The sequence below is a fragment of the Natator depressus genome, chromosome 6 (assembly GCF_965152275.1).
Source record: "Natator depressus isolate rNatDep1 chromosome 6, rNatDep2.hap1, whole genome shotgun sequence".
Classification (NCBI taxonomy): domain Eukaryota; kingdom Metazoa; phylum Chordata; order Testudines; family Cheloniidae; genus Natator; species Natator depressus.
The window spans coordinates 7524093-7585040 of NC_134239.1; the positions used below are offsets into that span (position 1 = coordinate 7524093).

A 60948-nucleotide genomic window follows, 5' to 3' on the forward strand; every position below is an offset into this window, starting at 1 on the left:
GAAACGCAGCAAAGCAAACGAATGGATCCTGTGAATAAATAACCTGGAAGCAAATGGGGGAGAAAACCTCATCCGGGTAATTGTGGTTCTTGGGATAAAGATCAGGTTCCTGGTGCGTAGCCTGGCTGAGATCCTGCCTTTTCCCTGGATCCCAGACCTGGGCTTCACATGTCATTCTCCTTATTTTATTCCGAGGGAAAAGGATCCCCAAAGGAGGTGTGAGGATCTTCGACTCTAATGTCTGCAAGAAGCTTCAGCCACCTTCACAGGTAGAAGTCAACGCCACTAGTGCCCTTTCTGCTCTCCAGGCCGGGTCCCTGCAGCAGGACAGAGACACCCCTTAACTCCCCGAGTCCTGATTTCCTGCCATTCAAGGGGCTGGGGGCTTGCATTGCCCCTACCCCGCCATCAGATACTTTTCCAATGGGAATCTCCCTAGAGCAGGAGAGAAATCTGTTCTTCCCTTAGAACCAGTCTGCTCAGTAAATCAACCCACACTGACCTCATATTGGCTGCTTTGTTTATCCACGATTAGTGGTATCTTTGGAAATTCCTTCACATGTGGGGGAGAGAGCTAGAGCGGGGGATACAGGAGCTCCAGCAGATTCCCCTGAAGAACACCACCCTGCCTTTCTCTGGTCAGGGTCGGACTAGCCGTCCATTGCAGAGGTGAAGACCAGATGGGAGCTGCTGGATTGACCTTGATATGCCATGTCCTTGTGTGGATGAAGGACCTACATCTCAGGGATGGCCAGCAGCAGATGTACCATGTGTCCAGGAATAGTCTGAACAACCTACACTGACAGGTAAGTATAGTCATGGCCACATGCAGTGGTAAGCTGGAGCTGGTTCACGCAAACCAGTTGTTACATTTTGAAGCCATTTTAGAACCGGTTGTTAACCCGCTTCCCTGCAGGGGGCGCTGAGGCTTTCATGGGCTCCGGCCGGGAAGTGATGTAATTCCTCCTCCGGCCACCGGGGGCGCTGCGCTGCGGGAGCCATGTGGGCTGCCACCTGGCCCTGGACACGAGCCCTGGGGCTGCTGCTGCTCCCCTGGCCCTGGGGCTCCCGCTGCTGCCTGGTGGGTCCCCGGCTGCTCTGCCGGGCCTGGGCTGCATCCGGCTGCTCTCCCCGTGAGCACCCACCACCCTGCCTGCAGCCATCCCCGTCTCCAGCCACCCCCTGCCGCTCCCCCTGCCTGCACCAGCCCCTGCTGCACCCCCTGCCCACAGCCAGCCCCTGTCTCCGGCCACCCCCGCACCCCCTGCCTGCAGCCAGCCCCTGCTGCACCCCCTGCCCACAGCCAGCTCCTGTCTCCAGCCACCCCCGCTCCCCCTTCCTGCAGCCAGCCCCTGTCTCCAGCCACCCCCTGCTGCTCCCACCCCCACATCCACTGGTGCCCTGCTGTTCCCAGGGCAGTAACCCTGCACACCTGCTTCAATGAGGGGGGCAGGGAGCAGCTGGGACCCACACATGTGCACACCCTAGGGTGACCAGACAGCAAGTGTGAAAAATCAGGACAGGGGGTGGGGGGTAATAGGAGCCGGGGCGGTAATAGGAGCCTATATAAGAAAAAGACCCCAAAATCGGGACTATCCCTATAAAATCAGGACATCTGGTCACCCTAGCACACCCCCAGGGAGTGGCGGGGACCCACACATGTGAAACGGAGCTCATTTCTAGTACAGGCCCATCTTTTTAAAAAAGAACTTTAGGCAGGGTTAATATACATCCGTATTTTCCCAGACAGGTCAGGCTTTTTGGTTCTTAAATCGCCGTCCAGGAGGAATTTTTAAATTTTAAAAATTCCTCCCGGGAATATACAGACATTTGGTAACCCTGTTGGTACAAAAAAATACATACTGGGGCACATCCCTTAAATCAGAACTTCTTATAGGGAACCGGTTGTTAAGATTTTGGCAGCTCATCACTGGCCACATGTAGACACCACAGGAATTGGGGGGGATTGAACCAGGGTCCTTCAGCACAAGCTCCGCTCACTCATTGTCAACCAATCCAGCTCCACCCACTAGACCTCGCCCCCTTCCAGAGTCACAGAATCCAGGAGCCCTAAGTCTCAGATCCATGCCTCACATCACAAGGCCAAACCTCCTCCCATTATGGGTGCTGTAGAAGGGACCATCTGCAGAGACCCCTCTACATTCCCCATCAGAGACCGCAGTCACGGGTGACCAGTGAATGAGCAGAGATCTCCCCTGTGGGAATCCGAGGGGCTGCACATTTGGGGTTTCACAGGGAAGGCGTCTGGCCGCCATTGACAGAGTGACCCTGTGAAGAGATTTTCCATCTCTAACAAAGGGTTTCTGTTCCCCCAGATCTCAGCCGCTCAGCAGAATGCAGGAGAGCCGAGTGCTGATGGGCTAGAGGGGTCACAGGAGTCACCGTGCAGCAGCTGTGGTGTCTGCAGTCAGCATGGGCCAAACCCTGTGCTCCAGGCTGTTTCTCTGGATTGCGAAGGGGAGTTTGGCTTGGGGAATCGGTTGCTGGTGCCTGTGTCCACAACTGGGATGTTTTCAGGAGGCTACTCAATGGTCCATGAAGCGCCATCCAAGCAAGTGGAGAACGGACATTAAAGAGCAAGCCTGGAACCTCCGCGGAGCTGCTGCAGTCAAGCATCCACAGCCAGAAGAGAGACAATGGGAAACGTACTGAGATGGCTGGCCACAGCAGCAGCCGCCATCTCATAAACCTCTGCTCATGCTCTACACAACAGAGGCAGGACAAAGAGCCACACAGTGAGAGCCTGGGTTGCAATGAGCAATACACAGTTTTTCAGTAGATTATGCTGCTCTGACAGTCTACTTCCTGTAATGTGCACATCCAGCCTCCCAGGCTGACCTCAGTGGGACTTAGGTGCTCTGTGCCCAAAGGACAGGGCTGGCCTTACTAGGAGGTGAACTGAGGTGGCCGCCTCAGGTGCCAGACTGTGGGGGGCGCCACTAGGACCCAGAGTGTAGAAAACTGTGTCTGCTGCTGGTGCATGTGGATTCTCTCTGCTCGAGATGCACAGAGAGGGTGGAGTGCTGTGCTGGAGGAAGGAGGGCACAAGAGACATAACAGGCAGGCAGGAGAAAAGGTGAGAGAGAATGACAGAAAGCAGCAGGAGCTGCAGGGAGAGAGAGGAGGAGGAGCCTCTTATGTACCTCTCTAGCATCCCCAGGAGCCTGGACTGATTAACCCCAGCTTCTCAGGGGGCTTCCTGTTTCCTGCTGCTTCCCTGAACCCACGTGAGGAGAACAGGAAGTCAGCTAAGGTAGTAGGAGCCAGTTAGGCCCTTAAGATGCTGATATCTTCCCTCACTCAGGCCCTGCTACCAGCCTGCTTATTTGTCCCCTTCAACTGAGTGTTGGGAGCCACTATAGCTGGCACAGAACAGCAGTCATGAGTGAAAGAAGAAAACGTCCCTCTGAGGCAGCATTCAGAAAAAAAGAAAAGCTTCCTTTGCTGTCTTCATCTAAGCAGGAAGGAGCTCTCCTGAGATACGTAGACACAAATGTTCAGGGGGAGCCTTCCGGCCCCAGTGAGGATGTGAGTGGTGAGGAGATGCCTGATCTTCCAGTTAGTCAGAGTGCAGGTGACCTGGCAGCTACTGCAGCATCCATATCTGCATCTCCAATGGATGGAACCATGCACGTTCCTGAAGAAAAGTGTAGATCAGAGAAGAGTGTGGTGGAGGCGCACGAAACTGCTGCTGCTGAGTTGAATTCCTTGAGTCTAGATGATCCAGGACTGTGGACCCACTTGAGCAGTAGCCTGAGGGACTTCCTTGTACTGCATGGGCCACAGCAAGTGAAAAACTTCATGTTCCCCAAAGACAATGAAAATAGTAGTTCCCATCCAACACATTACTGGCATGAAATCCCCAATGGTGAGAAAGTGGAGAGGCCACGGCTTATGTATTCAAAAATCGAGAATACTGCATTCTAATGTTCCAGCCTCTTTGGGCTCTACAGAAACAAAGGACTGGAAAAATCTGGCTAGAAATCTGGCATGCCATGAGAAGGCAGCAAATCACCAGAGAGCATTCCATAGGTGGAAAGAGCTTGAGATGAGACTAAGGTTAAAGGCCACCATAGATGATCAGCATCAAGAGAAGATTGAATCAGAGTCTCTCTCCTGGCAAAATGTTCGGAAAAGGCTCCTTGCCATTGTGAGAATGCTTGCTACCCAAAACCTAGCACTGCCTGGCATTTCAGATCAGCTGTATGTGCCAAACAATGGAAACTTCCTTAAAATTGTGGCACTGATGGCTGAGTTTGGTGCTGTACTCCAGGAGCTTCTAAGAAGTGTCATCACCCAAGAAGTGTACACACACTACTACCTTGGAAAACCATTCAAAATGAGATCATTCAGTTACTGGCAACAAAAGTCAAATGGATGATTGTGGGAGATCTTAAGTCAGCAAGATATTACCCTGTTATTCTGGACTGCACACCTGACATCAGCCATACGGAACACATGCCTTTAATGGCGAGTGTTGTGTGCAGGCCACAGAATCTCTCCCACCCACTCCTGCAATAAACCTCTCACCTGCGTCTGAGCAATTGAAGTCCTCAAATCATGGTTTAAAGACTTCAAGGTGCAGAGAATCCTCCAGCAAGTGACCCGTGCCCTATGCTGCAGAGGAAGGCAAAAGAACCCCAGGGCTTCTGCCAATCTGCCCTGGGGGAAAATTCCTTCCTGACCCCAAATATGACAATCAGCTGAACCCTGAGCATGTGGGCAAGATTCACCAGCCAGATACTACAGAGAATTCTTTTCTGGGTAACTCACATCCCATCCCATCCAACATCCCATCCCAGGCCACTAGGCCCCATCTACCACAAATAGTCAAAGATCAATTAATTGCCAAAATCATCTTAACCCATCATACCATCTCCTCCACAAATGTATCAAGCTTAATCTTGAAACCAGCTAGGTCTTTTGCCCCCACTGCTTCCCTTGGAAGGCTGTTACAGAATTTCACTCCTCTGATGGTTAGAAACCTTCGTCTAATTTCAAGTCTAAACTTCCTGTGGAAGTAACAAAAAAGGGATTTAAGTGCAGCCATCTTAGTTCTGTTGAAAAGAAAGCAAAAGTCAGGCTAACTCTAATGCAAAACTTATAAAGGCAAAACTGGTAAGCGTATAAAAATTGCAAAGCAAAGCTGGTTTTAACCTTGCCTTGCAATAACAATAAAATGTAATTGTTTAACATTTTTTTGCTACAAATAAAACATAAAAAAGTATAAACAAAACAAAGCTTTATTATTACATAAATAATAAAAAGCTATAAATACTTGCCTTACATTTTTTATACTTTAAAAATTTGCGTAAGGACACTCTGTCCAAACGGACGTCTTCCTTCTTGCAATTGCCTAAAAATAAAACTGTCTCTAACTTGTTGCATCCAAACGAAAAGTAAGAGCTTGTTTTCTTCCACAATTTGCCGTGACTCGGATAACGATGCCCGGCTAAAACAGCAGCAACTACTACAAACCGTTCCCCTTCAAAGCCCAAAGCGCCAAACAAAAGGTAAAAAAACCTTTAAAAAGCGATACTGGGGTATCAAAAAAAAAAAAGAAAAACCCTCACCATGGGGCTGTCTGTCCCTTTGGGCTCACGCCATGCAAACTTATTTATTATGCAACAAGGCCAAATGCAAAGTGGTGCTGAAAAACTTTTTTCCGCACCCCCAATCTGAGGTTGAGGTCAAACCTAATCAACGCTAAAAATTTTTGCTGCCTCAATAAGGGTGTATTATGTCCAAACATAAAACATTAAGGTTATAGTTTAAAAAAATGCATCTAAATATAAAAGTAAATAAAATAAAAGTAAATAATAAATGTGTAAAAAGTAAATGCTGCTATCGAGGTCTGGGACTTAAGCTAACTTCAAGCACACCAGGGCCCTCACTCTCTAAGTAAAGAAAGTTCTAAACATAAGGGGGGAGGGGTCAGCCAAACCTCATGACCCAGCAAACAGTGCAAAAAAGTAAAAGCCTTTCCTACTTATAAGCTGCTACCCCGCAAACCCTTTCCCTAAAGTATGTAAAAATCTTTTAAGCAGCTAACACAGCAAACAAAATAAACTGGGGAAACTATTTTATAAGCCGCTAAGCGAACAAAATACTCCCTTGTATCATTAACATTTTTACATAATAATTCCTCTAAACAATTCCCACTAAAAGGTACCTTCAATTTAAATAAAATCATACACCTCAAAAAAAAAGCTACAAAAACCTCCATAAGTCTCAAGTGCAAAAGCTAAAAAACTCCCCCGCAAATTAAAAACTCAAGTACAAAATTTAAAAACTAAATGTAATGCAACCAAATGCTTCCCTACCCAAACTATATTGTTCACCCTCTCAGCTCTTCCATATCCCCAATTAGTTAAAGCTAAATGCAAAAAAAAAAAAGGGGGGGGGGCGGGGGAAGCGTTAATTTAAAAAGTCAGTTTGGCCTAAAAATAAAAAAAGGTGCCCTGCACTCAAAAGTCAAAAAACAGAGACCAGGCCAAGCAGAAAGAAACTGCTTTCAGCCCCAGCTGGCTGTAAAAAAAAATATAAACACACATAAAACAAAAAGCAAATAAGTTGCAAAACTAAAATTACATTTGCAAAGATTGGCTGCCCGGTAAAACCCAACAGTCTGCCTTTGCATCCTTAAAGCCAGAATGGTTTGAAAACACTAAAAAGGCCACAAACAGCCGGCCTAAACTAAAATACCAAGCAAAGATCCCTAAAAGGAACGCCCCCAAAAAACCAGGGCATAAAAATCCCTCCCAAAAGGAAAAGCAAGTTAAAAAATTTTGCAGCGTACCTCTAAACAATCTATACACAAAACAACCTACCATCCACCTCTCTCTCTCCCTCTCTCCTACCCCTGGGGCTGGCCAGCCCGGGCAGCGTGTGTACATGTATAAAAGTGGGTCAAGGTTTAAGTATTAACGTTTTTTCTTCCTTTAAGTAGTGTAAAAGCAATTCCTACACTCACTGTGTTAGTTTATTGATAAAGATTTAAAATTCAGTCACATGGTGTGTGCTCTTCATCTCAGCCCCTGCGATCCTGTGGTCTGAGCCTAATTAACTAAGGCACAGGCAAATTGGTAACAAAAAATCTGAGACAGTTTAAGAAAAAATTGCAAAGGGGAAAAAGCCCTGAACAGTGCACACCATCTATCTGTTTTATCCTTGTTATTTTACGTTTGCTTTGTTTGGCACTGTTGGTTTTATTGGTTAAAAATTGCATAATTAAAAATAAGCCCCACTCTCCTTTGTAGTATGCCTAAAAACCAAAAAACGGTTTAGCATTCCTCTCTCCACCCCAGGCTGCAAACAAAGGGTGCAGGTGGGTCTACCCCAAGTCATAGCAAAACTAAGCAATAAAAAAAAATTTAAAAAATATGTGTACCCAACAGCTCAAAAAAATGAAGCAACTAAAAGCATAAATCACTATCCAAGCAGCAACTCAAACCTCCGCCCAAAACAAGTTGCAAGCCTTAAAACAAAACTTCCAGGCAAAAAAAGCGGAATGCACATGCCTGAAAGCCCTGGCTAAGCAAGTACCAGCCCTTCAGGAACATGTGAAAATGTAACCATGTGTGCTCAGCATATGCCGCAATGGCTGTGTGCCTGCCGTAAAAAACATGAAACAGTGACAACGCCAATTGGCCATGCGTTCTGCCCAGGTGGCCAGCCTCGCACGCCACCACCCGGGTAGCCCTTGGAAATAAAAATGTTTCCAAAAAAATAACCCAAAGGGGTGGGGGCTAGTTAAAAAGCCCACCCTTCTTGCTAAAGTGGTAATAAAACAAGGCTTGTACCCATAAAAAGGAACGGTTCAGCAAAAAAAGCAAAATCGGGCCCAAGCAAGCAACACACATTTTTTTTTTAAAAGTTAAAAACTTTAAAAGAAGAGCTAATTACAAGCATCAAAAATTTAAATCCCTAAAACTATTAATTAACTTAGATTTTACTGTTTTAAGTGTCATTTTAAAAAATAAGTAATTTAAAAAAACTAAAGTTAACTCTATAATTGCTAAAAAAAATAAGCAGTTAAATTTTACAAAATGCTGGGAAAAAAAAGAAATTCTTTGTTTCTTTGCAGCCAGTCGGAAAAAAAAAAGGGGCACTTTTCCAAAAAAAGGTCTGCAAATAAATCCAGGCAAAAAAATGATTTAATTAAAATCATTCGGCTATAAACATTTTAGTCAAATGAGCTAAAAATACATAAGGGGTTTTATTAAAACCTAACTGCCCCAAGGAAAAAAGGGGGGCTTAAAATGGGACCAAGCAGCCGTAAAATCTGCAGAACACTGCCAGGCATTAATAAAATGTGTTAGGTCTCTGTATTCACAGGTAAGAAAAGTCCTGCTCCAAGAAACCTCAACCAACCTGCCATTGGTTAAAAAACAGGTAACTGGATCTACGTACAGGTCCATCAACACAAAACTGCTCTGGCCCCACGCTAAAAAGGCCCTTAGCAAGTCCTGCTAACTCCCAACACTGCTGTAAAGTGCCAGGAACTCACGGCCTGAACCCATGCTTCTTTCTGCAAAAAAGCCCCTCGGCCTCAAAATAACTCCACTTCAACTACTAATCAGCTGTTCCCTCCTTCTGGTATTGCTTTTCCTCCTTCTGGACAGCAAAACAAACAAACAAACTGAAGTACTAGTAACCGCTCCCTTGTCCAGTAATGAAATTACCATACAGCCAGCATTTGCTAAAAAACCCCAAACCACTGCAGGGTAACGTGCTGATAACTTCTCCCCTACATGGTACTAAATCACAACTGCTTCAAACAAAAAAAACCCGCTCTCTCTGCTAAAACTGCCAACATCCAAAAATTCCTAACTACAAAAAACATTAAAAACTAACCCTGGTAAAAAAAACAAAAAATTATACACTGGCCAAAAAAGCCTTGTAAAACCCATGCTTAACAAAGTGGTATTAATTAAATGTGGGGGTTTATTCCACAGGCTGCGCCCTGTGTTTTTAAATAAGTATCTTCAGCATGTATTGTCCTTTCTGATTGGCTGTTAAATAACAAATACCAGAAACGCCTTGTTGCCACTGCCCCCGCCATTTTCTCCACTATACTGTCACCCCGTAACACATCCAAGTGCAGACAATACCATATATTCTAATAACACCCAATAGCCAAGGCCTTCCCACTTTAGTAATTTATTTAAATATTGTTTAAAAAATATTTTTAACGTTCAAAATATCCCATATAAGCAAACAATTAAATAAAACAAACCGGTCAGTAAAAGTAAAGGTATATCACATGACTACAAATAAGCCTAAAAAATTTAAAATGTAAATGAGTGGGTTTTATAATAGGGTTACTATAATGGCCATTCCAGGGGTCTGTAGTATATATATTAAAAAAATGGGTCCTTACTGTTTTTGGTGACCCAATTAGTAAATAATCAAATTCATATTGAAAAAAGGTGTGTTCTGCCACCAAAAATTTACCTGTACTAAAATAGTCCCAGTAATTAATAACCTAATCTGTACCGTATTGCAGTATACCCCTTCCTATGCTATTCATGTCAATGCTTCTTTAAGGTACATAAAAAGTTTTAAACAAATGTGGTATCGTGTTTATTAAAAAAATGTTTTAAAATACTAATTAACGGTAATTAATGTTACATTAAAAAATGTAAAATTTGTTTGGCCCTATCTCGTTTCAGGTCAATTTTATATCTCCAAACTGCTCCAAGGGGGCTGCTGTTCGGTTGGCACAACAAAGGCCATGGGTCTCCTCTAGAAAAATGAACTCTGGTAAAACACCTATAAAATGGTGCCAGGAGTGCAGCAGCAATTTAAAACATTTCAAGGCCAACAGCATAATAAAAAATTAAAACAGCTAAAAAAGGCCACTGGTCTCCTACTAAAGGACAGTTAACCCAGGTACAGGCTAAAGTTGGTAAATTACATGTTATCTCCACCCTTAGTTCAATGACCCAAAAGCGGTTAACAAAAATGGTATTAAATATCACTAAGGCAAAAAAAAAAAAAAGCAGTAAAATCTGGCATGTTCAAACATTCAGAATTTCCCAGATAACCAGCTAACAGCCATTCAAAGTGACCTTAAGCATCAGGCTTGGTCCACTGCCCTTACTAGTGCTTCAAAAGTGCCATCTCTTCTGTGGCCGTAAAAACAGACTTAAACATTTTCAGGGTAAAGTTTCAGGCACTCGCAGTGCTCCTTCCAAGCATACAGGCCGGTTAAAGGGGTGTGGGCTCCCACATACCAAATCCTGCCGGGTCCATAAAAAAAAATGCAGGTAAAGTTAAATAATTCACCGTAATATTTAAAAAATTAATTCCCCTGGTCTGCCTAGCCGATTTGTTGTCAGTGCTCCTAAAATAACACCTCATGTTTAAATAAAAATCAAAAATTAATAAACACTTTGGCCTTTAAAGCCCCCACAGCTTCAGTGCGTACAAGAGCTAAAGCCAAAAAAAGGCATCACTGTTTATAACTATGGTTGTTAAAAAGGTAGAAAACAGAAAATGACCCGAAGAAAACACCTAATTTCCCAGTTAGTAACAGCTGTGTAAATGTTGAGGCCACCACTTTGCAAAATATACATTTTAATCTCATTACTGCTGCGAACAATTCCATTATTGGCCTGCAAATAAAGTCCTACAATTAAATCTTAGGTTTCAAATACCTTTGAATTAAACTACCTTAATACCAAACCAATTCCAAAACCTACACTCACTCCTACCAAAGGTTCAAAAAAGTTTATAAATTACAAGGTCAAATTTATGTACTTCAAGTTATATTGTATTTATGTAGTTCATTGATGTACATATATGTTTATGTACTTCAAAGTATATTATATTATACTTCAAATTATATATTCAATTAAAAACCATGCATTCCACAGTTTATAAAGTGTCTATCATAATGTAATGTGTTATGTAACTAAGGCTATAAATCAACCCCAGCAGATTGTTACAATAAAAACAGTAATGTTTATATTGTTTTTGTGTAGTTTAAAAATATGTTGTTGTAAAAAGTGTAATAACAAAAATACCTTTCATGTTCAAACAGTATGCTTTGTTCTTATATGCAGTCACAGTTGATAAGGCTAACCATTTAATCTAAAATCAAAAATACAAAATCTAATAAAAATAAAAAATTTAAAACGGTAGTTGTGCTAAAAAATGCACAAAAGTGGGGGGGAGTGTAAATACAAAATTAAAAAACATGAAATGTCGGCCTCTCAGTTGTTTTAAAAACAAAGCAACAGTCAGGCTAACGCAGAACCATAATAACGCAAAATTTGTAAAGGCAGACCTGGTAAAGCGTATAAAAAACTGCAAGCAAAGCTGTTTAACCTTGCCTTAAAATAAAAATAAAATGTAATTGTTAGCAAAAAATTTTAAAAACAAATAAAATATCAAAAAAGTATAAACAAAGACACCATCTTATATAATCAAAGGGTATAAATACTGCTTTATATTGTTTATACTTTAAAAAACTACTAAGGCAAAAGTATTCTCCGTCCATTGTATTTCTTCCCTTGCAATTGCTTAAAAAATAAACTCTTTTTGACTTGTTGCATTCAAACTAAAATATATATATATATTTTCTTCCACAGTACTAAACCACAATTGCTCCAAAACAAACAAACAAACAAAAAAGCCGCTCACTCCTCTAAAACGGCCAAAGTCCAAAAATTCCTAACTACAAAAAACATTAAAAACTGGCCCTGGTAAAGAAGGCGTAACATTATACACTGGCAAAAAAAACCCTTGTAAAATCCATGCTTAAAAATGTGGTATTAATTGGGTTTGGGGGTTTATTCCAAGGCTGCGCCCTGTGTTTTTCAATAAGTACCTTCAGCATGTATTGCCCTCCCTAATTCGCTTTCAGATAACAAATACCAAAGGTGCCTTGTTGCCACTGCCCCCGCCATTCCCTCCACGATACTTCTACCCCCGTAACACATCCAAATACAAACAACACCATATATTCTAATAAAACCCAATGGCCGAGGCCTTCACATTTTAATAATGTATTTAAATATTGTTTAAAAAATTAGGTTTAAGGTTCAAAATATCCTATCTAAGAAAACAATTAAATAAAAAACAAACTAGTCAATAGAAAGAAAAGTATACAATATCACTACAAATAAGCCTCAAAAATCTAAAATTAAAATTAGTGGATTTTATAGCGGGGTTAATATAAAAGCCATCTTAGGGGTGTATAATATGTCATAAAAAAGGTCCTTATTGTTTTTGGTTGCCCAATTAGTAAATAATCAAATTCATATTTTAAAAAGGGTGTGTTCTGCCACCAAAAATTTACCTGTACTAAAATAGTCCCAGTAATTAATAACCTAATCTGTACCATATTGCAATATACCCCTTCCTATGCTATTCATGTCAATGCTTCTTAAAAGTATTTTAAAGTATATAAACAACAAATGTGGTATGGTACTTTACTAAAAGAAATGTGTTAAAGTAACAGTAATTAATGCTATATTAAAAACTATAAAATTTACTCTTCCCCTATTTAGCTTTCAGGTCACGTATATCTATCCCAACTGCTCCAAAAAAGCTGCCATTCGGTTAGCAGAGCAAAGCGCCCGTGTCTCCTCTAAAACAATATTTGGTCAAACACCTGTCAAGTGGGGCCAATAGTGCAGCAGCAATTGAAAACATTTATAAAAGCCAACAACATAATAAAAAATCAGGGCAACTAAAAAAGGCCACTAGTCTTATTACTAAAGAACAGTTAACCCAAGTGCAAGCTGAAATGGGTAAATTACATGTTGTCTCCGCCCTTAGGTTAATAACCCAAAAGCTGTTAATAAAAATGGTATTAAATATCACTAAGGCAAAAAAAATTGCAGTAAAATCTGGCATGTTCAAAATTTCCTAAATAACCTGCTAACGGCCATTCAAAGTGACCTTAAGCATCAGGCTTGGTCCACTGCCCTTACTAGTGCTTCAAAAGTGCCATCTAATCTGTGGCCGTAAAAACATACTGAAACATTTTCAGGGTAAAGTTTCAGGCACTCGCAGTGCTCCTTCCAAGCATACGTGCTGGTTAAAGGGGTGTGGGCTCCCACATACCAAATCCTGCTGGGTCCATAAAAAAAATGCATATAACATGAGACAATTCACGGTAATATTAAAAAAATTAATTCCCCTGGTATGCCTAGCCAATTTATTGTCAGTGCTCCTAAAATAAAACCCAATGTTTACATAAAAATAAAAAGCCAATAAACATTTTGGCCTTTAAAGCCCCCACAGCCTCAGTGTGTACAAAAGCTAAAGCCAAAAAAAATTTGTCACTGTTTCTAACAGCGTTTGTTAAAAAAGTAGAAAACAAAAAACGAACCTAACAAAACACCTGCTCTGCCAAGCTAGTTACAGCTGTGTAAATGTTAAGGTCACCACTTTGCAAAACATACATTTTAATTTCACCATTGCTGCAAAAAATCCTTATCTATTGGCCTGCAAATAAAATCCTATAATTAAATCTTAGGCTTCAAATACCCTTTAATTAAACCATCTTAATACCCGACCAATTCCAAAACCTGCACTCACTCCTACCAAAGGTTCAAAAAATCTCTAAATTACAAGGCCAAATCTATGTGCTTCAAAATATATATCAAATTAAAAAACATGCCTTTCATACCATCTATAAAGCATTTATCTTATGGACTAATTATAATATATTGTGCTATGTAACTAAGGCTACAAAATAACTCCAGCATATTATTACAGTAAACACATTAATGTTTGTATTGTTTTTGTTTAATTTAAAAAATATGTTGTTGTTGTTATAAAAAACAGAATAACAAAAATACTTTTCATGTTCATACTAAATATGCATTATCGTTACATCCAACCAAAACTTATGGGGCCGATCCTTTTAATCTAATATCAAAAATACAAGGTCTAATAAAAATAAAGGTTTAAAAATGATGGTTGTGCTAAAAGCACTAAAGAGGGGAGTGTGAAAAAAAAGGCATTTCAGTGCAGTCATCTTAGTTCTGTTAAAAAAAAAAAAAAAAAAAAAAAAAAAGCAAAAGTCAGGCTAACTCTAACCCCTAAGAACTCAAAACTTCTAAAGTCAAAACTGGTGTAAGCGTACAAAAATTGCAAAGCAAAAACCTTGCCTTAAAATAACAATAAAATGTAATTGTAGCAAAAACATGTTAAAAACAAATACAATATAAAAAATGTATAGACAAAGCAGAGCTTTATGTAATAAAAAGGTATAAATACTTGTTTTACATTGTTTATACTTTAAAAATTTGCATAAAAACAGACACTCTGTCCAAACGGCTGTCTTCCTTCTTGCAATTGCCTAAAAGTAAAACTGTCTCTAACTTGTTGCATGCAAACTGAAAGTAAGAACTTGTCTTCTTCCACAATATCCATTTGTTCTTGTGTCCACATTGGTACTGAGCTTAAAGAATTCCTCTCCCTCCATGGTATTTATCCCTCTGATGTATTTATAGAGAGCAATCACATGTTCCCTCAGTCTTCTTTTGGTTAGGCTAAAGAGGCCAAGCTCCTTGAGTCTCCTTCCATAAGACAGGTTTTCCATTTCTCGGATCATCCTAGTAGCTCTTCTCTGTACCTGTTCCTGTATCCTTCTTAAACATGGGAGACCAGAACTGCACGCAGTCTTCCAGATGAGGTCTCACCAGTGCCTTGTAGAACGGTACTAACACCTCCTTCTCTCTACTGGAAATACCTCACCTGATGCATCCCAAGACCGCATTAGCTTTCTTCACGGCCATATCACATTGGTGGCCCATAGTCATCCTGCGGTCAACCAGTCCTCCGAGGTCCTTCTCCTCCTCTGTTACTTCCAATTGATGCATCTCCAGCTTATAACTAAAATTCTTGTTATTAATCCCTAAATGCATGACCTTACACTTCTCACTATTAATTTTCATCCTATTACTATAACTCCAGTTTACAAGGTCATTCAGGTCTCCTGTAGGATACCCCGGTCCTTCTCTGAATTGGCAAAACCTCCCAGCTGTGTGTCATACACAAACATTATTAGCGTACACTCACTTTTTGTGCCGAGGTCAGTAATAAAAAGATTAAATAAGATTGGTCCCAAAACCGATCCCTGAGGAACTCCACTGGTAACCTCCCTCCAGCCTGACAGTTCTCCTTTCAGTATGACCCTCTCTAATAATTAGTATTATTGGACTAATAATTCCCCATGTGGCACCGTAACAAACGCCTTACTGAAATCTAGCTAAATTAGATCCACTGTGTTTCCTTTGTCTAAAAAATCTGTTACTGTCTCAAGGAAGGAGATCAGGTTGGTTTGGCACGATCTATCTTTTGTAAAACCATGTTGTATTTTGTCCCATTCACCATTGACCTCAATGTCCTTAACTACTTTCTCCTTCAAAATTTTTTCCATACTACAGATGTCAAACTAACAGGCCTGTAGTTACCCAGATCACTTTTTTTCCTTTCTTAAAAATAGGAACTATGTTAGCAATTCTCCAGTCATGTGGTACAACCCCTGCGTTTACAAATTCATTAAAAATTCTTGCTAATGGGCTTGCAATTTCATGTGCCAATTCCTTTAATATTCTTGGATGAAGATTATCTGGGCCCCCCATTTAGTCCCATTCAGCTGTTCAAGTTTGGCTTCTACCTCGGATATGGTCATATCTACCTCCATAGCCTCATTCCCATTTGTCATGCTACCATTACCCCTAAGATCCTCATTAGCCTCATTAAAGACAAAGGCAAAGTATTTGATTAGATATTGGGCCATACCTAGATATTCTATGATTCTCCTTAACTTCCACTCAGTCCTCAGTGTTTAACTGTCCCACTTCTTCTTTCTTTGTTTTCTTCTTATTTATATGGCTAGAGAACCTTTTACTATTTGTTTTAATTCCCTTTGCAAGGTCCAACTCTACATGGCTTTTAGCCTTTCTCACTTTATCCCGACATGTTCTAACCTCAATAAGGTAGCTTTCCTTGCTGATCCCTCCCATCTTCCACTCCCTGTACACTTTCTGCTTTTTCTTAATCACCTCTCTGAGATGCTTGCTCATCCAGCTTGGTCTACAAGTCCTGCCTATGAATTTTTCCCCTTTCTTGGGATGCAGGCTTCTGACAGCTTCTGCAACTTTGACTTGCAGTAATCCCAGGCCTCCTCTGCCTTTAGATCCATAAGTTCTTCAGTCCAATCCACTTCCCTAACTAATGTCCTTAATTTTTTTAAAGTTAGCCCTTTTGAAATCAAAAACCCTACTCACAGATCTATTTTTTTTATCCTTCCATTCAGGTTGAGGTGAATTAGCTCATGATCCCTGGAACCAAGGGTATCCCCTACAACCATTTCTTCTAGGAGGTTCTCACAACTTACCAAAACCAAATCTAAAATGACATCCCCAGTTGCTGGTTCAGCAACTACTTGATGAAGGAATTCATCAGCTATCGCATCTATTAAAATCTGAGCCCTATTATTATTACTAGCACTTGTCCTCCAGTCCATATCTGGGAAGTTAAAGTCTCCCATGAGCGCACAGTTCCCATGAGTATTTACTTCATTAAAGACATTAAAGAGGGCCCTATCCATATTGTGGAAGAAAACATGAGGTTTTCATTGTGTCCTCCACCGCTTGGGTCACCACCACTGCTGCCTCTGTGTCTGTCTTTGCCTTCTCACCTCAGTCCTTCTCCTCCAGCGAACTCCCCCTCAAACTCCCCTGTCTCCAGCTCTGTTGGCTGGCTCCTGTGCCGCTGCAGCTACCTACACTCCTTCCAGCCAGAGGAGGGATTTCAAAACGTTCTGAAGAGTGCGCAGAAATGGGTAGAGGAGCTTCACACGGAAGCTATTTCCCCACCCATTCAAGAATACAAGAGTCACCGAAGAAGACGACATTTTGTGTATGAGGCACGGGAGAATCTCATAAGAGACCCCAAACAACAATTCAAAGCTGAATTCTTTAACCGGGTGCTAGACTGTGCGATACAATCAGTTGCAGAACGTTTCATGCAGCTCAAGGATCACATTAGTATATTTGGGATGTTGTAGGATATTCCCAGACTCCTCACTGTACCTGAAGAAGACCTAAACCAGCAATGCAGGGCACTAGAGACCGTGTTGGCACCTGATGACATGTGCGATATTGATGCAAGTGATTTAGGTGATGAACTGAAAGCCCTTTTAAGATACATTCAACAGGATCAACTCCAAAGGCTGTTCTGGAATATACATGCACAAATAAGATGACCACCATCTTTCCAAATTCTTTTGTTGCTCTGTGCATACTTCTAACACTTCCTGTAACAGCTGCCAGTGGAGAACACAGCTTCTCCAAGCTGAAATTAGTAAAAACACATCTACGCTCCACAATGACCCAGGAGAGGCTAGTCGGCCTTGCAACCATCTCAATAGAGTATGAGCTGGCCCACACTGTGGACTTTCAGGAAGCAGAAGCAGTTCAAATCTCTGCAACCAAGAAGGCATGGAAAGCACCACTTTGATTATTCAAACATCAAAATGCCAGTGTTAACTTTCAAACGCCTGAACAGCAAATGTAACTTTTCTTGTCTGCATAGTAAAGTGTACTTACAATTTTTGAACAAGGCATTTAAAGTTGTTACTTCTCCTTTATTGGGGTAGGTAGCAGAGCAGTACCATGGGTGGAGTAGAACAGAAAGAAGGCAGAATTGAGACCTTTCAAAGTTTTGGCCCAAGCAAGGGGGTATGGGGGCGTCATTTGAGCTCCCCGCCTGATAGGGTGACCAGACAGCAAATGTGAAAAATCAGGACAGGGGGTGGGGGGTAATAGGAGTCCATATAAGAAAAAGACCCAAAAGTCGGCACTGGCCCTATAAAGTTGGGACATCTGGTCTCCCTAATGCCTGAGGTGCCAAAATGTTGTGGGCCGGCCCTGGTGGCAGGTGCAGTGTATTGAATAAAACAAACACATACAAAACAGGATGTGATTGAAGAGAATTAGTCATTAAATAACTTATTTCTCTTCTGTTTATCTTGATGGAGGTATTAAATCAGGAATCACAGACTCTGCGAGCCCCAAAGCTGCGGGAGAAAGGTGGCATAAATCCCGAGTTGGAATTAGACTTTCAACAAACCAGAGAGCCGGAGGAGACAGACCTTCCCCAAGACAATGTCCTCTTATCGCCCTTTGTTCTGTAGTGGCAGTGAATATGGTTAGAAGAGATTGGCACTGCCAGGTGTGATTGGGGCTTGTGAGAGTGAAGTATTTTCATTGTATTCTGCAGATAATATTGCTCAGATTCAAAAGGAGATGCCGCGTTAACTCGAGCTACACCTTATGCATTGCCCTAACTCGACTCCTGTCCACACAGAAAAACCCTTAAGATGTGGTGCTTAGAACTCAAGAGAGCTGGCCCCTCGGGGCACAGGCTAAAGCCTAAGTTAGCACAACTCACCAGCTAACATGATCTTTCTGTAGTATGGATGCAAGCTAGCTGCACTTGAGTGCTTCTAATTCTCCAATGCCTTCCCACTCTTCCCCCTGTGTACCAAGAAAGGACAGACAAGTTCTCCCACCATCCACTGGGAAAGAATCCATAGAGTGGCTCAGCTCACTGCTGTGCTAAGAGCCTTGGGATGAGCTCCTAAAAGTCTTAGTGCCCCACCGGAGTGAGTGCAGTGCCAGTTTGGAGACAGCAGGACCTTTGTTTATTCACAGTGTGGCTCTTCTCATTTGAGAGAGGCTGACTCAAGCACAGTAATTGAGTGTAGAAAACTCAAGTTAACTCTGCAGTGAAGACAAAGCCTCAGATCCTTCGGCTGACAGGGGTCTATTCTACCACAGTGGTTCTCAACTGGGGGGGTCTGTGGCCCTGTGGGTGGGGGGTCACAAGCAGGCTTCAGAGGATCTGCCCAAATAAACCAGAGAGCATGGCTGGCCTTAGACTCGGAAGCTTCTCTATCAAGCCTTAAAACCCACAGATTGTGTTAATCACTCTTATGGATGGACCTGGCGATTCCACAAGCTACTGCCCACTACCTCCAACTGTAACACAAACTTTAACTGTGACATCAGCAACATTAACATAAGCTTTCTAGAAATGTGAAGATACATGATCTATTCTTTTTGTGTGGGGGAAGTAGGAATTCAGAGTTAAGGTTTTGTGTTGCAGTTCGAGCTAAAGGCATTTTTTGTGTGTACTGTATTTCTTTATAGTGTTGCCTCTCGGCCCAAGTGGTTAGCAGTATTCGGGGCCTCTCCAGGTTGTTTCCATTAAGAGGAGAAATTGATTATAAATGTCCCATATTTCTTGGTACAATCTTGTTTACTTAAGAAGAAGGTGCACACAGCTCTGTTTCCCTGAACACAGTAGAAATGCAAACTTGCTTGTAGCCAGTCCTGTGCCCTAACAAAGGGCTTTTTCTTGGCTTCCTCCACAGCCACATTACCAGTGCTTCTCTGGGTTTCTGCTGGCTTCCTTATTCCTTTAGATAGTTATCTGCAACATAAATCCATTCCCCAGCCCCTACATTTTTGCAATCAGTCCTAGGGTTCTCCTCAGCCTGCTTGTCTCACCTCCTGCTCAGGCCTTGCCATGTTGGTCCATGCCTTGGGTGGTGGGTTCTGTTGTTTTTGCTCCCACTAAACCATGGGGTATTTAATTGCTCCCATATTTAGCCTAACTGAAAGGGTGCTTTGTCCACACCTGAACTTCAAAGGGGGCTATCAATGGACGGGATATATTTGACCTCCTCGTAGGAGGTGGAGAGAAGAAGAAACTGCAGTCGTAGGTGGGGAGGGAGAAAGAGCACAGATCCTAGCTCAGCTGCAAAGGCCTCCTTTGCCTTTCACAAAGATCATCAGTGATGGGGATCCCCAGTGATTAAACTAAGGATCTCTTGTACCATGGGCCAATCATCAGGGAGAGAACTCCTGACTAAGGATGCATGATATTAATGGTGGGGGCATTTACAGAGGTTATAGCTGCCCCCACCATTCCTTCTCTCCCATGGTCCTCCCAGATATTCCTGCTCCCCCAGTCCTTCCATAGCATAGGCCAGAAAGGCCTCTCCTTGCTCCCCAATAATTTCCCTTTGCAGCTGGGGAGGTGTCCCATCCTTACTGGCTCCTCAGAGCAGGACATCCCTGCCTGCAAACCGCAGGAGAAGCTCTCTGAGAAGCAGAACTGGCACCTGAGCTCTGGAAACCGCTTCAGGGACAAGTTTCCTCTCTCTCAGTTTGACAAGGGGGCAGGAATAAGAGGCATAAATCCCTGGAGCTGTGTCAAGAGCTGGAGTAAAGGACTGTGTGTCCATGGGTGAAGGTGGGAGGGGAATGGATGGAGATGTGGTTCTCTGCTCTCTCACACTGAACATGTCAGCCAGCACAGCTGAGCCACCGTGGGGTTCTGTTAATTTTCTGCTGTTAGATGCCTGCCATAAATTACTGCCTCCCATCTGAATGAAGGCAAAGCAAGAGGGGCACCGTGTCCTAACCCTTGTCTAGACTTAGGGGATGTCTTCACTACCGAGCGTGGCAACGCTTTAACGTGGCTGTGTAGTCGCAGCACCAGCGCTAAGAAAAAGATCTCCCAGTGCTGTAAAAAAACCCACCCTGACCAGGGGAGTAGCTGCCAGTGCTGGGAGCATTTCCCCACCCTCGTGTCCCACCCAGCTACCAAGTGGCGGGAACTTTTACCAGCAGTGGAGCGTGGGGAACCCTGGTGGGCCAGCTTATATTCCATCTTAGTTCTGTGGCCTGCCGGGGATATCAGCTGGCGACTCCTCCATGGAGCCGTGAGCACGGGCACGTACTTGGTGCACTTCACCTTTGTCCCTGAAGCCTGCCCCTTCTGTGGCGTGAGGGAGAACCTGGCGCATGTGTTTCTTCAGTGCACCGGTCTGCAGCCCCTCTTCCAGCTCTTACTGAGGTTCTGGGTGCACTTTTCCCCGCACTTGTTTATTTACCTCGTCAACCTCCTCCTAGCCATGACTGAGGTGTCCATTCGTAACACCAGGGAGAGGAGGTTGGCAGAGTGGGGGCCCTGTGACTATGGGGCTGTCTTTCATTCTTTTATCTGCTCACATATCCAGACAGAATTCCTCTGGGCAGTGTCCCCCGGCTCTCTCGACACCTTCGAGGAGCAGTGGGTGCTGTGCGGGGTTCTCTGCTCCGTGTCCCCTTCTGGTTCCCTAGTTTTGGCCCTTTGACCCCCCACACATGTTCCTGTTATTGCCTTTGTCGTCCCCTGAACTTGGTTGGGTTCTGGTTCAGTAGCTCCTCCCTAGGCTGGGGGAGGAGCTTTTAGCAGTGGGCAAGCTAGTGCTCGGCCACGTCCCGGCGCTCAAAAGGACCACTCTCCCACTGCTCCCTGGCCCTCCTGTATCACATTACCCAGTCCCAAATATTGAAGTAAAATAACCCCTCTTCTCCTACTTGAGATTCCTGCTGTTTATGCATCCCAGGATCGCCTTAGCCTTTTTGACCACAGAGTGACCTGGGAGCACATGTTCAGCTGATTATCCACCAGGGTCCCAAATCTTTTTCAGAGTCACTGGTTCCCAGGATAGAGTCCCCCCCATCCTGGAAGTATGGCCTACATTCTTTGTCTCTACATGTATACATTTACATATAACCAAATTCTAACATGGGTTGTTTGTTTTCACCCCATTTCCCAAGCAATCCAGGTCACTCAGTTTCAGTGACCTGTCCTTTTCATTACATTCTATTCCCCTGAATTTTTGCATCATCTGCAAACTCTATCAGTGACGGTTATATGTTTCTTACCGTTCATTAATACAGATATTAAGTAGCATAGAGCCAAAAACTGATCCTTTTCTGGGACACCACTAGAATCACATGCATTCAATGATAATTCTCCATTTACAATTACATTTAGTGACCTGTTAGCCAGCTTTTAATCCATTTAATTTGTACCATCTGAATTCTATGTATGCAGTGTTGTTGTAACTATGTTGGTCCCAGGATAATAGAGAGATAAGGTAGTCCAATATTTATTGGTCCAATAAAAGGTATTACCTCACCCACATCATGGGATCTATTTTCCCTAAATCCGTGTTGATTGGCATTTACTATATTACCTTCCTTGTATTCATTATTCGTTGAGTCCTGTCTCACCCATTCCATGATCTTGCCCAGGATAAATGTCGGACCGAAAGTCCTATAATTACCTGGGTCATCCTGTTTTCCTTTTTAAAACATTCATGCAACATTAGCTTTCTTCCAGCTGCTGTATATAAACAGATCTCCTGGGCATTGAGCCAGGGCTAGTGTGGGGACATAGTCACACTTATTATCAAAGACACATATGTTTCAAACCAGAACTGGTAGTCTGTAGTTCATTTTTTGAAATTATAATTTGCAAACTGCAAAGCAGTGTTGTCTCCTAAGGGCTGTAGACTTAATACCTTGGAAAAAAGTCTTGAATTCAAACTTAACACTGTTTCCATATTGCTAACCCCAAGTGTTGACAGATCATGAGTCGGACCCTGCCCCCCACAAAAATCATGAGGTTGTCTAAAAAATTATGAGATTTAAACTGTTAGGCATTTTGGTTTCTATTTATTTACTTTCTCGTTTTGAGCTTTTAGGCATCATGTTTTGGAACTTTACTCTGAGACCACGAAGGTTAGAAATTTCCTTTTTTTAAAAAATGAAAACTGAATAACATCACTCCGAAACTTTGCGAGAGTTTGAAACACTGCTTCTTGCAGCGTTGGTACTAAAGGAACACGGAGGGGAAGACGGAAGACTAGTGTTGCCATGAGGCAGAGAGACGGTTGTTTGGGTGACTTAAATTGTGGATTTCCATCATGCCAGAGATGTGGGGGCGGGTTCTGGGGCCATGGTTTCTCCTGGAGGTGGTGTTTTGTGTGTTGTGGAGTAATAGTTTGTTCAACTTTTTGTGTGTGTGTGCCGTGTTAATCTTATATTGGTCTAGTGTGCACCTTGACCTACTGTCAGTCAGGGTCCCCCCACCTTATGGGGGCACGCCAGACTAAGAGCTCTCCTCTGCCACTCAGAGCAAAGAGGGAACATTGGACATGCACAATTAGGCTACAATCAGGGCTACATAGAGAGCTCAAGAAGGGAGCATTTTGATAACACAAAATGGGCTAAATTGCACTCTCACTGAAATGAACAGTAGACAGTGCAATGGGCAGGTGTCTACAACAGGGGAGTCTGGTCCAACATCTGAACACATGGAGAATGTCCAACGCCAGCACACTGATCGTCCGCTTTTCAGCCGCCCAGGACCCCTCACCCTTTCCCCCTAGTCAGTAGAGCAGCGGGTATTTAATATCAAACTGAACTGGAACATGCTGACTCGTCAGACCCCTAAGATTTTTCACCCTCTGCTTTGGGCCATGCAGACAGCGGTTTCTATGAGCCCTGCAGCGTCTCACTGAGCGTTTTGTTCTGATTTATCACACGGCGCCAGCACCAGGTGGTATCGCAGCGTCGCCGAGGCCTGTGACTGAGGAACCTTTGGGAGATGCCGACAGAGCGACTCCGCTGACAGAAGCAACCAGAGGTAACGTCTCTGACAACAGGGCCTTGGGGGAAAGTGTCTCCTTAGCTGGCACCGCAGGGTCATTGCTGGGCTGTTGTACCCATTGTTATATACATGTAAATGGAGGACTCACCCCAGGGGTGCTTCCTTGTGGCTGGCCGTAGTGTAGCTGCTCTTACCTCTCTACCACCCTCTGACACACTCCACGTGCACGTTAGCCAAAGTTCACAGAGGTTTTAAATTTTCCCCAGGCCAGGAGTTCTAGATTTTCCCCAGGTAACATGTCAATTTCCCAGAGCATGCCCACTCTGACCAGAGAAACCTGGGTGCCTGTGTCTCACCATCCCAGGCATTCTTTGCCATTCACTTTGGCAACTTGAATAAACTCTAGTTGGTCTGACTTTACAAAATTCATCAGGAGTCCCTCAGGCACATCTGGGGGTTCTGTGTTTATGACAGCTGCATTAACCTAGGCTGGATGGGGTGTGGACCTAGATTCCCTTTTAGGACAATTGTCCCTCAGGTTTTCAGTGAAACACCTCCTTCAACCGTCCTCCTGTGAAGGGGGTTTGTGAGTGTGATTTTCAGGAGTCAGTTCTGAGGTGGTGCGTGCCTGGGCTCCCAACCGCCTTCTCTTTTCCCAGCAATAAAATGGGGTCTCTCTTTTCTTTGTGCCTTGTGCTCACTGGGTGCTCAGGATTGTACATAAGGCTCAGCCAGATCTGCTGCTTCCTGTACAGAACCCAAAGATTTATCGCAAATGGTTTCTCTGATCTCTTCAGGTCATATACTCAGGAAATGTTCCTGTGCAAAGAGGTCAAATAATTGGTCATAATTCTCAGCCCTTCTGCCCATTTTTTTCATAAAATCACATCTGATAAACCTTTTGGCCTCCCTCTCTTTGGCTGTCTGGTCAGCTTCCCATTTTTGGTGTTTCTTAGTCTCCCATTCTTTATCTTTCTGATCAGCCTTCAGTCTGCCCAGTTCAAACTTTGTCATTCCATCCATGGCTCATTTTATACTTTTTTGGGGTCTGTTTCCTCACCTGAAATAATCAAATAGAACACAACAAACTGTAATCTTTTCTGTCTGTTCCCAGTCCTCTAACTCTGAATCACTCAGAAATCTAATTTACCAGCGCTTGAAGCTCGAACTTCAGTCAACCAGCAAGCTGTGTGTAAATTCTGCCACCAACTAGGCCACTGTGACACTCTCCTGAAGTCCCTCAGAACCAGTCATTGTTTCAGAGGGGGAGCCGTGTTAGTCTGTTTCAGCAAAAACAACAAGGAGGCCTGTGGCACCTTAAAGTCATTGTCATGTCATTGTCTTACCTCTCTGCATCAGCAAAGGAGAGTTTTGCTGAAGCTTAAACTGTGTGTCAGCTCCCTGCCACACCAGTCTGTCTGCCCTCACCAGCAAACTCCTTGAGACTCTGCTAGCCTAAACTTTTCCTTGCAGGTAACCTACAGTGTACTCTAGTTCTCAAATTCCCCAGAAACGTCTCTCTGCAGCGTCCAGTTCCTCTGATTGGACACTCATGGAAATTTAGTTTGCTGCCTCCAAAGAGACAGAAAACACACTAGCCAGTTAATTTAGATGAGGACTCACTCTTCATTTTGATATACAGGACTGAGATGGTTTCATAAGAAAACCAGAATAGGTTTATTAGTGAAGAACTTAGATTTAAGTGATACTAAGAGGAAAAAAGAGAGATCTAGTTACAAACAAAACAAAACAAAACACATTTTCTAGTGACTAAAATTTAATCTTAGCAACTTACAATATTTGCCTAAGCAAATTTCTTGTTTACAACATATTACCAGCACCTTCCTCACTTCAGATAAGAGGATTGAAGGGCTAAAATCCGTATGCTGTTCTGTTTGTCGGGTTTTGACATGTTTATACTCCAAATATTCTCGAGGGCTGATTATCACCTTTCCTTTTGATGCCATGGGCTTTACTCACCCTGGCTGCTGACCTTGTTGGGAATGTATGTCTTTCCCCTTATATTTGTGGTTTTAATCTCCACAAATGTTAGCCTTAATGGGGATTTACGTTTCCCCCCCTTTTGAATACTGTGGTCTAAATTTTTACACTGACAGCTTTGATGGGGATGTACGTCTCCCCCTCTTTGAATACTGTGGTCTAAATCTCCACACAATTGCCAGCCTTATTGGAGACTTGTGCTATTTGAAGGCATGTACGTCACATGCCTGGGGGGGCGCTCCCCTAGGGCTTGCAATGTTACATGCAATGAGGAAATGGGACCACCAGTTTGCACTGCTTACCGCTCGCATACCCAACCAGTTCTGGCCTTAACTCACGGCCAATCGCTTGCTGGTGGTTTATCCAAGTCCTCCATAACACACCCCTTAGTTTAAGCAGTACATAACCCTCTTGCACATGTCTCCCCTCCCAACTGGTACCCTTATTAACCCCTCTGCTTATACTACACATGTCTAGGTTCCTTTGCACTTAAATTTAAAAAAAAAAAAGTGGGAACAAGATGTGTCTGAAAAGGGATGAGAGACTTCTATCCCTGGCCTAATGAGGTGGTAAATTAAACATACTCACCTCCTTTTGGATTTCAGTCTCAGTTCCTCAATCAGTTCACAAGCTTGTATCCCGGACGAGCCCCCAGCTGAAGGAACAAATATGGACACCGTGGAGAATCAAACACGTGGGTTTATTACATAGAGCACTGATGGAGTGTTACCTCGCTTATTAGGCTTATTAGGCTCAGAGACACTGCCAAACAATTGATTACGATGGATTATATGAATTTTCCATGGGCGGAGGGAAATGACGGGGTAGGTAGTCCCAAACCCCTGGATAGGTTTAGCAGCAAGACAAGATAAGCACAGTAGCCAATGGTCAAAGGTTACATAATGTCTCCGCCCATGGATTCAGGTTAACACATGACACTTAATTAGTACACAGGTGTTTTCCATTAAACAATATATAAAGTGTGTTAGTATAAAATATATATATATTGAATTCTGATTTGGGATCCATAGATAATGAAAAAAGAAAAGGAGGACTTGTGGCACCTTAGAGACTAACCAATTGATTTGAGCATAAGCTTTCGTGAGCTACAGCTCACTTCATCGGATGCATACTGTGGAAAATACAGAAGATGTTTGTTTTTATACACACAAATCATGAAAAAATGGGTGTTTATCACTACAAAAGGTTTTCTCTCCCCCCAGCCCACTCTCCTGCTGGTAATAGCTTAGGTAAAGTGATCACTCTCCTTACAATGTGTATGATAATCAAGGTGGGCCATTTCCAGCACAAATCCAGGTTTTCTCCCCCCATTTGTGCTGGAAATGGCCCACCTTGATTATCATACACATTGTATGTCAGGCAGCCCAGCCAACAAATGGTTCGTGATAGGTTTCAGCTCATTTCAGTGAGCACAATATTTTTACTCTTGTGAGCGAATCCAGGAGTATGTGGAAATCTCTGCTGAGCTCAGCTTCCCTTTTCCTGTAACTGCCCTTTCAACTCCCCCCTAGAAAGTTACTTTGAAAGGAAAAAAATGTTACATTTCTGAAATTCATGCACAGCCCCTTAAAGGGAACCTTGCATGAGCTGCTGTGACCTGAAATGGTCACAATTTAACTCATTCTGGTGAGTGGAGCACATCAATCTAGCTAGGAGAGAAAACAGCTGCAACTGGCCATTGTCTCTCTACAACTGTTTGACTTCTTGATTATATCTTACTGAAAGAATCAGTTCCCCAGACATTAAATGTAGTCTAGCTTTAGCGGCTTCAAATGTTTATTTCTTGATCCTTAGGGAAAAAATAATATATATATTTAATAGTGAATTATTGTTCCAGACCATGGGACTCGGTAACAGCGGCCACTGATGAAAAGGCCTTGGAGATGATATGCAGGGAACAAAATAACCTGGTCAAATTACTTCAAAACAATGCTGGTAAGGTGGCCAGTTGGTGATCACACAGCAGGACTACCATCGAATCAACGAAGGAAAGGATGCAGAGGACAAAAGAAGAATATTGTTGGATGTGATCCAGCGGAAGGGGGAAGTGACCTGTAAGCAATTTCTGGAGAGTTTACAAAGCCTGTTTCCTGATTTCCAACAGCACATACAATACTCAGGACAGGGTAAGTGGTGTCAGTGTGTCCGATTTTAAAAAATCATTTTTCCACGTTAAGAATGTAATTGCTGCAACACTGAACAGGGGGATTTGTTCCCAACTCAATTCCTACTTAGTAGATTCAAATGCTGCCTCCACCTCTTGGACATAAGGGTTTCCTGGAGAGGGAGGTGGTGCTCTTCCGCTATGGAAGGAGAATGGGGTGAGGATTCCAGGGCCTGCGCAGATGTATGCATCCCTAGTGCTGTATATAGAGTTCATCTGAGTAAGGGCCCCTGCCTGGCATTTTGCAGCAATATGTGGGATCCAGGGCAGGGTGGCCGAGACATAACTATTTCCTAGAGCTTTTGCAGATAGACGGTTGTAGCGAGGGCTGGGTTGGGTATGGGCCTTGTAATATCTTTGGGAGTTTTATTGGTGGTTGAGTTTTGCTGGCGTCTGCGGAGGGAGATACCACTGATTGATTTTGTTTCATGAATTTAATGTTGAGTTTCCAATTGTCACATTTTTAACTTGACATAAATAAATCAGTACCTTCGGGCAGCTAATCAAAGGGGCTTATAGTGGCATGGTAGCTCCACTGTACTTAAGGTTGAAACTAGTTTACTGTTTAACAGCTGACATTTCTTACGTGCTCTATAATCCATGTGCGTACTTAGATTGCCTTGAAATTTGCTGTGTCTCATCAGGTCTTGCGGTAGGGTTAGTCCAAAATTAGGGTCTTTTCAACAATGGGATCCTGAGGCACAACCATCATATATCAGCATTTTCCCGTTCTTCTAATATGTTTTGGCACACACCTGGGGCTCTGTTGCAAGCCAAAGTGTCTGTCACCTGAGCTCACATGTGGATCAAGGTGATCTGCTGTGCCATTGCTCTGGAGCCACACCTGTAAACTGAGACTCTGGAGCACTTTCCGCAGAAACTTTCTGAGAACATGTGTTGGGCTCATTAAGTTCTCTGCCTGCTTCACCTGGAAGCTCTGCTTTTGGATTTTTTGCCAGAAAACAAAGCTTCTGGTGTAAAAGCTGATCTTTCAAAGTGCTCTTAAATCCACAGGCACACACTGATTGGCTTGAAGATTCTCATTTGTGCCAGGGACAGAGTTAGAGGTTCAAGAATGGGAGTATTTGGTGAAGGAGTTCCTCAGATACATGCACTTCAGTAAGAAGCTGATTTTAATATTTCCATTGCTCAGAAACGCATGTCTGAGATAGAGGTAATGGTGCAAATTTGCGGTTCTTAGAATAAAATCATCTGAGAATATAACTTGTCCAAGTATCATCTTTACCCGAGAGTATGTAACATCATCTCCCATTTCACCTGGCCAGCTCCCCCGCAGTTTACTGAGAACTATTCTTATTTGCCCTGTCTCTGCTTTTCATGGGTGTTCCATCTATATGCCTGTGGTGTGTGACCCTGGGTGTGAAGGCACCATCCTCCTCCTGAAGAAAAGCCAGGATGAAATCTGTCTGGGAAAACAGGAAAATCAGGACAGTCTCAAGGATCTTGTTTTCTTTTCATAGTCTTTTTATGTAAGGAATACACCCAGGAATTCAGATGGCCCTGAGTCTTCAGAGATGGTGATTTCTCAAGGTTTTATAGCAGAGTGACAGCCCTGCTATAGTTAAGGTTAGGACAATGTTTCCATTGAAAGCTCACTTTTCTAAGTGCCCTAAAATTTACAGGGTTACTCAGATTGCCTTGCTTCATAGGGATGTGGGGTTCTGTTAGTAATCCAGATTTGGAGACATTTGACCAAGGGCTTCCTGAGGTATAGTCGCTCCTCCAAAAACAATTTCTTAAACTTGAGAGCTTTTGGCAACCTTTTTGTGCTCACAGATAGAGCTCAAACCAGGGCTCAGGTCGTTGCATCAAGAAATTCAACACTCGACAGTTACCCCAAGAGAGGGGATGGCACCCACCAGCCCTTGGGGGAAAATCAAATTAAAAAATTATTTGAAAAAGATTTTGCCACTCTAGCCTAGCTCGTCAGAAGCCTCTTGCGCTAAATGACAAGCTAGGTTAACTATCTAGAAAACTACCTCTGCCTTACAGCACCTCAGTACCTGTGAGGGAATATCACAGTCATTAATTCTAAGCTTCAACCTGCCCCAGTCTCTGTGAGTTCAAATCCAACCCAATGAAGAAATCTGAAATAAAAGGGGATTTTTACTGTAGGGAAATGTAATCCGAGTACAGCAGAATCAACAAAACAAGCTGAAACTATTTTTGAACAGAAAATAAACTACACAAACTAATGCTCCCAGGGAGGTGAGGGGTGATTAGGGGTGCAAGAGTAGGTGGGAATAGGGGGACAGGGTTTGGGCCTGCAGTGAGGGATGGGGATATGGTTAGGAGGGGGATACATGGAAATGGAAGAGAAGGAAGATGGGTCAGGGGTTAGGTATGGGGGAATGGGATAAGCATTGGGGGAAAGGGAGGTGAGAAGGGCGGGGTCAGAGAATGTGAGAGGTATCAGAGGAAGTTGGGGATTTAAGGTGGGAGGGGCCTGTTAGCCCTGACTTGTCCCCTTCCACACGTGTTCTTGTATCCAGGGGCGCCCTACCCCTCTGCAGGGATCTGAGCCCTTCTTCCTGCCTGCTATGTGTTCTGGAATCTGGGGCATCCTGCTCCTCTTGCTGTGTCAGAGCCCCTCTCCCTGGCCATCCATGTGATCTGGGATCTGGTTGAATGAATATAACAGAAATTTAAACATCTGAAATCCAGAAACTGAATAAAGATACACTTCATCCCTGTGCTGGAGGAAGCGTGGTTGGGGTGGGCTGGCCAGAGTGTTTGGAGGAGGATCCTCATTTGGACGGGACACAGACTGGTTGGACCTGGAGCATAGCTGGGGAAGCCTGGATGAAGCAGGGGCAGGAATCCCAGCTGAGGGTGGGACTCAGCTACCGAACGAATCCTAAAGTATAACTACATTGGTTGTAATAAGTAAGAGCTAAACCAACTGACCAACAGTTAAAGATCTACCTGGTGAAAGGGAGGCCACAAAGTAGGCACTCAGGGAACTAGTTGTTCCAAGACTTGCTACCTGGCAATCATGAAAGAAGTGAGCTGGGATTGGAGCTGCTGCTCCTTATCGATCCTCAGGACCAAATGTTTGGTTCCATGAGGGAGAATGTGGACACTGGTGTGCTAGAGGGCACCAAAGATGCATGAATATCCCAGAAATGGGAAACCATCTGGGCTGTTCACAGAGGAGCATGGATAGATCAGATATTGCTGGCTGCCTGATACAACCTCAGGCCACATAGTGAGCCCACAGGGGCAGCCAGGAACCCACTGAACTGCAGTAGAGATCTACTCCTGCTGTGCGACTGGAATCTGCTTCAGCAGCCGTCACTCCAAAGCAGGAAGGCGCTACAGCTTCTCAATGGGCTAAATGAAAATGGATAGCTTGTCTCCTGGGAGGAGGTAATAGGCCAATCTCCCAGTTCTGGCTGTGGTAGAAGGAGGTCTTAGGGGTGAGAAAGGAAGGAGAATCAGTCCTATGGACACATGTACACACTGATGACACATGCGCACACATACATATTTTCGAGTAAAGAGAAGGGGAGGGTAATGCAATGAGAAAATGGTCCTTCCTCATGTTTACTTGGGGGTGTTAGAGGAGGCAGAACAGGAGATCTGAGCACGTTATCCAGCACCTGAGGGGATGACACAGAGCATCCCAACTCTGAATAAGAAGGGAGCATTTATCAAAAAGAGCCAGATACTCCATTTCCCAGAAATGGCCAGAAAACAAAGGAACTGAAAGTGGAAGGCCAGTAAGAGTGCAGTGTGGGGAGGCAGAGTGAAAAGTGGGGATCTGGGTGAGCCTGATAATTGCTAGGATATGAGATTGCTTCATTGTTTATCTGCGTATAGTAACGTGTGTAGAGTGCAGCTCTCATCTGATAATGATGGAGTCTGTCCAGAAATCCAGCAACTCTGTAACTGTAAAGACAACACAGTCCCCTCGGGCAAAGAGAGCAGGGCTAGTTGGAATGTAAGTGACTGAGTGTCCTGCCTGCCACCTCAGAGGACCTGGTCTCAACGTGTGCAGAGAAAGGTGGGGGTCTGTGTTTATGCCATTCTCCTCTACACCATTAATGCAAGTATTAAATAAGATTGGATGAGACATCAATCCCTGTGGGACTCATTGGCCCCCTTCCTACCTGCTGATCTCATGCCCCCTCACAGACAGAAACCTATGTGGGGCTGTGTACGTCATGGTTGCATTGTGACCACTGTCCACTTGCTCTGCCGGCACAATGTGGCTGCACTGCACACGTAAGAGGGCATTGCTGGCAAGTGCGGCCCCACTGAAACTAGGTCCACGTTCTATCTCTGTTCCGTGCCCTGAGCAGGAGGGTGATGGAAGGAAGTGAGCGTGGTCAGGGAGTTCCTCATGTTGGCTGTTCCTGACAGCTGGAGTGGTCATAGTAGCTTGTGTGCAGCCCTCAGACCTCCGCTTTGACCAGCATTGGAGACTGAACTGATCCCCAGCAGCCCAAGAACAGGGTGCCAGCCCTGGGCACAGCACCGTTAAATTCCACCGATACTCCACCAGTTACAGCCGACGGTGCACCACAAAGACCTTCCCCTACTTTGAGGGCAACCACCATATTGAGACGAACAGTCCCCCACTCCTTGTCTTCAAACTTCTAAAATCTCCTCCCTGAGGAAGTGGCCTGAAGTGCTAATCTCTGGGAGGAGCTGTCATTGAAAGGGAAAATAACCCTTCCCAGGAGCAGCTCCCTTCACTCCTTCTCCTCTGGGCCTCTGGATTCCCCCTCCCTCTGCCCCCAACATTCACCTAGATCCCCACAGTCTGCCATCTTCTCCACTGAGTTGTGGGATTGATGTAGAGCAGGACTCCTTGGAACAGGGCCCTCTGCTTCTCTCTCCCTGTGTTACTATACTGCACTCATTACCATGGTGTCCGAGTGTTGACACAAATCTGTAAAGCAGCCTCCACACCCACTGCTCTCAGTAAATACCAATGAGAGAGAGTGAAGTAGTCAGGACAGGGACAGGCCCTTTCCTCGTTTATAACAGTTATAACAGCTTCTCTTCAAGCCTGTCTACACTAGGAAATTTGCACTAGCATAGCTACGCCAATGTAACTAGATAATTTGAAGTAGTGGAGTTTATGCTGATGTGGCTAGGTAATTTATCAAAGTAAATTGTACCAGTTCAGAATATTTATATTGTGGCGGGGAAGAGGAATTTCCAGTAGTGTAGCAAAACCTTTGCAAATTTCCTTAATGTAAACAGTCCTGTGATTTTAATGTATTTCTTAAAGCCCCAACTGCTGGAATCATGTTATTGCATGACAATCTCCCAAAAGGCTTCACACTTAATGGGTGCCAGGATCTTTCACTGATCTCAGCCAGCAACTCTGATTCCCAGAAATAGTCTTGGGGAGAATGAAATAAAAGTGAGATAATAGTTCAGGTGGTGCCCACAGTCAAACAAGTCAGTGGCAGAGCCAGGAATAGGACCCACGAATCTGGATTCCTAGTTACCCATTTGCTAACCATTAGACCCCAGTCCCCTCCCAGAGTCAGAAATAGAACCCAGGAGTCCCGACTCCCATTCTCCACCACTGTTCTAAATCACTAGGTTCCACTTCCCTTTCAAAGCTTGGAGTAGGACCCAGCAGGCCTAACTCCCAGCCATGGTGTTTTAACCACTAGACTTACTCCTTTCCCAGTCAGGGACAGAACCAGGAGCCTTGACTCCTAGTCCTGCTCTAATTACTAGGTTTTCCCTCCCAGAGCTAAAAATAGAACCCAGGACTGCTCTAACCACTAGACTCTATTCCTTAAGAGTCCTATCTGCTGCCCCTGCTCTACTCCATTAGACAAAGTTAGGAGTGAAAGTTAACTAGAGGAAGGCTGTGTGCATTCTGTGCAGTACAGCATAACCTTCATATCACTAAAAGTTTGCAGAAGAAAAGCCATCACGTCCCCTAATGAGAATCATCACTATTTGAATATTGAGTGAGCAATGTAAGGCACATTTAAAAGTGAATCTCTGAGCAAGCTGGGACTTTAAATAGCATAAGTGACCTGGGGATGGGCTGTGTGGAATGGGAGTGACCTGACTGGATCGAGGTCTGGGTGAATACATATGAAACAGACTGCTGTGTTCCAGGTCAACACAGTAAAAATAAAAATCATGATTTTCCAGGTAAAGCCTGAAAACAAACAAAACAGAGAGGTGGGTGAGGTTCTGTGCCTTGCAAAGTGCTGGAGGTCAGACTAGATGATCATGATGGTCCCTTCTGGCCTTCAAGTCTATTAGTTTAGAAATCGTATTAGAGAGAGATGGAGATTGAACATACCCTGTATTATATGTACAGGGCCTGATAATAAACACATCAGGAAGTTTCAGATCATCTATCAAAACACTGCAAGGAAGAGTGCTGCAGGGTATCTACGCCATACATAAATAATTAAATAGATACCGCTCCCCAGTGAAACTGTTGCTAAAACTGTCTGAGAGCAACATCCAACCCATTCTGCTACATGGGAGTGAGATCTGGGCCCCAAAGCTAAGAACGGATTATATTGACTACTGTAAAACCCTGATAGAAACCCTCCGCCTGCAGGTCAGTGCATGGGGACTTCAGCACCAGCAGCTGCGGAGCAGAGCTGAGCCAATTCTATTAAATCCACAGCCAGAAACGAGTGATCCAAACCAAGATGTGCTCAGAATGCTAGACCAGCAACTAAAACTCCAACACATCAGTCACTGGGAAAAGAAATCAGAACTAGCAACGAGCAGGACTGCTGCAGAACCCTGCAGAGACTGGTCACCCTAGCAGCTTCACTACAGTGACCTGGGCAGGACGAGGGCAGATTGTCTCCGGTTACAGAATCAGTGACCACAACTAGAGGTGAGAATTAGGAGGCATAAAGCAATCGAAGTCCAGAGAGGAATGACTGCGCTTCCAGCACGACAGAGGAGAGAGACTGAGACAGGAGACTCTTTCTACTCCAGTGTCCTAAATATGAGGGAGTGCAGGAAAATATCCCCTCAAATGATCAGAAATCCTAAAAGACATCTGATCAGAAATGCAACAGAGAAAAAACTGTGACTGGCCTTGTGGGACAGAAGGCAAAACGCTCTGTTATATGAGACCTTTATATGAGACCTTTTCCTCCCTGAAAGGGAGGGAGGCTGTCCCCCGATAGCAGCCCTGTCCCCATACATAAGCACGCTGTGCCCCTGATTTTGGACTCATCCACCTGAATATGGGCCCTATCACATGAGTGGGGGCCCTCCCCCACCCGTGAATGAGGCTGACAGCAGGAGGACAGTCACAGGGGAAGCAGCTGCAGCGGCACAGGAGCCAGCAAACAGAGCTGTAAACAGGGGCGTTTCAGTGGGAGTTTGAAAGGGGAGTTCGTATTGTGATACTTGTGTGGGGTTTGGTTTTGCTGTGGGGGGTGGTGTTTTGGGGTGGTTTGTGTTTCCCAGATTAACAGGATTTAGGTGGGAAGGCTATGACAGATACAGAGGCAGCAGAGGGAGTGACCCATGTAGTGGAAGACACAATGAAGATGACTGGATGTGGAAGCAGCAGTATGTATATGATCCTCGAGGGGCTACCTGGTAAGAGTTTTGTCTGCATCAAATGCCATCTGATAGAGCTGATGGAGGAAAAGATCCGAGGATTGGAGATGCAGGTGGAAAGTCTGGTAGAGTTTAGGAAGAGGTTTGAGCAGATTATGGAGCAAAGACATGAGGCAGCTGAAGGGAAAAGCTCAGACTTGCAGATAGAAGGAGGACTGAAGAATTCTGAGGGGAGACTGTTGGGTGAGGAAAGTGGTCAGTGGAAGCATGTGACTAAAAGAACTAGGCAGAGGAAAAGACGGGCTAGTGAAGGAGAAAGAGAGCTTAGGAATAGGTTTTCAGAGTTGGAAAATGAAGAAGGGGCTCAGCAGGTAGTGACTGAAGGTGGAAGGGCAAGGAAGAAGAGAAGAGCGGCTAGTCCTATAGGAAAAGGGGGAAGAGTTAATGGAGATTACACCAAATATGAGCCCCAGGAGGATACAGGATGGGTTAAAAAGGATTACAAGGGAGAATGGGAATGGAAAGAACTTGCAGCCAGAGGGAACAGGGGATAGACTGGAGAATAGCACCGTCACTAGGAAAAGGCAGGTCTATGTGATTGGGGACTCTTTACTGAGAAGAATAGATAGGCCTGTAACCAGAGCTGATCCAGAAAATAGGAGGGTGTGCTGTCTTCCAGGTGCTAAGATACGGGATGTAGACCTGAGGTTGAAAAGGATTCTAAAGGGTGCGGGAAAGAATCCCCTAATTATCCTTCATGTGGGAACAAATGATACGGCTAGATTCTCGCTGGAAAGTATTAAGGGAGACTATGCTAGGCTGGGGAGGACGCTTAAGGAAATTGAGGCTCAGGTGATCTTTAGTGGGATTCTGCCTGTTCCTAGAGAAGGGCAACAAAGGTGTGACAAGATTATGACTATCAACAGATGGCTCAGGCAGTGGTGCTATAAGGAGGGCTTTGGGATGTATGGCCATTGGGAGGCATTCATGGACAGAGGACAGTTTTCTCGGGATGGACTTCATCTGAGTAGGGAAGGAAATAGACTTCTAGGATGGAGGCTGGCACAACTGATTAAGAGAGCTTTAAACTAGGAATTTGGGGGAGATGGTTGGGAGATGTCCAGGTAATCTCCACGCCAGAATTTAGCATTGAGTGGAAAGAAAATGAAGAAAGAGTGGATACAGCCGTAGGTAGGAGGAAGGGCAGTGTAGATACAAGTCTAATAGGTTATACTGGTAGTAAAATAACCGTGCCTAATAGGGTACAGAATGTGAGTGAGGCCAAACAGCAAAAATTAAGATGTTTGTACACTAATGCGAGGAGCCTAGGTAACAAAATGGAGGAACTAGAGTTACTGGTGCAGGAAGTGAAACCAGATATTGTAGGTATAACAGAAACCTGGTGGAATAGTAGTCATGACTGGGCTACAGGTATTGAAGGGTATGTGCTGTTTAGGAAAGACCGAAATAAAGGTAAAGGTGGTGGAGTAGCACTGTATATCGATGATGAGATAGAATGTAAAGAAATAAGAAGCGATGAAATGGATATGACTGAGTCCGTCTGGGCAAAAATTAAATTGGGGAAGAAAACTATTAGAGCCTCCCCTGGGATAGTGCTTGGGGTGTGCTGTAGACCGCCGGGATCTAATTTGGATATGGATAGAGCCCTTTTTAATGTTTTTAATCAAGTAAATACTAATGGAAACTGTGTGATCATGGGAGACTTTAACTTCCCAGATATAGACTGGAGGACGAGTGTTAGTAATAATTTTCAGATTTCAGATTTTCAGATTGCTCAGATTTTCCTAGATGCGATAGCTGGTGGATTCCTTCAGCAAGTAGTTGCTGAACCGACTAGAGGGGATGCCGTTTTAGATTTGGTCTTGGTGAGTAATGAGGACCTCATAGAAGAAATGGTTGTAGGGGATAATCTTGGCTCAAGTGATCATGAGCTAATTCAGTTCAAACTGAACGGAAGGATTAATAAAAATAAATCTGCAGCTAGGGTTTTTGATTTTAAAAGGGCTGACTTTCAAAAATTAAGAAAATTAGTTAGGGAAGTGGATTGGACTGAAGAATTTATGGATCTAAAGGTAGAGGAGGCCTGGGATTATTTTAAATCAAAGCTGCAGAAGCTATCGGAAGCCTGCATCCCAAGAAAGGGGAAAAAATTCATAGGCAGGAGTTGTAGACCAAGCTGGATGAGCAAGCATCTTAGAGAGGTAATTAAGAAAAAGCAGAAAGCATATAGGGAGTGGAAGAAGGGAGGGATCAGCAAGGAAAGCTACCTTATTGAGGTCAGAACATGGAGGGATAAAGTGAGACAGGCTAAAAGTCAAGTAGAGTTGGACCTTACAAAGGGAATTAAAACCAATAGTAAAAGGTTCTATAGTCATATAAATAGGAAGAAAACAAAGAAAGAAGAAGTGGGACCGCTAAAAACTGAGGATGGAGTGGAGGTCAAGGATAATCTAGGCATGGCCCAATATCTAAACAAATACTTTGCCTCAGTCTTTAATAAGACTAAAGAGGATCTTAGGGATAATGGTAGCATGACAAATGGGAATGAGGATATGGAGGTAGGCATTACCATATTTGAGGTAGAAGCGAAACTCAAACAGCTTAATGGGACTAAATCGGGGGGCCCAGATAATCTTCATCCAAGAATATTAAAAGAATTGGCACAAGCAATTGCAAGCCCATTAGCAAGAATTTTTAATGAATCTGTAAACTCAGGGGTTGTACCGTATGATTGGAGAATTGCTAACATAGTTCCTATTTTTAAGAAAGGGAAAAAAAGTGATCCGAGTAATTATAGGCCTGTTAGTTTGACATCTGTAGTATGCAAGGTCTTGGAAAAAATTTTGAAGGAGAAGGTAGTTAAGGACATTGAAGTCAGTGGTAAATGGGACAAAATACAACATGGTTTTACAAAAGGTAGATCATGCCAAACCAACCTGATCTCCTTCTTTGAGAAAGTAACAGATTTTTTAGACAAAGGAAAGGCAGTGGATCTAATTTACCTAGATTTTAGTAAGGCGTTTGATACCGTGCGACATGGGGAATTATTAGTTAAATTGGATAAGATGGGCATCAATACGAAAATTGAAAGGTGGATAAGGAATTGGTTGAAGGGGAGACTACAACGGGTCCTACTGAAAGGTGAACTGTCAGGCTGGAGGGAGGTTACCAGTGGAGTTCCTCAAGGATCAGTTTGGGGACCAATCTTATTTAATCTTTTTATTACTGACCTGGGCACAAAAAGTGGGAGTGTGCTAATAAAGTTTGCGGATGATACAAAGCTGGGAGGTATTGCTAATTTAGAGAAGGACAGGGATACCCTACAGGAGGATCTGGATGACCCTGTAAACTGGAGTAATAGGAATAGGATGAAATTTAATAGTGAGAAGTGTAAGGTCATGCATTTAGGGATTAATAACAAGAATTTTAGTTATAAGCTAGGGACACATCAATTAGAAGTAACGGAGGAGGAAAAGGACCTTGGAGTATTGGTTGATCATAGGATGACTATGAGCCGCCAATGTGATGTGGCCGTGAAAAAAGCTAATGCGGTCTTGGGATGCATCAGGAGAGGTATTTCCAGTAGGGATAAGGAGGTTTTAGTACCGTTATACAAGGCACTGGTGAGACCTCACCTGGAATACTGTGTGCAGTTCTGGTCTCCCATGTTTAAGAAGGATGAATTCAAACTGGAACAGGTACAGAGAAGGGCTACTAGGATGATCCGAGGAATGGAAAACTTGTCTTATGAAAGGAGACTCAAGGAGCTTGGCTTGTTTAGCCTAAGTAAAAGAAGGTTGAGGGGAGATATGATTGCTCTCTATAAATATATCAGAGGGATAAATACCGGAGAGGGAGAGGAATTATTTAAGCTCAGTACCAATGTGGACACAAGAACAAATGGATATAAACTGGCCACCAGGAAGTTTAGACTTGAAATTAGACGAAGGTTTCTAACCATCAGAGGAGTGAAGTTTTGGAATAGCCTTCCAAGGGAAGCAGTGGGGGCAAAAGATCTATCTGGCTTTAAGATTAAACTCTATAAGTTTATGGAGGAGATGGTATGATGGGATAACATGGTTTTGGTAATTAAATATTCATGGTAAATAGGCCCAATAGCCTGTGATGGGCTATTAGATGGGGTGGGATTTGAGTTACCCAGGAAAGAATTTTCTGTAGTATCTGGCTGGTGAATCTTGCCCATATGCTCAGGATTTAGCTGATCGCCATATTTGGGGTCGGGAAGGAATTTTCCTCCAGGGCAGATTGGAAGAGGCCCTGGAGGTTTTTCGCCTTCCTCTGTAGCATGGGGCATGGGTCACTTGCTGGAGGATTCTCTGCTCCTTGAAGTCTTTAAACCACGATTTGAGCACTTCAATAGCTCAGACATAGGTGAGAGGTTTTTCGCAGGAGTGGGTGGGTGAGATTCTGTGGCCTGCGTTGTGCAGGAGGTCAGACTAGATGATCATAATGGTCCCTTCTGACCTTAGTATCTATGAATCTATGAAATTACATCACTGATAGCCGAAATTTGCACAGAGACAGCAAAGCGGTGGATTGCTCATGGAAGAGACCCTCTGCATTCAACCCCATTCCCGTGTAGAAAAGGTACAGGTGCCAAAGCAGCCTTGTCCCTGCTCCCATCCAGGGCCCTACAGAGGATCCACACAGGAGATGGAGTTGGGAAGCCCGGGGCAAGGCTGCAGAATGCTTATTTCCCCCCCTCAGTCCCCTATGTAAATCTGAGGAAACAGCCTCAGCCTTTACCCCTCACAGCAGGGACTTCCCTTGAAAGTGAGATTCCAGGGGCAGTTGTCTTTGTGAGACTGTCTGACAGCACTGCTCCACTGTTTCATATTGTCTGGGACCTGTAAGGGCAGGAGATCCTGTACCCAGTGTACAGGCACAAAGACTATATGCAGATATCTCTGGGTCTCTGTTGGATCCCCCAGGATATCCATAAATCTCAGGTGGTCAATGCAGTTTAGGAGACAGACTCTCTGCTTTGTCCAGGATGGAGCAAACCTCATCTTCTGGTGAAAGAATTCAGAGTAAATTCTGTGAAGGGGCCTCAGGGAGTTTTTATCTCTCCAGGAGTACCACCCATAGATTTTTCCCCTTGGGAAAGCGCAAGATTTTCCCTTGGCTAAGGACCCATAGCGCCTTTTTTGCACTGTCTCTCTGGCAGTCAATATGCAATGTTGTAATTATTTTATTTCTGAATCTTACGTCTTACTTTCCCACTCATTCCATTTTGAAGAAACAATACATGTCTGAATTCTTGGTAACAGAATACATAATGTTTGGAACATTGATTTAAATAGGAACAATGAGTCATCCACAGGAGTCAGGTGAAGAACTCTACTCTAAGGAGCCCTCTGGGATACCTGGAACCCAAACACACTGAATTGCTACTGGATTTCTCTCAGATTTCAATTCCCCAGTCAGTGCAAACTCTGGTTCAAATCAAGTTCTTATTGTCCAACTGCATAGCTGTGGCTGCCAAGTTGTGTGCAGCTTTACGTGTGACATTTTAGATAGCTAAGAGAACCATTGGCTTCCTGAGTGGTAGCAGAGGTTGGAGAGGGAGGCACCAATTCATCCAAAGCACTGGAAGCAAGTGTAAGTGGGAAGGCCCTATCCCGTCACATTTCTGGAAGCAGGTAGCAAGAAGGCCCCAGGACCCCATGACACATGCCCAAGGATTCTTCTCCAAGGTGGATGGCAAAAACAACTTCAGGGAAAGGTCCCTGGGGCAGCTGGAAATGTTATTGTTGGTTGCCTTGGGCAACTCGGTGGATGGCAGACTTGGGGTGGTGCTGGGTGCATGGAGAGGGTCCTGGAACAACAATGTGAGTGGGGACCTGGATTTGGGTGCGATGGGGTGGATGTTGAGACAACAAGGTGGATGCATAGTGGGTGTGTCGGAGGGTGGCTACTAAGGCAGCTGGAGTGCGTACTTGGTTGTTGGGTGCTGGGTGTGGCTGAGAGAGCTGAGGGACAGCTGCCCATCCCTGGTTACTAGGAGCCAGAAGGGAGGCAGGGAGGCTGCTAGCGGGTGGAGCTGTAGGGGAATCCTTGAAACCTGCCTACAGCCCAGCGGGGTGTGTAACAATACAGCAGAGCTGTGGGTACATATGAGGGGATAGGGCTAAAACCAGGAGGGTCAGATGAGATGTGGCCACACGGCTGCAATTTAATATACTCTTTGTCCAGCGATAAGTTCCCAGTCCCCCTGGTGTTGCATTAGACACCCTCCATTTCCTATGCTATAACCCAGTTATTTTTTTGTCTATTCCACTATCTGGCTCCCTCCTAAACTCCTGTGAAGCATGAAAAGTGTGTTCTTAGTTATACTGATCTGCATCTGTTAATTTTAAAAGGCAGCCTTTAATTCTACTCTATTCAAGCTTGTATACCACCTTCACTATGATAATATTTGAGTGTCTTCCAGGAGAGCATTCATCCATATGACTAGAAAGTGTCATGTGTTTCTTTTTCTCTTCCTCTCCCTAAGGAGAAATTGGTGGGGTTTTATTTTTATTTCTCCTTTTTTCTTTTTTGCTAAAATATATAATCCTGTATCCTGAGATCTGTGTTTATATTAGCAAAAGCAAGGTAGAAGAAGTACACCTTTCACTTTGAGTAGAAGGTGTTGAGGGTTTTGTTGGTTCTTAATTCCTGTGGGCATTTGTTCCACAATCTGGGACAGGCCTCTGAGAAAGCTCCATTTCCTGCACAGATTCATAGAGTTTAAGACCAGAAGGGCCCATCTGATCATCTAGTCTGACCTCCGGTGTAACGCAGGCCAGAGACTCTCATTCATTTAACCCTGTACTGAGCCCAATCATTTGTGTGTGGCTAAAGGGTCTTTCAGAAAGGCATCCAGTCTAAATGTGAAGACATAAAGAGATGGAGAATCTACGACTTCCCTTAATAATTTTTTCCAATGGTTTATCACTCTCACTGTTAAAAAATTGTGCCTTGTTTCTAACTTGACTTTGTCTGCATTGAACTTCCAGCCATTGGTTCCTGTTACGCCTTTTCCTGCTAGGTTAAAGTGCATTCTAGGCCTTGGTATTTCCTCCTCATTAAGATATGCATACACTGTAATCAAGTCACCTCTCAGTCTTTTTTTTGATAAAAGAAACAGATTGAGCTCTTTAATTCTCTCATTGTAAGACATTTTCTCCAGCTGTGACTCTTTTCTGCACTTTCTCCCATTATTAAAAATGTGAATACCAGAACTGGACACGACCATTCCAGTACTAGTCTCACCAATGCCATCTACAGACATAAAAGGGCCTCCTTGCTCCTACTCACCAGTCACTTGTTTATACTTCCAAAGATTTCAGTAGTGCTTTCTGCCACATCATTGCATTGGGAGCTCAGGGCCTCTCCTTCTGCCCCTCCAGCCCCACGAACATGATACAGTTCTGTGGTGACCTAGAATCCTATTTTCGACGTCTCCGACTCAAGGAATATTTCCAACACGCCTCTGAACAACATACTAATTTACAGAGACCTCCTTACCAACACTACAAAAAGAAGGATTCTAGGTGGACTCCTCCTGAAGGTTGAGACAGCAGACTGGACTTCGACATAGAGTGCTTCCGCCGATGTGCATGGGCTGAAATTGTGGAAAAGCAGCATCACTTGCCCCACAACCTCAGCCGTGCAGAACACAATGCCATCCACAGCCTCAGAAACAACTCTGACATCATAATCAAAAAGGCTGACAAAGGAGGTGCTGTTGTCATCATGAATAGGTCAGAATATGAACAAGAGGCTGCTCGGCAGCTCTCCAACACTACTTTCTACAAGCCATTACCCTCTGATCCCACTGAGAGTTACCAAAAGAAACTACAGCATTTGCTCAAGAAACTCCCTGAAAAAGCACAAGATCAAATCCGCACAGACACACCCCTGGAACCCCAACCTGGGATATTCTATCTACTACCCAAGATCCATAAACCTGGAAATCCTGGACGCCCCATCATCTCAGGCATTGGCACCCTGCCAGCAGGATTGTCTGGCTATGTAGACTCCCTCCTCAGGCCCTACTCTACCAGCTCTCCCAGCTACCTTCGAGACACCACTGACTTCCTGAGGAAACTACAATCCATCGGTGATCTTCCTGAAAACACCATCCTGGCCACTATGGATGTAGAAGCCCTCTACACCAACATTCCACACAAAGATGGAGTACAAGCCGTCAAGAACACTATCCCCAATAATAGGTTTCAGAGTAACAGCCGTGTTAGTCTGTATTCGTAAAAAGAAAAAAGAAAAGGAGTACTTGTGGCACCTTAGAGACTAACCAGTTTATTTGAGCATGAGCTTTCGTGAGCTACAGCTCACTTCATCGGATGTATCCTATGTAGCTATGCATCCGATGAAGTGAGCTGTAGCTCACGAAAGCTCATGCTCAAATAAACTGGTTAGTCTCTAAGGTGCCACAAGTATCCCCAATAATGTCACGGCTAACCTGGTGGCTGAACTTTGTGACTTTGTCCTTACCCATAACTATTTTACATTTGGGGACAATGTATACCTTCAAATCAGCGGCACGGCTATGGGTACCCGCATGGCCCCACAGTATGCCAACATTTTTATGGCTGACTTAGAACAACGCTTCCTCAGCTCTCGTCCCCTAACGCCCCTACTCTACTTGCGCTATATTGATGACATCTTCATCATCCGGACCCATGGAAAAGAAGCCCTTGAAGAATTCCACCATGATTTCAACAATTTCCATCCCACCATCAACCTCAGCCTGGACCAGTCCACAGAAGAGATCCACTTCCTGGACACTACAGTGCTAATAAACAATGGTCACATAAACACCACCCTATACCGGAAACCTACTGACCGCTATTCCTACCTACATGCCTCCAGCTTTCACCCTGACCACACCACACGATCCATTGTCTACAGTCAAGCTCTGCGATACAACCGCATTTGCTCCAACCCCTCAGACAGAAACAAACACCTACAAGATCTCTATCAACCATTCTTACAACTACAATACCCACCTGTGGAAGTGAAGAAACAGATTGATAGAGCCAGAAGAGTTCCCAGAAGTAACCTACTACAGGACAGGCCTAACAAAGAAAATAACAGAACGCCACTAGCCGTCACCTTCAGCCCCCAACTAAAACCCCTCCAACGCATTGTCAAGGATCTACAACCTGTCCTGAAGGATGACCCAACACTCTCACAAATCTTGGGAGACAGGCCAGTTCTAGCCTACAGACAGCCCCCCAACCTGAAGCGAATACTCACCAGCAACCACATACCACACAACAGAACCACTAACCCAGGAACCTATCATTGCAACAAAGCCCGTTGCCAACTGTGCCTACATATCTATTCAGGGGACACCATCACAGGGCCTAATAACATCAGCCACACTATCAGAGGCTCGTTCACCTGCACATCTACCAATGTGATATATGCCATCATGTGCCAGCAATGCCCCTCTGCCATGTCCATTGGTCAAACTGGACAGTCTCTACGTAAAAGAATAAATGGACACAAATCAGATGTCAAGAATTATAACATTCATAAACCAGTCGGAGAACCCTTCAATCTCTCTGGTCACTCGATTTCTGATCTCAAAGTGACTATCCTTCAACAAAAAAACTTCGAAAACAGACTCCAAGGAGAGACTGCTGAATTGGAATTAATTTGCAAATTGGATACAATTAACTTAGGCTTGAATAGAGACTGGGAATGGTTGATTCATTATAAAAAGTAACCTATTTCCCCTTGTTTATTCCTTTCCCCCCCACTGTTCCTCAGACATTCTTGTTAAATCCTGGATTTGTGCTGGAAATGACCCACCTTGATTATCATACACATTGTAAGGAGAGTGATCACTTTACATAAGCTATTATCAGCAGGAGAGTGGGGTGGGGGGAGAGAAAACCTTTTGTTGTGATAAATACCCATTTTTTCATGGTCTGTGTGTATAAAAACATCTTCTGTATTTTCCACAGTATGCATCCGATGAAGTGAGCTGTAGCTCACGAAAGCTTGTGCTCAAATAAATTGGTTAGTCTCTAAGGTGCCACAAGTACTCCTTTTCTTTTTACCTTTCCCTGAACATCCCTTTGTTCTTATGTTAGGAGGCAAGGAGAACAGAAGCTCTTGGTTGCCTTTTCAATTCCATTCATTATTTTATACTCTATACTTTTATCATGTCCCCTCTTACTCATTTCCTTTCTAAATTTAAAAAAAATCCCAATCTTTTTGGTCTCTTTTTTCCAAGACTTTAATCATTTTCATTGCCCTTCTCTGAAACCCCTCCAGTTCTGTAGTAGCCTTTTAGAGAAGGGGTGATCAGTACTGCGTACAATATTCTGGATGAAGCTACATCATATTTTTGGTATGTACTATTGTCCATCCCATTCCTTATTCATCCTAACATCTTGTTAGTTTTTTTGGACCACAGCTGTTTGTTGAACTGGGGTTTTCAGTGAGCTGTACCTAGTGATACCTAGATTCCTTTCTTCTGTTTATACTGTTGATTTAGAAACCTGTATGGTTTATGAGTAATGGAAATTTGTCCTTTTAATGTGTGCTACTTTGCATTTATTAACATTAAACTTCATTTGCCATCACATTGCCCATTCACCTAGTTTAGTTACGTCTTTCTGAAGTTCCTCAGAATTTTCACTGGAGTTCTCTAACCTAAATAATTTTGTGTCATCAGCAAATTCTGCTGCCTCACCATTCACCCCTTTTTCTAGATTTTTAATAAATATATGAATATGTAGGGAAAAATTAGTGCTTAATTATTGATAATTATTTCCCTCTTAAATTTTGTGTAAGGTTCTTTCAATCTGCGGAAAGAAGAAGAGAATCAGCATATCCCAGAGACAGTGGAAAAGGACTTCCAAAAAGGTATTTCTCCTTATAATTCTTCCTTCTGTACTTGTAGTTCACATTACACTATATGCACATTTAAAAACCCCTAAGCCAAAAGAACAGCGAGGTTGCTAAGTCAAGCACTCAGGAGTTAAGGAATGCTAGAACTGAAGTTGCTGCGGTTGCTGTTTTCTCTTTGGAGCGCTACCTCTGTGGGGCTGGAAAACATACTCAATGCAGACAAAGGGGCATACAAGAAATCATGTGGGTCTAAGGAGCAAGCTCATATTGGCATTTAGGAAACTCTATAGGGTACATAAGCATGCCCGGTGCAGTGGAAGGTCAGTGGGGCTGGAGTATGCTCAGTGCAGATGGAATGTCCAGAAAATTTAGCAGCAAACCTCTGACAAGTTCCATTGAGCTACAAGTGGTGATTTCCAGATGCATATAACTCAAATAAATCTGGGTGAATTTTTATGGTTGACAGGAAAAGACATCTTTCTGACACCCCACGATTATCCCCTGACAAATATAAAGTCCCCGCTCCAAAGCACAAAGGGATTAGAGCTCTTCAAATAAATGGTTTGGGGGAAGAAGAGAAGTTTTAACAATTGTAAATCAGCTTATTTTTCATAGTCCCATTATTGGAAATAGCTGACCCATTTTCCTTATATTTTTTATAATAATTCAGCCAGCAGAGGTTCCATGCAGACCGAGCATGGAAAATTTCGGCCTAAGTGGTTAAGGTTTGGAAAAGTTATCAGTAACTGAAAATAAGAGATTCGAGGATTGGGCCAAAAGAAATCTGATGCGGTTCAACAAGGACAAGTGCAGAGTCCTGCACTTAGGATGGAAGAATCCCATGCACTGCTACAGACTAGGGACCGAATGGCTCGACAGCAGTTCTGCAGAAAAGGACCTAGGGGTTACAGTGGACGAGAAGCTGGATATGAGTCAACAGTGTGCCCTTGTTGCCAAGAAGGCTAACGACATTTTGGGCTGTATAAGTAGGGGCATTGCCAGCAGATCGAGGGACGTGATCGTTCCCCTCTATTCGACATTGGTGAGGCCTCATCTGGAGCACTGTGTCCAGTTTTGGGCCCCACACTACAAGAAGGATGTGGAAAAATTGGAAAATGTCCAGCGGAGAGCAACAAAAATGATTAGGAGGCTGGAGCACATGACTTACGAGGAGAGGCTGAGGGAACTGGGATTGTTTAGTCTGTGGAAGAGAAGAATGAGGGGGGATTTGATAGCTGCTTTCAACTACCTGAAAGGGGGTTCCAAAGAGGATGGATCTAGACTGTTCTCAGTGGTAGCTGATGACAGAACGAGGAGCAATGGTCTGAAGTTGCAGTGGGGGAGGTTTAGGTTGGATATTAGGAAAAACTTTTTCACTAGGAGAGTGGTGAAGCACTGGAATGGGTTACCTAGGGAGGTGGTGGAATCTCCTTCCTTAGAGGTTTATAAGGTCAGGCTTGACAAAGCCCTGGCTGGGATGATTTACTTGGGGATTGGTCCTGCTTTGAGCAGGGGGTTGGACTAGATGACCTCCTGAGGTCCCTTCCAACCCTGATATTCTATGATTCTATGATTAAGTTCTGTAGGTAAGAGAGACAAACATCTGAGCCACATAGAGCTCTTCCTGAGGCCTGGGAAAGGTACTCTGAGCATCACTGTTAAATGCCAGGTGGAACAGATTGCTTGTCGTAAATTGCTAGCACGTATTGTAATGGACCATTCAAGTACCTTTCCCAGACCTGAAGACGAGCTCTGTTTGGCTTGAAAACTTGTTTCTCTCTCCAAAAGAAGTTCGTCCAAAGGAAAATAGTAAACCATCCACATTTTCTCTCTAATATGCTGGGGCCAACATGGCCAGAACTACACTGCATACAGCTCTGCTCTAAGACAGTTTGCATTAAAACATCCTGTTGTTGTTACTCCCCCCTTCCTTCCTGCTAACTCATGGACTCATAGATTTCATGGCCAGAAGGGACCACTGTGATCATCCGGTCTAACCTTCTGTATAAGACAGGCCAGAGAGCTGGGAATCCTCTGTGTTATAAATCTTTTTATTAGCCCACAAATTTACCTTACCTCCTGATTTTGCAGGTGTGATTCTTTTCCATTTTTTTCTTTATAAATTAAGTTCTTCTTTTAAGAACCTGATTGATTTCAGTGTCCCTGAAGACAAAGGGTCTGTTCCACCTGGCATTTAACGGTGATGCTCAGAGTACCTTTCCCAGGCCTGAGGAAGAGCTCTATGTGGCTCAGATGTTTGTCTCTCTTACCTACAGAACTTAATCATAGAATCATAGAATATCAGGGTTGGAAGGGACCTCAGGAGGTCATCTAGTCCAACCCCCTGCTCAAAGCAGGACCAATCCCCAAGTAAATCATCCCAGCCAGGGCTTTGTCAAGCCTGACCTTAAAAATGTCTAAGGAAGGAGATTCCACCACCTCCCTAGGTAACCCATTCCAGTATTTCACCACCCTCCTAGTGAAAAAGTTTTTCCTAATATCCAACCTAAACCTCCCCCAGTGCAACTTCAGACCATTGCTCCTTGTTCTGTCATCAGCTACCACTGAGAAAAGTCTAGATCCGTCCTCTTTGGAACCCCCTTTCAGGTAGTTGAAAGCAGCTATCAAATCCCCCCTCATTCTTCTCTACCACACACTAAACAATCCCAGTTCCTTCAGCCTCTCCTCATAACTCATGTGTTCCAGTCCCCTCATCATTTTTGTTGCCCTCCGCTGGACGTTTTCCAATTTTTCCACATCCTTCTTGTAGTGTGGGGCCCAAAACTGGACACAGTACTCCAGATGAGGCCTCACCAATGTTGAATAGAGGGGAACAATCATGTCCCTCGATCTGCTAGCAATGCCCCTACTTATACATCCCAAAATGCCATTGGCCTTCTTGGCGACAAGGGCACACTGTTGACTCATATCCAGCTTCTCATCCACTGTAACCCCTAGGTCCTTTTCTGCAGAACTGCTGTCGAGCCATTCGGTCCCTAGTTTGTAGCGGTGCATGGGGTTCTTCCATCCTAAGTGCAGGACTCTGCACTTGTCCTTGTTGAACCTCATCAGATTTCTTTTGGCCCAATCCTCTAATTTGTCTAGGGCCCTCTGTATCCTATCCCTACTCTCCAGCGTATCTACCTCTCTTCCCAGTTTAGTGTCATCTGCAAACTTGCTGAGGGTGCAATCCACGCCATCCTCTAGATCATTTATGAAGATATTGAACAAAACCGGCCCCAGGACCGACCCTTGGGGCACTCCACTAGATACCGGCTGCCAACTAGACATGGAGCCATTGATCACTACCCGTTGAGCCCGACAATCTAGCCAACTTTCTATTCACCTTATAGTACATTCATCCAGCCCATACTTCTTTAACTTGCTGGCAAGAATACTGTGGGAGACCGTGTCAAAAGCTTTGCTAAAGTCAAGGAACAACACATCCACTGCTTTCCCCTCATCCACAGAGCCAGTTATCTCGTCATAGAAGGCAATTAGATTAATCAGGCATGACTTGCCCTTGGTGAATCCATGCTGACTGTTCCTGATCACTTTCCTCTCCTCTAAGTGCTTCAGAATTGACTCCTTGAGGACCTGCTCCATGATTTTTCCAGGGACTGAGGTGAGGCTGACTGGCCTGTAGTTCCCAGGATTCTCCTCCTTCCCTTTTTTAAAGATGGGCACTACATTAGCCTTTTTCCAGTCGTCCGGGACTTCCCCGGATCACCATGAGTTTTCAAAAATAATGGCCAATAGCTCTGCAATGACATCCGCCAACTCCTTTACCACTCTCGGATGCAGCACATCCGGCCCCATGGACTTGTGCTCGCCCAGCTTTTCTAAATAGTCCCGAACCCCTTCTTTCTCCACAGCGGGCTGGTCACCTCCTCCCCATGGTGTGCTTCCCAGTGCAGTAGTCTGGGAGCTGACCTTGTTCGTGAAGACAGAGGCAAAAAAAGCATTGAGTACATTAGCTTTTTCCACATCCTCTGTCACTAGGTTGCCTCCATCATTCAGTAAGGGGCCCACACTTTCCTTGACTTTCTTCCTGTTGCTAACATACCTGAAGAAACCCTTCTTTTTACTCTTAACATCTCTTGCTAGCTGCAACTACAGGTGTGATTTGGCCTTCCTGATTTCACTCCTGCATGCCCGAGCAATATTTTTATACTCTTTCCTGGTCATTTGTCCAATCTTCCACTTCTTGTAAGCTTCTTTTTTGTGTTCAAGATCAGCAAGGATTTCACTGTTAAGCCAAGCTGGTCGCCTGCCATATTTACAATTCTTTCTACACGTCGGGATGGTTTGTCCCTGTAACCTCAATAAAGATTCTTTAAAATACAGCCAGCTCTCCTGGACTCCTTTCCCCCTCATGTTATTCTCCCAGGGGATCCTGCCCATCAGTTCCCTGAGGTTGTCAAAGTCTGCTTTTCTGAAGTCCAGGGTCTGTATTCTGCTGCTCTCCTTTCTTCCCTGTGTCAGGATCCTGAACTCAACCATCTCATGGTCACTGCCTCCCAGGTTCCCATCCACTTTTGCTTCCCCTACTAATTCTTCCCGGTTTGTGAGCAGCAGGTCAAGAAGAGCTCTGCCCCTAGTTGGTTCCTCCAGCACTTGCACCAGGAAATTGTCCCCTACCCTTTCCAAAAACTTCTTGGATTGTCTGTGCACCTCTGTATTGCTCTCCCAGCAGATATCAGGGTGATTGAAGTCTCCCATGAGAACCAGGGCCTGCTATCTAGTAACTTCCATGAGTTGCCGAAAGAAAGCCTCGTCCACTTCATCCCCCTGGTCCGGTGGTCTATAGCAGACTCCCACCACGACATCACCCTTGTTGCTCACGCTTCTAAACTTAATCCAGAGACACTCAGGTTTTTCTGCAGTTTCATACTTGAGCTCTGAGCAGTCATACTGCTCCCTTACATACAGTGCAACTCCCCCACCTTTTCTGCCCTGCCTGTCCTTCCTGAACAGTTTGTATCCATCCGTGACAGTACTCCAGTCATGTGAGTTATTCCACCAAGTCTCTGTTATTCCAATCACATCATAATTCCTTGACTGTGCCAGGACTTCCAGTTCCCCCTGCTTGTTTCCCAGGCTTCTTGCATTTGTGTATAGGCACTTGAGATAACTCGCTGATCGTCCCTCTTTTCTCAGTATGAGGCAGGAGCCCTGCCCTCTCGCGTGCTCCTGCTTGTGTTTCCTCCTGGTATCCCACTTCCCCACTTACCTGAGGGCTTTGGTCTCCTTCCCCCGGTGAACCTAGTTTAAAGCCCTCCTCACTAGGTTAGCCAGCCTGCTTGCGAAGATGCTCTTCCCGCTCTTTGTTAGGTGTAGCCCGTCTCTGCCTAGCACTCCTCCTTCTTGGAACACCATGCCATGGTCAAAGAATCCAAAGCCTTCTCTCCAACACCACCTGCATAGCCATTCATTGACTTCCACGATTCGACGGTCTCTACCAAGGCCTTTTCCTTCCACAGGGAGGATGGACGAGAAGACCACTTGCACCTCAAACTCCTTTATCCTTTTTCCCAGAGCCATGTAGTCCACAGTGATCCGCTCAAGGTCATTCTTGGCAGTATCATTGGTGCCCACGTGGAGAAGCAGGAAGGGGTAGCGATCCAAGGGCTTGATGAGTCTCGGCAGTCTCTCCGTCACATCGTGAATCCTACCTTGAATGGAAACCAGTCAGGTCCCTGTGCACAGCTGCTCACCTGAGGGGCAGCTACAGTGCCCAGTTCCTAAGGCTTCCCACTCTCCAGTATCCTCTTCCTGTGGTCTTCCGCTAGACTGCCCCTCTCCTCATATACCCCCAGGTTCCCACCAAAGTCTCTTTCTCTCCGGACCCAGAAAAGAAATGTTGGGTGGAATAGCCCATCCGCTCATTATTTTGGCCACCAATTAGGCCTAATATCTGAAATACCGATTTTGTTCTATTAATTTCTGGTTCCACATCTTCTGTTTTTACCAAGCATGATTTCAACATAGTCCTTGAGTTATGGACCTAATTTAGTCTCTCTGTCTAGTTCTTTTGCACCTGTTTATAATATTTTGCCAACAAGTTTTGTTATTCTAGTATTATTTTCTAATGTTTCATATACTTTTTACAGGAGAGATCACAATTAGAACAAAGTTGCAGGCCCAGTTATCAAAACATAATGGCAGGGAAAGGAATTTGGCTATGGGAGAGGTTTGGAGACCCTCCCTTGCCTGACCCCTCTGCTGTTAAAAGTAGTGTGTGGTTGAGAGTTGCTTTATAGTGAGGCAGCCCTACCCTATTTCGCCCTTTGAAGCAAATAACTGTTCCTTATAATACTTGAACCTCAACCCATTGCTGGCCCTGCTAATCCCTGAAAGGGGGGTGGGGTCCAAAGGAACACCATTCCTGGAAACTGGTGGGAGGACCAGATCTCAGGTTTGCATCCAACGATTTTGGGTAACAAGTGTAAGAAGGGAGATGTGACAGCTCTTCCCCATAGGTTCTAAAGAGAGAAATTAGATGGGATGGTGGTCACATGACTCTGTAGGGGATTTTGAAGGGTTGACTCCCCTGGGCACCCTTGCTGCAGTTGGGTGATCTCTGGCAAGCTTATCAGCCTGTGGACAGGTTCTTCTATTGTTTTTTAATATGTTTTCTGTGCAAAGCTTTCACCGTAAAAATAAATGTCTTTGCCTAGAAACGGTTGTGTGGTAACTTAAAGCAGTTGGCTTAACTTAAGCAGCCGAGAGCGAGTACCCTTGAGCAACCAAGGAGGAATACAAGCACTGTTGCCCTGGACTGTGACACACTTTTGTCCATAACCTTCCGTCTCAACCCATAGCCCCTTATTCTTGCAGTACTGGGCACTCCACCAATGCTTCTACTAAAGCAAATTAATTGACACACCCTCTCTTCTAGGCCCAGACTCTCTGCATGTCTTAGCTTAGACTTGACATGCAGCACCCTGAGCTAACCCAGTCCTGTCTGGTCTAGTGACTCTGCAAGTTCCCCTGAATCCTGATGTATAGCCCCTCTTGTTACTCCAATCTCAGGCTTTTACTCACCTCTGACATGCCCCTTAATACTGACTGCTTGAACACCCATTCAGTTGTGCATGGAAACTTGTTGTAAAGGTCCTAATATTGGATTCTCACCCTATCAGTCTACAAACCTTATTTTCTCCGGGAAAAAAAGTAATGAAAAAAATATTGTGATGAACATTTCCAAGTATATCCCTGACTGGAAGTCCTAGGAGGATTTTCAGATTTATGGACTGCATAAAAGAGAGGACAAGAACAAAGTGATGCATTATCATTTCCAAAAACGTGAACAGTATTTGAAGACAGTATAACGGTGACTAGCTATCTCCTGGTGCCAGGAGACATAAATGGTGTTTTAATGATACCCCTTGTGCCTGATCTGAGATTCAGAGCGCTGAGGGATTCTGCCCCCAAACACTGGAAGACCAAATATATACACCCTGACTCTAACTACACTCTACATGATCTAGTTGAATTCCAGCAAGAGAGATCTCTTTCTTGCAACAAGCAATTTTAACATTATAGGACAAAAACTGGGGTGAGTATCATAATTCTTTTTGAGATCTATTTCCAGGAGAAAGCTACAAAATCAATTCGGTCTTCTGAGAAAAAGATTGGTTTTCTCGTCTCAAAATGTTGACTCCTTTGACACCGGAATGATTATCTTTCACTAAATAATTTGCAGTAAAATGGGACAGACTGCCTGAAATACCCTGAGTGCTGCATGAGATTGTTCAAGGATATTGGGCTAGACCCTCAGGTGGCGTCGATCAGCGTAGCTTTGTGAAGCTGGTGGACCAGGTGCCAGCTCATGCGTGGAGCCCTCAGCCTCACTGAAAACTGACAAATCCACAGCTGGAAACCAATATGGTTCACCTGTGTGTTCATACTGTTAAAATAGGTGTTAGATTTATAGAGCTGTGTTGAAATGTTATGAAGTGCTTGTGAACTGTGGCATGCAAATCTCACATGTCTATATCCCAGGTTACAAGGTAATATTGAAATGTTTTGCTCTGTTACTGTAAAAGTGTGTCTTATGAAACTGGAAACCCCCACAGTCAGGAGGGAAGCGTTACCAAGTGTGAAATACTAGTTTACCATAAGAGGTGTCATCTGCCCAACAAAAGAAGGCCGTTGACGCCAGACAAACCAAGACTTTGATGATTGTTTTCTCTAAACCCAGGAAGAGGGAATGTGCACAAATGCTCATCCCATCACAGCTTGAAAACTGGGGAAAGGGTATAAAAATCCTTGTCAAGGAGGAATTATCATCAATATGCTGCTAAGAATTTGGGGAGGGCAATATTTCTAAGCATAAGCAAGGGATTCCCAGGCTGCTTGGCTTGGATTAGCCCTAAAGGATATATAAAGCTTGCGCATTACAGAAGCTTCTATTAATTTTTGGAACCTAAGACTGTAACTCAGTGTGTATGTTTACCTGCTTTAACCTTGTAAATAACCCTCTTGTTTCTTTTTCCTAGATAATAAACCTCCAATTAGTTTATTATAGGATTGACTACAATCTTGTCTGTAGTTTGAGATCTGAGGAGCAACTGACCTGGGGTAAGGGATTGGAAGTAACCGGGATATCGTTGTAATTTTTCTTATAAGGGACCATCCATCACAAAGACAGGCTTGCCTGGGTGGCAAGATACACCACAGCACTGGAGAGATCTCTCTGTGACTCCATTTAAGGCTATTATAGTTCCTGAGGAGTTCACCCTTGGTACTTGGTTGGTGAAAGAGAATTATAGAACACACAACCAATCTGGGGTTTGTGAGTAACAGTCTACCTTGAATTTGGCACTCATGGTCGTGAGCCACTCCAGACAGGTTGACAAGCTCCATCAACCTCAATAGAGCTACAGTGATTAACACCGACTGACGATCTGGCCCACTGTGCTTGCATGAGCTAAGTTAGGGTGTACTTTGTGCAAAGGAAAGAGACAATAGTAAGATCAAAACACCCTGTTGGTTGCAAAGAATCAAGTTGTAAGGGATTTTTCTAAAAATGTGGTTAATTTCTTTGAACATAACGTGTTTTCATTTAAAATTCCTTAGAGAGGATTTTGTGCTGGTGAACTACTCCTGATCAACATCCCTGGCAAGAGAAGATCTCTCTTTAAAGACACTGCAATATGGAACTGGCTGCACTGGCTTCCCCAACACGCCATTCTCTGCCCCCGTGGAAGGTCTTTCAGGTTCAGGGTGGATTCACACTCATAATACAATGAAAGTAAATATCTCTTATATGTTTCAGATTTTATTGGCAACTTGAAGTGGAAGAACATGCACATGGGGACCCATCTGACTTCTAAGGGAAACGTGCTTGAATGTTGTCTGACCAGCACTTCCCAATTTGTCTCATTGTGACTGTCTAGGTGGATGCGAGGTGCGTATTCAGTGTGAAACTCTTAACGTCTTCGCTTCCAAAATATCTTCTGAGAAGAACAGGATGGTCCTCCAACTTTCTCCAATCATTCTGAATAAGCAAGAGAGATTAACATTGCTACCGTGTATAGGAAGATCAGCTACTGCAAAATGAGCATGGGATGGGTAGATCGCTCCACGGATGTTTTACTTGGTGTTTAATAGGTCCTTTCCTCTTGAGGTGGAAGCTTGTCCCAAGCTCACTTGCTGCCTCCGATTTCCAGTTTTAAGGTGATGTGAGGGGCCAGAGCAGAGGTGAGGGTCTCACCCATAGTTTTCATTCAGCCTCCCTTTGCTTGATTCTTCTGTTCATTCATATATCCTCAGTTAATATACACTTCCTCACTGTGAATATTATTCTTATTAATTTCAGCACGAATGGTGTTTATTTAATTTCATCAGAGACTTTATTCTAAATTCATGGTTTGAATTGACTTGTAAAATAGCAAGGTTCCTAATGAATGGTTTAATTATGGAAGGATGCTAGAGCTCTAATATAAGGCTGATTTTCTACCACTCCATGCACTTCCGTACTGTAGGTCAGATTGTTGCAGCAATGCCTGGCTATTTATTTCCATATCAATTAAGTTATATTTACAATTGCCAGACTTGCAATAGGTATTTCAAAAGTACTGACTTGGAGATATATCTGCAATTGTCGATGGGTTCCAAGCTAGCTGACTTTTGAAATGCTGAAATGCACAGCAAATTTTTTTAAATATTTTTTCTTCCCATTTGCCTTTGTTTTATTTTATTTTATTTTAAGGAAGAAAAAACTTGGGAATTCCCCAGTGACATGAAATTTTATTAAGAGAAATTAATGTAGGCATGATATAACTTGGCTTGTCTATCTTGACTTGCTTCTGTGTGTCTAGATGGCGGCACCCACTTTCCACCCCAACTTGGTTCCTCTTCAATAATAAGTATCATCTTTGATTTATTAGTTATGTATCCCCCAGCAGCATAGACCATATCTGGAAAATATAATGCAGGGAAATCACACTGGGGTGACTGAGTTCATCCTCCTAGGGTTCACAAGCAGTCCACAGCTACAAATCATCCACTTTGTGGCATTTTTGGTTATCTACATTGTCATCCAGGTGGGGAATCTCGGGATGATCGCATTAATCATAGCTGAGTCCCAGCTACACACCCCCATGTACTTTTTCCTTTTCAACTTGTCCTTTATAGATACTGTTTACTCCTCTGTTATTGCCCCTCGGGCTCTGGTGAACTTCTTAGCAGAGTGTAAAGCCATTTCCTTTGCTGGATGCGCCATGCAATTTTTCTTTCTCTCTCTCTGTGCACATGTTGAGGCTTTGCTTCTGGCCGTGATGGCGTATGATCGATTCATAGCTATACGCAAACCGCTGCTGTATACTATTATCATGTCAAAGAAAGTCTGTGTCCAGCTGGTAGCTGCATCATACTTCTACGCCTGTGTCAATGCCGTTGTGCACACAGGCTCTTTGTTCAGCCTGTCCTTCTGTGGTCCCAACATCATCGATCACTTCTTTTGTGACATCCCCCACTCCAGAAGCTCTCCTGATCCAGCACTCACATGGATAGCAGAGTGCATTTCGTCTTTGCTGCTGTAACTGCATTGAGTACTGTCCTGATCATCCTCATCTCCTACATTTATATTATCCTCAACATCTTGAGGATCTGGTCTACGGAAGCCAGGCGCAAAGCCTTCTCCACCTGCGCCTCCCACTTGACGGCCGTCAGCATATTGTATGGGACTCTGTTCTTTATGTATTTACGGCCCACATCCGGCAACTCATCAGATCAGGACAAAGTGGTGTCCGTGTTCTACACCCTTGTGATCCCCGTGCTGAACCCCCTCATCTACAGCCTGAGTAACAAGGAGGTGAAACATGCCCTGAGAAAAGTGGTATACCGAACAATTAATGATTCTTTAGTGGTTGGATGATGATCATAGAATCATAGGACGGGCAGTGACCTCGAGACGCCATCTAGTCCAGTTCCCTGCAGTCAAGGCAGGACTAAATATTATCTAGACTTAACATTAAATCCTATTATCATGCTGATTTAACGTTCAATAAAGCTGGGGCATGATCAAGTTTCTACTGTCTTTGATGCAGTTTGTACCACTCACTGTTTCTTTCCTGTGTAATCGACTGGCGAGTGTGTGCTGTCACTTACATGTGCCCCATTTTGACCTTCTGCAAAAGGTTCTGAGTTGTTACAGCCCCCAGCCGTGGAGCTTTACCTCACGCTGTCGTAGCTCATGCTTGTGGCTCTTCAGTTCTCCAGTTCAGTCTCTTGGGAGTCACACCAGGAACTGTCACACACGGCAACAAGCCAATTAGAGGGTGGTATGCTCTGTTGTGCACTCAGCGAGGGGGTGAGCACATCAGGCTGCTGTACGTGTTATGTGTAGGCAGCAGCAAGAGGGTTCCAGGCGTTGGGCTACTCTGTGGGCCTCATTTTCCTCTCACTTCCACCAGTAGAAATCAGGTTTTGCCTTTTTTCTGATTTTTTTTTTTTTGGTTGGTTTACCAAAATCAATGGGGTTCTGCCCAACAAGGCCTTGGTAATTCCCTGCGAGGTTTGTAATGGATTGTGGAGCCAACCAATCACACCTTACAAGCTAAAACTTCGGGGATCTCTTAAGCAGCCAGCAGGATTGTCCTGATGAAGGCGGGTGGGGAGAAGGGCCTGGATGCAGCCTCAGTCCCTGACCCAGAATGCCCTGCCTTCCTAGAGCACTTCCCTTCTGAGGAGCTCAAAGCACTTCACAGGCCTGAGGAATTTACCCTCCTGTCTGCCCTGGGCCAACAGGAGACAAAGGAGAATATGTTTCATGACAGTCAGGTCCTGCTGCCTTCATCCCCTCCTGCTTTCACTCCTTTGTCCCAGACCTCCCTTAGCCTTGCAGCCTTCATGTTGCTGTTTAGTCCGCCCACATCCCCCCTCACCCAGGCTGTGGTTAAAGCCTGTCTGTTCTCCATCACTGCCCCTCCCCACCACCACTCAACCCTGCTCCTTGCCTTGGTCATCTCTCCCCTACACTCCTGCGGCTGCCGCCTCGCTGGACTTGCTGCCTCTCCCCTCCCTCTCCCTCAGCCCAGCCAAAGCATAACTGCTAAACTCCCCTGCTGCTCTGGTCATGTCTCTCACTTCTTTACATCCCTGTACTGGCCTCCCTGTATCTCATGCAGTAAAGTCAGATACCTCCTCCCCTTCAAGACCCTGCCTAACTCCACTGTTGCGCCCATCTAGTCTCCTCCCTCAGTACACACCCAGGTCAATATACAACCCAGATCTTACACAAAAATCATGGTGTTGCCAATCCTTTGGTATCTAAAATCAAAGGTTTATTTACAGAAAGAAAGAAAGAAAGAAAGAAAGAAAGAAAGAAAGAAAGAAAGAAAGAAAGGGAGTTAAAACTGGTTAAAGGAATCAAATACATATAATAATTGCAAGTTCTTAGTTCAGGCTTGTAGAAGTGATTGAATAAACTGCTGGCTTAAGTCAAGTCTCTGGTTGCCTCCATACCAGTCCTCAGTCCCTGTGTTAGAATGTTCCCATTAGTAAAAGTCCACAGTCCAGAGGTTTGAGCAGGAAAGAGGCAAAATGGAAGATGTTTCCCAGGTCTTTTATAGCTTCTGCCAAGTGAAGGGAAACCCATTGTTCTCACTGTGGAAAATTCCAGATAACAAGATGGTGTTTGGAGTCACATGGGCAAGTCACATCTCCATGTATGATTCGCTTAGTCATAGCAGGTTTCAGAGTAACAGCCGTGTTAGTCTGTATTCACAAAAAGAAAAGGAGGACTTGTGGCACCTTAGAGACTAACCAATTTATTTGAGCATAAGCTTTTGTGAGCTACAGCTCACTTCATCGGATGCATACTTTCCACAGTATGCATCCGATGAAGTGAGCTATAGCTCACAAAAGCTTATGCTCAAATAAATTGGTTAGTCTCTAAGGTGCCACAAGTCCTCCTTTTCTTTTCGTCATAGCAGAAGCCATTACTCACACTCTAGTTTGAACATTCACAGGAAAGCCCATTAAGTGCAGATGGGTGTCTTCCATGGTCCATTATCAGCGGTTGCATTTCTGAATATTGCAAAAGGTCCTTTTTCTAGATTAAAATCTTACCGCACTGGGTTATATAGATTTATCACAAGGGGACAAATTCTGCGCTCCTTTCTCAGTTTGTACTCCGTCCTTATTCAGGGAAACACTTGATCTTTTTTTTTCCTTTTTTTTAAATCATGATTGGATGTTTTTCTGAAAGCTATGATCTAATTCAAATGGGAATTATTTCAGGGAAGTTATATGGCCTGTGCCGGGGTGGCCAAACCGTGGCTCGTGAGACTCATGCTGGTCTTTTACAGTTAAAGTGCAGCTCTCGGAGCCCCCCATTGCTCCCCCATTCTATGCCTACCAGACTGGGGGAGCTTGGGGCTTCTGCAACAGGATGCTAGGGCTAAGGGTTCTGGCTCAGGGGCTAAGGGTCTCGGGGCTTCAGCCCCGCGGGAGGTGCCTGTTGGGGCTTGGGGCTTCAGCGGGAGTGGGGCTGAAGCCCCGAGCCCTGGCAGGCGTGCCCTGCGGGGATGAAGCCCTGAGACCCCCTGTCTCCGGATGGCAGAAGCCCCTAGTCCCACCATCCGGCCGCAGGGCTGAAGCCCCCAGCCCTGGCAGGTATACCCCGGCTCTTGAACTTCAGAAGATTGTTGTATGTGGCGCAGAGGGTCAGTAAATTTGCCCATCCCTGGCCTGTGCTCTACAAATCAGACTAGATGATCACAGTGGTCCCTTCTGGTATTAAGAATCTCTTAATTAAATCAATCTGGCAAAATGAGAGCAAATTTCAGGATTTACCCCACTGGTCTTGATTAGAATTAGTCCCCTGGAATGAAGAATCGTTCCTACCTTCCATTCCCCATTAGAATCAAGAGAGTGATGAGGTCTCTGCTGCCAGTTAGGTTTCTACTCTCATTTCCTTATGTGAAGAGATGGAGAGTTGAGTAAATGAAACTGAAACTAAAGTGCTGGGAAAGCAGCCTGGTGGAGACCTGGTTGGCATTCTAGTAAATTGCACAAATGAAGAATTTCAGACAAACCGTCAAAATGATCCTCCTCACGAATGAATCTGAGACATTTATTGACAATAAAAGTGCCCCGGCTAGGGGCAGCCGCCCCAAAGAGGCTCATAGGGTACACCACAGAGATGCCTGCACTGCAGAACATATTGTAGGGGATAATCCAGCATCCCTGCACCAATAATCCAGGTTAGGGGGTGGGTAGGAGGGAGAGCTGGATATGACCAGGTCCAGGTGCCATGCTGAAGGGCTCATTGTAAATACACACAC

At 44.2% G+C, this 60948-nt stretch overlaps 1 long non-coding RNA gene and 1 pseudogene across 1 annotated transcript in view; both read left to right on the forward strand.

The window, feature by feature from the left end:
• LOC141988611 (uncharacterized) overlaps positions 1 to 578 on the forward strand; it is a 2331-nt gene extending 1753 nt beyond the window's left edge. The window contains exon 4 of the long non-coding RNA XR_012639783.1: positions 1 to 578. This exon is cut by the window's left edge and continues 79 nt beyond it. This is a non-coding gene — a long non-coding RNA (uncharacterized LOC141988611).
• A 26491-nt stretch (positions 579 to 27069) lies between these two features.
• On the forward strand, positions 27070 to 57998 carry LOC141988573 (olfactory receptor 5AR1-like; annotated as a pseudogene).
• The last annotated feature ends 2950 nt before the right edge of the window (positions 57999 to 60948 follow it).